This window comes from Chiloscyllium plagiosum, unplaced genomic scaffold, assembly GCF_037043375.1.
Source record: "Chiloscyllium plagiosum isolate Xiang-an unplaced genomic scaffold, Cpla_swu_hap1 HiC_scaffold_52, whole genome shotgun sequence".
Lineage (NCBI taxonomy): Eukaryota > Metazoa > Chordata > Chondrichthyes > Orectolobiformes > Hemiscylliidae > Chiloscyllium > Chiloscyllium plagiosum.
In genome coordinates this window covers 20,483,682-20,555,770 of record NW_028270190.1, presented here as the reverse complement: position 1 = coordinate 20,555,770, position 72,089 = coordinate 20,483,682, and the positions used below count along the sequence as shown (strand labels likewise).

Here is a 72,089-nt window from a genome sequence, read left to right as displayed (position 1 = left end):
GTGCAGTTTTGATCGCCATACTATAGGAAGGATGTGGAGGCACTGGAACGGGTGCAGAGGAAGTTTACCAGGATGTTGCGTGGTATGGTAGGAAGATCGTATGAGGAAAGGCTGAGGCACTTGGGGCTGTTTTCATTGGAGAAAAGAAGGTTTAGGGGTGACTTGATAGAGGTGTACAAGATGATTAGGGGTTTAGATAGCGTTGACCATGAGAACCTTTTTCCACGTATGGAGTCAGGTATGACGAGTGGGCATAGCTTTAAATTATGGTGTGGTAGGTATAGGACAGATGTTAGGGGTAGATTCTTTACTCAGCGAGTCGTGAGTTCATGGAATGCCCTGCCAGTAGCAGTGATATACTCTGTCTCTTTATGGGCATTTAAACGGGCATTAGAGAGGCATATGGAGGATAGTGGGCTAGTGTAGGTTAGGTGGGCTTGGATCGCCGCAACATCGAGGGCCAAAGGTCCTGTACTGCGCTGTATTTTACTATGTGCTATGTTCTATTGCCGTCATGCTGTTCTGCCACTTTTTCAACACAGCAGACCCAATCAACAACGCTCTATTGCCAGCGTTTGCTGTTGAGCAGACCTCGCAAACATAACATCTGCAATGTAGCAGCTGCTGATTCCATGTCTTGTACTTGCTCCAGAAAATGAAGTGAGGGATAAACTCTCCTGTATACTATACCTATTCGAGATCCACACTCTGCTGGCCACTCAACGTCCGCACCCTCGGCTCACCAGAGGTCTGCGCACTGTCCCCAGCTCGATACAACTTGTGCTGGACTTTGGGCTGTCGCTAATACCATCCAAACAAAGGAAAGGTAAACAGGGAAAAAGAAAATGAGATGAAAGGAAAAGAAAAAATGCTATCAGTGCACATGAGCTGCAGCACAAAAGCCATGCTCTGCCGAAATCTTGTTCTGGACCAGAAGCAGTTCTTCTACAGCCCTTTCAGCTGTGATGTTGGATGAGGGCATTCCCGTACGTTGTCACATCCATTATTATTAACAAATACTTATTCCCACATTTCTGATTTCAGGGACCTACGCAATCAATCAAGATTCTTGTGAAAATTTCCTCAAATGCAGGAATAGCTAATAAATGTGAGGGATTTATTACTGTGTGTACGTTTCCAATTAGCTGACATGCATGATGCATCTGGAAAGATTCCACGAGATCCTTGTGTAGTCCAGGCCAGTAAAAATGTCTGTATCGTTTATCCTGTGTTTTCCTCACCCCTAAATAACCTCCAAGTGTTTGCTCCTGTGACATTCGCAGCACCACCCCCCTTCTGCACCGTGCCAGCAAAATAATGTGATGAATCTCTGACCATTTCTCATCTGTTTCGATTTGCGATGGTCTCCTTTTCCTCATTAAGACATTATTTGTAAAGTAATAACACACACGAATTCATTCAACTTCCTTAATCTGCAAATGCCTTTTAAGATAACTCTTTTAATTCCTCGTCTTTCTTCTGTAGTTCGATCAACTTAGCAGAGCTAAAGCTATTTGCATGTTTCCCGATTTGCTCATTCTCTGTTCCTCTTATCTGATTAAATCAGGTTTCGCATAACACTATGTAAGCTACCTTATCTGTGTTTTTTTAAACTCTCCTGCTTCAATTTGTGCCTCTGTGATCTGGTGATTACACAATCAGGGACAATTCCAGGATAAACATTATCCATGTATTCAGTTGCCTGTGTCTCCACTGAACAGGTGGAGATAGGCAGCAGGTCTTCCAGTTAATCAGCTATGTCATTTTCAAGAAAAAAATCATTCTCCACTCTTCTCTGGACTGTCTAGCCACACTTTATATAATTGAGCACTTGCCTCAGCAGGAATCCCTGCGACCTGTACCTTCTCTGTTAATAGCCCCTCAGGAGTATATATATCTCCCCATCCTTCCACACTAAAGACTGAGAGGGTCCTGTGTCCCTTAATATTGCAACCTCCTTACATACTAGTCCTGGCCTATGTGAATAAACGTTACCCTTACATGTATATTTGTCAAGCAGATCTGGCACATACTCCGTAATCAACCTCTGAACATCATGTTCACTCTGCAGCAGTTGTTTAACTTCCCTTGTGCTTTTTATTACTAGTCCAACAAAATTTCCAGGGTTGTCTGGTGTTCCTACATTTGGCTTTCTTTATCACTCAAACCATCTATACCCAGCAACATCCTGGGATATCTCTTCTGAATGCTCTCCAGTTTAGTAACATCCTTCATAGAACACGGCCAAGTGCACTCGACACAGTACTCCAGAAGAGGCATCAACAATGGCCTGTACAACCTCAACATGACTTCAGAATTCCTTTAACCAAAGGAATGAACAAATAAGGCGAATCTACTAATGCCTCTTAACCACCCTCTCCACATTTGATGCAAACGTCAAGGTATTATGTGTTGGTAAACCTAGATCCCTCTGTTCGAAACCACGATTCAAAGCCTGTTATTAATTGTCCAAGTCTTAACCTTGTTTGTTCAACCAAAATGCAATAACTTGCATTAATTGAAACTAAACTTCATCTGGCATTTTTTCTTCAGTCGATTGACATATTTGATCAAGATCCCTCTGTAATCTGAGGAAGTCTTCATTGCTTTGACAGGTCCAGAAACTCTGCAGAGTTTTCAAGATAGAAGTCCATGGTAATGTACCAAAGTCGCTGACAGGAACAGTCAGCTTTTTCTTTTCTGTCTGAAGATTCCATCTTTCCATGCAAAATAATACCTTTGAAAATGCTCGACATGATTGACCCTGTTAATCGTTTGTTAACATCGACTCCCCTTAATCCTAAACTGGTATTTGCATCATCCCAGTTTGAAGTCCATAGTTTTGTTTCAGTTTTCTGGAGCACATGGGAGAAATGCTGGTATTCGAACTTCTGACATAGTTTGTTTCACGTACAGAACATTTATAGATATTTTGTAATCAGCATGTTCGGAAATGTAAGTCTGCATGTCTGGAAGAGTGGAAATTTGAGCTCAGGTCTATTGTCTCAGAGACAGAAAATCAATCGCTGCAACAAAAGAGTAGCTCACATCGAGGGCTGAAGGGCCTGGTATGCGCAGTTTTGTTCTATGTTCTAAAACATTTATCTCTCCACGACGGTCAGAAATGTTCCCGACAACATCAGGATCAGACATAATTGTTGACAATTCATTAAAACAAAAAAATAATGCAAATTATAGTCTAGTATAAGAGCTGAAACAGTTACAGAGAGATGCTCACAAATACATACGCAAAAACACATACACAGGCTCTCACCTAAAGACACATGTTTATGCACATACATAAACGTGCACACAGATGAACTGTCACACACCTTTGCATACACACAGCTACACATGCAAATGGTACTTGAACACTCATCCAGCCCCCAGAAAAACGCATATTCACAGAAAAAATAGCACATGCACAAATGAACAAGGATATCCACACATAACTATGAAAAGCATAGACGCACATTAATACACAAATGGACATGACTGCACTTCTATGCATGCAGCATAATATTGATAGACATACATTCATACGCACACAGATACAACATCTGAAAATTCAATTCCCACGTGTAGGCACACACAGGCACGTATGAGCACAGGATAAAATAAATATTACTTCTTAATTTTCATAGTCACAAACGTATGATTGCAGAGGCAGCTTATTTTATTTTGAAACCACTTTGATCAGCACTTATACATGGTCACACACACACATAAATTCCGAGTCGTACATGCAGACGTGCAAACAATGGGGCGTTTATTAATCAAGGAGAATGGCACAAGCATCAGCAAACATTCACACACTATAACACAAACAAGCACATCAGGCAATAGTTTAGGATAGATTGCCACAAAAACAGATCATCACGCAAAGATAACCATCCACCAAACATGACGTTGCATGCACACATTTATTGAGGACAAACATGAAAATAACCGAATGTGGGTAGGACCTGAAATCTGCCTGAATTGCTGTGCTCTTCCAGCACCACTAATCCAGAATCTGGTTTCCAGCAACTGCAGATATTGTTTTTACCTCTTAGGACCTGAAATAGACAGATCCTGCTGTCTATTGGTAGGATGGCAAAACGAAAAGTGAACACTCACAAGGACGTTAAAAGATAAACATAGGCGTCAACGAAGTGCCAGTTTAGCATGATGATGCTTACACGTCGTGAAGGGAACAATATTTGAATACAAAAAAAATGTGAGCACATCAGTAGTAAAGAACATGAGTATGTTTATTCATACACACACTCCAAAATGGGCAAATGCAATGCAAGAGGCAGGCATTATCACATCCACAAACACAAGGACAAAAATATACACATCAAGCCATAGAAAAAATAAATTAAGAGCGACATGCACAAAAACTGATTCCTAAATATACAGATCCTCCAAACAAAAATATGAAGCATTTTTCATGCTGTGAATGTAATTTACATTCATGAGATGCCAATCAATTGGTCACCAATATATCATGAAGATGAGAATCACATATGAACTTTTATCCAGCGATGGGTAAAATCTTGAACTAAACTGCGGTCACAGCACATATTTAAAATATAATGATAAAATTAAAATAATTGTTCTCAATAAGTATCCCTCAAATGATAATATTCTTCAATAATAGATTAAAAGACAAAGTAATTCAAAGTGTTCTGACACGGACAGTAAGGAGAAAAGGTGCAGTTAACATTAGTTCGTTCTTGCTGAAAATCAATAATGCATTAATGCATGCAGATAGAGAGTCAAAATTGAGAAATACCTGACTGCCTAAAGAAGAAGTAACGGCTTCTAATTACAACACTAAGATGCAGATAGATCGGTCAGGATCAATAAACAATCTGAACATGTTCTCTCAGCTTTATATTCATAGATTCACTAGATCATACTTGGATTGAAGACTATGGGGATGATAATGGCAACATCTGGAAAACTGCTTCCACGTTCATCACCCTGTTTTTCCTGAGTATTTTCTGCAGTGCTGCCGTCACTCTGGTGAATGTGATTAGAATCAAATAATTCACACAGCAAGCAGCCAAAGATGTTTTGTGAAATATAGAAGTGTGCCACTGAATACAACTCAGAACCTAAATGCATCTGATAATAAACATCTGCATCAGGACTTTATCTCTATTTTCCAGGTTAAGTGAATGAGTTGTGGACACTGTAGATTTTCCTCATCTGTTTATTAAGGCTTCTGAATTCCCAATCTGCTATCTGTCCTGTTGCTGACTCGAAGAGTGAGATCACTTCAGTTTGTCAGTGTGTAACTGAGATAAATATTGATGTTCTTTCGTTTTCATTTTGATATCTTTGAGATGATTATAGTTGGAATAATATGTAGCTTCCAAGTTGTTTGAATTCAATTCGTTTTGGGTTTTTTTTTAAACTTGTTACTTATTCAGAATGGATGCCACCCTTGTATGCTGAGCCTTTTCATTCTCTTTCTGGCGATTGCTACAGATGTACATAAAGTTCACGGCTCATTGTGCATGCGATCTCGTCTCACTGTAGCATCCAGTCATTAAATTCACTTCTATTAACTTTAACATAAGATTTTCAATAAAAATGCTTCTGAAATGGTTAATAAATCTTGAAGGAATATGCACTAAATTTGAGTATGCTTAGTTCTTTCTTCGAGGCCAATACAAAAAAATATATTTTCCCAAGTTTACACATTCCACTCCCTTCCCAGCAAACACCTCTCACTTGACTTGTCCAGTTGTGTTTCATACAGTTATTTAGGTTAATTCTGCGCCTCCATGTGGACCACTCATATAATTGCATTTTTCTTACTGTCTGTCTTACGGAATTCTCCAGAGGCAGAATGATTAGAGACCATGTCCTCTTAAGCACAAATCGTCACGCCCAAGGGTCACATAATAATAAAAATCAGGAACGTTGCTCACAGAAATCTCTGAGAGGCAGACAAATGAATGAGGAAGTTGAGTCTGTTTAAACTAAAAGTACTCCCAATGTTGGGACAGGCTGGTTTAGTAATGCGTAAATCGGCACCCAGATGTCCAATTAAACGTTTATCAGTCAAAAATGTCAACGTTCAGTCAGACATGCAGGCACAACACATGGAAAAACGTTGGGAAGATTCTCTCCACTGGAGTTTCTCGCACAAATATGACTCATGGAGCATAAATTCTAGGATCCATTTGACACACCACACCTCTCAAATCCCATTATGTGAGACTCAGATATGTCTTATACAGGAATATTACTGAACAGAAACCCACAAAGATCATACATCACACCTTGATTTGGATCAGGCGAGGTAGAAATCAGATGTACAAGCAGACTTCAGCACCAATCATTTCAACTGGTTACAGAGTCTGAATCCAATCTTGTCTAGAGAATCTGAAGACGTCTCTACTAGTCATAGTTTATTATTTCTGGGAGCAATATATGTAGTATTAATCCCTTATGAAAGCAATTTAAATACATATATTTCAAATAATCTATCAATTTAGATTTGACTCCGCAACATCTGATACCTTGGTCGCTCTAGAACACCCAAAACTCTGTAATTACTCGAGGACTGATAAGAAATTCAAAAAAACGAAGTTTTCCCATGTATTTTAATTTATCATTTCATCGGTAAGCATGAAATTTATACCTCTGCAAGAGCGAATGATCAACATTAATATATACATTTACACACGTATGCATTCTCAAATTTTAAATGAATTGTTCACTGTGTGAAAGTATTCACACACAGAGAGTCTCGCTAAATCATTAGAACATTAGTCGCATACTTACATTGCAAATTGAATTGTTACTCATGCAAAATGTCTAAAATAAGCAGAGGATCATCGAAGGAGTGGAAGCGAAAATGGGAAATGATAGGGTGCAAAGCATAGAAATTGTGAAGCGGTAGTAAGTTTGGAAGAAGCCAGGACAGATTTTTATGTTTACTGTGTAACTTAGAATCGCATCATTGCTGATCAATCACAATTGCTGTTTAAAAGCATCAGGCCTGGCGAAATGCGAATTCACCTTGAATGTCATAATTAATCCTGAGTCCGCTGCACACTTTACAGGAGCAGAAAATATCTCAAGCATTCGCTGCATTCAAGTAAGTTTCACCTTATCTTCTTTTGTGATGTTTCGATTGCCAATTATACTTATAAAGTGCCTGAATGCTCTGAATTCGTATTCAGCGAGAACAGTTCGTCCAAACCGAATCCACCAAAATGTAGCAGGGATTTAAGGGTTCAATCAACATGAAAATTCTTGTTCATCAGAGAACAATCCTAATTTCTCGAAGTCGGTGAGATGGATCATCCCAGGAAGACTTTTGCGAGTCAGTCATGCCCCCTCTCTCATGACTTTACTTTTTTTTCAGAAATGTAGCACTTGAAACTGGATGCAATATTCCAGGTGAGGCAACCAACTGTTTGATTTCATGATTTGGAGATGTCGGTGTTGGACTGGGGTGTACAAAGTTAAAAATCACAACACCAGGTTATAGTCCAACAGGTTTAATGGGAAGCACACTAGCTTTCGGAGCGACGCTCCTTCATCAGGTGATGGTGGAGGGCTCAATCCTAACACAGAATTTATCGCAAAAAATTACAGTGTGATGTAACTGTAATTATACATTGAAAAATTGATTGTCTGTTAAGCCTTTCATCAGTTAGAATACAATGATACTTTCACTTCTTTCATATGAAAATCACAAATCCTTTTTTTTTAAAGTTGCATTCTCGGGTTAGCTGTAAACAATGGTGATAGCTAGACAATATGTTGAAGGTGTTGCCCCCCTCTGTTCTCCATGTATGCCATGATGTATAGATTGATTCTAATCTAAAAAAGTGAGATAACTGAGTTTTACATAAATTCATGCAGTTTTTGAGCTCAGAGTTCTACATGGATGCATGCAGTTTTTGAGCAAAGTACAATGTACCCTGCAAGTACAAACTCACCCTACAAAATATATGTGTGCATGTGGGTGTTTTTCTGTGTGTGCGTGTGTGTGTCTGTTTGGGTTGTGGGTTGTGAGTATGAGAAAGTGTATGTGTGTGCGTAGTGAGTGCAGAGTGTCTTAAGTCTGTGAGGGGTACATGTGTGAGTGTAGGAGTGTTTGTCTGCAAGGGTGTGTGGGGGTGTCTTTGTGCGCGTCTGTGTGTATGTGTGGATAGGAGTGCTTCTGTGTGAGAGAGAGTGTCTGTGTGTAGGAGTATGTGTGTGTGTGTGTGTGTGTGTATAGTGCAATGGTGGTCACCTGTAATGTGACATGAACCTAACGACCCGGTTGAGGCCCTCCCCATGGATACCGAACTTAGCTGTCAGCCTCTGCTCGGCCACTATTCTCTGCTGCCTGTCCCGAAGTCCACCTTGAAGGATGGTCACCCGACGGCCGGAGGCTGAATGTCCTGGACCACTGAAGTGCTCCCCAAGTGGGAGGGAACCCTCCTGTCTGTTTATTGTTGTGCGGTGCCCATTCATCCATTTTCGTAGCCTTTGCTCCGTTTCCCCAATGTACCATGCCTCCGGGCATCCTTGCCTGCAACGTATAAGATAGACAACGTTGGCTGAGTCACATGAGTACCTGCCATGTACAAGGGGGGGATGTGTCCCAACGCGTAATAATGGTATCTATGTCCAGACTCTGACACATCTTGCAGCATCTACCGTGACAGGATTGTATGGAGTTGTCCTGGGAGCGGGGCAGCTTGCTACGAACAACTATCTGTTTGAAGTTTGGTGGTTGTTTAAGGGCAAGTAGTGGAGATGTGGGGAAGGTCTTGGTGAGGTGCTCATTCTCATTGATAATGTGTTGCAGGTCACGAAGCACATGGCGTAATTTTTCAGCTCCTGTGAAATACTGAACAACGAAGGGTACCCTGTCGGTTGCAGCACGTATCTGTCTCCTAAGGAGGTCATTACGGTTCCTTTGCTGTGGCACGTAGGAACTGGCGGTCGATGAGTTGGGCATTGTACTCCGTTCTTGTGAGGGCATCCTTGAGTACTTCCAGGTGTCCGTCACGTCCCTCCTTATCTGAGCAGATCCAGTGTATGCGCAGGGCTTGTCCATAAGGGATGGCTGTTTTAATATGTTTTGCTTGGAAGCTGGTGAAGTGTAGCATTATGAGGTTGTCTGTGGGTTTGCGGTCGAGTTTGGTGCTGTGGTGTCCATCCTTGATGGAGACGCATATGTCGAAGAATGAGACAGACAGTCGATAGTAGTCCATGGTGTGTTTGACGGTGGGATGAAACTTGTTGATGTCATTGTGTAGTTTTATCAGTGACTCGTCGCCATGGGTCCAGAGGAAGAAAATGTTATCAATGTACCTGGTGTACAATGTTTGTTGGAGATTCTGCATAGAGAAGACGTCTTGTTCGAACCAGCCATCCCCTACAGACAAGCCCTAGTCTGAGCTCAAAAACTGCATGAATTTATGTAAAACTCTGTTATGTCACTTTTTACATTAGAATCAATCTAAACATCATGGCATAGACAAAGAACACAGGGATCCAACACTTTCAACATATTGTCCAGCTATCACCATTATTAACAGCTAACCCGAGAATGCAACCTTAAAAAAAAAGGTTTTGTGAATTATACATGAAAGAAGTGGAAGTATCACTGTATTCTAACTGATGAAAGGCTTAACAGACAATCAATTTTTCAATGTATAATTACAGTTACATCACACTGTAAATTTTTGCTATCAATTCTGTGTTAGGATTGAGCTCTCCACTATCACCTGATGAAGGAACGTCGCACCGAAAGCTAGTGTGCTTCCAATTAAAGCTGTTGGACTATAACCTGGTGTTGTGTAATTTTTAACTTTGTTTTATTTCAATTTAACATAATTCATTTGTGCTTGTTGTCTGCAGCACTCTTTATGAAGTTGGGGTTTATTTGTTCTTCTGTCGACATGTCATGGTACATTCCCTGATTTGAGCACACATACACGGATGATTATCTACTCCTACGCACCTTTGGATTTACAACTTTACTGTTATATGTTCTTCTGAGTTCATCACAAAACAAAGAAGCACCTCACAGCTCCACGAGACTGAGATATATCTGACACAAGGAGGTCGTTACTGGAACTCCTGCTACTTCCCCTGCAGCATCTGTAAAAAATTGAAATTCTACCTTCTTCTTCCAACATCATAATATTTGACCTTAAATTGTTATTCATTTTTCTTTTTTAATTGTGCCTCATGGACCGAGGCAGAGGTTGTAACAACAAGTACTCCAAACTTTGAACTCCGAGATTGTACACGAAAAGGCAACTTATATCCTGAAAAGGCAAACTTCTCGTAATAAATGGTTGACTACAACAAAACAGCAAATGAGATGAATTTGATTTCATCGAAAAAGCAAATAGGAAATACTCTGAAGGTACAGCAGCCCAGGCAAGACCTGAGCAGAGAGAACGGAGTTTTTCTTCTATTATGTGTTATATCCAGAATTTGCCTTACGCACAATGTACCTTTATATTTCCCATCACCAAGTCACCTATTATGTTTTTATTTTCAGTTATGAAGAATAAATAGAGTAATCTATACACAGAGTCTCGTAAGGGCAATTCACACCATCAAAGGAAGTCGGAAGAGCGAGAAGACGCTTCCCGTCAGTTGATTCCCTGTCATGAGATAGTACTGCTGTACTAAAAGAGGATATTTCTGAGGGATTGTAAAGTAAAGCTAAGCAAATGGAACTCAGAAATAAGAAGGAGATGCGATTGTAATAGTACCCCCCCCCCCCCCCCCCCCCACCCAGCAGTCAGAGTGAAATTGAAGATCAAATATGTGGAGATATCTCATTGAGATGTAAGAATAATACAGTTGTAAAAATGGCGAATTTTAACCTTCTAAACATAACTTGGGACACCATAATGTGAAGGGCGTGGATGGTGAGGAATTTGTTACATGCGCTCAAGAAAGATTTCTTAATTAATATGTAGATGCAACCACCACAGATAAAAAACAGGAAACTTGTCCTTTTCTTGTGATATAACGCAGGGCAAGTGATTGAAGTGTTCATAGCGGAGCACTTTGGGGCCAGTGACTGTAATTCAAATAGTTCTAAAATACTTATGGAAAGGATAGGTCTTGTATGACTCTTTGACTCTAATATATAACGTAGGTTTATTCTTAACCAGAACATCAGCATCTTTATTTCTCCATTGTTTCCTCCTGTTACCAGCCTTACCTTCACTCTAACAGGAAGGTAATGCTGCTGAACTTTCATTATCTCACTTCTGAAAGCCTCGCACTTGTTGGCCCTCCTTTCACCTGAAAACAGTTTACTCTAATCCATTATTGGATATTTGTTTGTTTCATTCTATCAGAATTTGCCCAGATCCAATGAGAAACTTTAACTTTTATGCAAGACCTATCCTTTCCATAACTATTTTAGAAATATTTGAGTTATATTTACGACATATAGACAAATGAGATCAATTGAATTTCTTGAAGAATATAAGAGTTGTAGGGACACTTTTTAAAAAGAGAAATCAGGAGGGAGAAAGAGGATATGATATGATATGTGATATATGTAGATTGTACCAACCTTCACCGTTTCCTCTAGCAGATCATCCCATAAATGCAACATTCTCTGCTATAAAATGTTGCCCATTAGGACCCTTTCATTTATTTCCTCTCTCCTCCTAATCCTCCCCGTCTTTTCTGGACTCCCTTATCCCAGCAAAAAATCCTGTCTATCCACTATATCTACGCCGCTCAAGATTTTATACCGCTCACCCTCTGATGGTGCAGTGAAAACAAACAGCCTATTCAGTTTCTTATTATATTACTGAATGTGGCCGTGAAGATGTAAAAACCGAGAGGGAGGCGTCATAAATCATGCTGCATTTTACATAAATGATGTCATTACTTTAATATCAGTTGGTGTCAAATCGAGTATGGGTGCCTTTTCAATTTTATGCCAGTTGCACAGAAACTGGGGAAATATACTGCAACAAAAAAGAAATGCAATTGCAGTGCGATTAATTCCACTATATGATTCATGTAAAAATTAATTTCCTGTTTTGAACTTACAAATTATTTCTGTATTTGTAATAACTTAATCCATCCGTTATTTTACATTTAGTTGTTACAGTTATCATGTGACTTACTGCACTTTTCTAAGTACTTAACCATAAAACACAAAGCGAAATGAAGTAAAACTGCAAATTAAATACTGTCTCTAATTATCACAAAATAAAAATATTTAGCAATTCAATGACATCAAATTGTTAGGGAATGTGGTAAGCTAGTCAGATCTGAGGACTGCAATAATTTACAGGAGGTCATTAATATATTTACAATATGGTGAAATAATTGGCAAATGAAGTTCGACATAGACGAATGTAACGTGCTGTATCTTGGTAGGAATAATGTGCAGGTCACTTATTCGACGGTGCATGTCTAAGTGGGAGAGACAAACAAAGGGATCTCACACGATTACATCAATCACTAAAAAAATTGCCAAGGAGAAACGAAGACCATCAAAACGCAAACAAAGCGATAAACTTTATCTCTAAAAGGATAGATTTGAAAGTAGGCATGTCTGCTAGATCCCTGTTAAAATGGTTTAGACTATAATTAAAAGTATTGCCTGCAGTTCTTGCTGCCACGTTACAGAATGGCCACACAAACACTGTAGAGGATGAAGAGAGATTTAAGAGTGAAACACAAATTTATGGGTGTGTATATCAGGGACGAGTGGTCGTGCTGTTCACTTCTTTCTTGAAAAGAAAAGCAGGCTGAGGGGTCAAAATTATGAAAGTTTTTGATAAGAGCAGGTGCAGAGAAAACAGTTGCTCTATGGGGTAGAGCAGAAGTAGAGGCTGTCAATAAAAAGAAGGAAGCATAATTCAGGTACAGACAGGATAGATTGAGTGAATACTTAGAAGAGTATAAAGGCAGTTGAGGGACCAGATGTACATGTAATTGGAAAGGCAAGGACTTATTAAGGATCGTCAACATGGTTATATGCGTGGGAAATCATGTCTCAAAAACTTGATTGAGTTTTTTTGAAGAACTAACAAAGGGGATTGATGAGGGCAGATTGGCAGATATTATCTACATGGAATTCAGGAAGGCTTTCAGCAAGGTTCCCCAATGGGAGTATTTAAGTGAGAAATCAGGAAGGTAAAAAGGGGACATGGGCACGTGGCAAACTGAGTTAAGGAGAATCCGAAGGCTTTGACAAATACATTAAGGGTATCTCGGGAGAGAATAGGGTCCCTCAAAGATCAGCAAGGCGGCCTTTGTGTGGAGCCACAGAAGATGGGGCAGATACTGAACAAGTATTTTGCACCAGTTCCCACTGTGGAAAGCGCAAGGAAGATATGCAATGTGGGGAAATAGATGGTGACACCTTGAAAAATGTCCATATTACAGAGCAGGAAGTGCTGGATGTCTTGAAATGCGTAAAAGTTATAAATACCCAGGAACTGATCGGGTGTACACTAGAACACTTTGGGAAGCGAGGGAAGTGATTGCTGGGCCACTTGCTGAGATATCTGTATCATCGACAGTCGCAGGTGAGGTGCCCGAAGACTGAAGGTTGACTAACGTGGTGCCACTGATTAAGAAAGGTGGTAAGGACAAACCAGGGAGTTATAGACCAGAGAGCCTGATGTCAATGGTAGGCACGTTGTTGGAGGGAATCCTGAGGGACCATGCAATTGGAAAGGCAAGGACTTATTAGGGATCGTCAACATGGTTATATGCGTGGGAAATCATGTCTCAAAAACTTGATTGAGTTTTTTTGAAGAACTAACAAAGGGGATTGATGAGGGAAGATTGGCAGATATTATCTACATCGACTTCAGGAAGGCTTTCAGCAAGGTTCCCCATGGGAGACTGGTGAGGAAGGTGAGATCTCACGGAATAGCTGGAGCACTCACCATTTGGATGCGGAACTGTCTCAAAGGTCGAAGACAGAGGGTATTGGTGGTGGGTTATTTTCACTCCACTGGTCACAGGCCTCTAGTCTGATAAACAACCCTCAACCACCACCCTCTGTCTTCGACCTTTGAGCCAGTTCTGTATCCAAGTAGCTAGTTAACCCTCTATTTAAGATCTAACCTTGCTGACCCGTCTCCTCTGGGAAATCTTGTCAAATATCTTACTGAAGTCCATATAGATCACATGTACCACTCTGTCCTCAACAATCCTCTTTCTTACTTCTTCAAAAACACAATCAAGTTTGTAAGACATGATTTCCCACGCACCAAGTCACGTTGATTATCCCTCAAAAGTCCTTGCCTTTTGAAATACATGCACATCCTGTCTCTCAGGATTCTCCACAACTTTATGCATTTCAATACATCCAGCACTTGCTCCTCTGTAATATGGACATTTTGCAAGGTGTCACCATCTATTTCCCTACATTCCATATCTTCCATATCCTTGTCCACAGTAAATACTATTGCAAAATACTCGTGTGGCATCTCCACCATTTTAAGCGGCACCACACAAAAGCTGCCTCGTTAATGTTTGAGGGACCCTATTCTTTCCCTCGTTACCCTTCTGTCCTTAATGAATTTGTAAAAACCCTTTGAGTCTCCTTGATTCTATCTGCGAAAGCTATCTCATGTCCCCCCTTTTGCCCTCCTGATTTCCATCTTAAGTATACTCCTACTGCCTTTATACTCTTTTAAGGATTCACTCGATCTATCCTGTCTATACATTACATATGCTTCCTTCTTTTTCTTAACTAAACCTCAATTGTTTACCTGGATGGGTGCAACTCCGACAACCGTGAAGAAGCTTGACACATAGCTGCCTGCCTGTTTGGCACCATATCCACAAACATTCAGTCCCTCCACCACCAGCATTCAGTAGCAATGGTTATTACTGTCTGCAAGGTGGACTTCAGAAATTAACCAAGGGTTCCAAGACTGCACCTTCTATACACGCAACCACTTCCATCTAGAAAAAACAAGGGGAGCAGGTACTTGGGAACACAACCACCTGCAAGTCCCCTGCAAGCCACTCACCATTACGATGAGAGATATATCGCCATTCCCTCACATCGTTGGATCAAAACATTGAAATTCCCTCTCTCCTGGCATTATGGGTCAACCCATAGTAAGTGGACTGCAGAAATTCAAGAAGACAGCTCACCACAAACTTCTCAAGGGCAAATAGGGATGGACTATCAATTCTGGCCAGCCAGCGACGGCCAAGTCCCATAAATGAATAAACAATAAATCACCATTGTATGAAATGAATTGAGTATTGACAACATAGAGAGGAATTATAAATTTTTTTCACACAAATACACACAACAAGTCTCAAGTGCACAGCACTGAACGTGAATATTTTTTCTCGCATGGCCACTCTTCAGTTTTAGGTTGAGAGAACTGAAAAAGCTTTGTTCACAACACTCCCACTCGGTGAAGGTCTGTGCGCCAACTGGGGGCATGTTAAATGAATCATTAATGGCCTCAGTAGAATCTGCCAAGCGAACCCTGACAACATTTTGTACACTCCGCCTCCCAAGGCCTTTTCTACTCGTTTGTTTGGATTTCCAGTTCCAGAAATGATCGCGACCGTAGACAGGAGTCTGTTCCAGTATGCAGTTGGGATACGCTGCTGTTAGCTGTTTGATCTTTTTAAGGTGGGATATCCTGAGTCGGCAGGCGTGCCTCTAGCATTCGGGATGTGGTATCCCACACAATGCAGGATCCATCTACTTCTGATAAAATGCTAGCATTGGTGGGAACAGACTCCACATTGGCCAACTGAGTGGCCATCCTTTCCCTGTTTTGAAATCAATAAAATACAATTTAGATGGAAAGATAAGAGGTACTGCAACTCCTTCCTTCTCTTAGGTGAAAATGTGGAGTGCAGTTGCCGGATATTGGAGTCAAGATTAGAGTGATTCTGGAAAAACAGAGCAGATCAGGCGGCATCTGATGAGCAGCCTTGACCATTCCTGATGAAGGGCTCTTGCCAAAGGTTCGATTTTCCCGCTCCTCCGATGTTACCTTATCTGGTGTACTTTTCCAGCACCACTCTAATCTTGACTCTTGCCTTCCCTTGAAATTTTACAACCTATTATCCACCTAATGATCTTGCAGCATGTCCCTACAGGTCTGATGTAACCCAGTCTGATTAGTTTAAACCTGCTTCCAATATACAACAACATGGAAGTGTGGCAAACTGGTCAGAATTGATAAAGTTCAACAAAAACAGTCTTGACTTACTCTGAAATTCAGAACTGTGACTTGGGCTGAGATCAATAAAAATGGAAGAAGTGCAGAAAGGGTCAAAGGGCATGTACTGCGCTGTAATGTTCCATGTTCTATAAGCGATACCTGATCACCAAAATCAGCTGCCACGTTTTGAAAAAGATGCAAGAAGCCTCAATGAAGAGATAGTAGAGCTTTAACTTGAATCTATAACGCATTATTTCAACGGATTTTTGTCGTTACCTTCCAGAAGACATTTGTCCCCAAGCGACAGAGGTTTGACAGAGAATCATTGGTTTGGATCACAGATCTGAGCCGAATAGTAAAAAACCACGTCAAAATTAATTTCGAGAAACTGTATCAATGAGCGTTTGGGGTTGCAGTGCCTCTGTATTCTGAGCTTCGACTGCAATCTCTTCTGGTTCCATAGTTTTTCTGTGTAAGTTGCGTTTCGAGTCTGTTTGTATTTCATCATTCCTGACACAATATGTCAACAGGCCAATAAGGGTCGAGGACACATTGAATTTGGAACTGCGGAATGAGCCCGGCCAGTTGTTAGATTTGAAGGTTGGTGAGCACTTTGTTGATAATCCCCACAATTCGGTTATGTTTACTTTAGCGCTGGAAACGGATGTTTATATACCGCAGGGCATGAGATACAGCTGGGGGAAATGCAATTATGATGTGATTAGGCAAGATTTAGGATCCATAGGATGTGGAAGGAAACTGTAGGGCATGGCACAATTGAAATGCGAAGCAAATTCGTGGAACAGCCACTGCGCGTCCTTGATAGGTATGTACCTTTCAGGCAGGAAGGAGGTTTTCGAGTGAAGGATCCATGTTTTTCTAAAGAAGTTGAATCTCTTGTCAAGAGGAAGAAGAAGGCTTATGTTAGGATGAGGTGTGATGCCTCAGTTAGGGTGCGTGAGAAATGAAGGTTAACTAGGAAAGACCGAAAGCGAGAGGTCAGGAGAGCCAGGAGGGGACATGGGAATTCATTGGTGGATAGCATCAAGGAAAACCCGTAAGGTATATCAGGAATAAAAGAATGACTCGAGTAAGATTAGGTCTAATCAAGGATAATAGTAGAAGTGTGTGTGGAGTAAGAGGAGATAGTTGAAGCACTATGTGAATATTTTTCGTCAGCATTCATAATGGAAAATTACAATGTTATCGAGGAGAATATTGAGATACGGGCTACCAGCCTAGATTGGATTAAGGTTCACAACGAGGTGTTGTTAGCAATTTTGGAACATGTGAAAGAGATAAGACCCCTGGGGCAGATGGGATTTATCCGAGAATTATCTGGGAATCCAGGAACGAGATTGCTGAGCTCTTGGCTTTGATCATTATTTTGTCATTGTCTACAGGAATAGTGGCAGAAAGCTGGAGGGGGCAAATGTTGCTCCATTGTTCAAAAAGGGGAGTTGAGACAACTCTAGCAATTATAGGCCAGTGAGCATTACTTCGGTTGTGTGTAAAGTGTTGAAAAGAGTTGTAAGATATGATTTATAACGATTGAGAAGAGAATATGTGAGGTAGGGGTGGTCAACACGGTTTTGTAAAGTGTACATCATGCCTCACGAAACTTATTAAGTTTTTTGAGAAGGCGATGAAACAAGTGGATGAGCGTAAAGCGGTTGATGTGATGAACATGGATTTTAGTAAGGCATTTGATAAAGTTCCCCACAGTGGGCTATTGCAAAAAATATGAAGGCATGGGATTAAGGATGATTTAGCGGTTTGGGTCAGAAATTAGCTATCTGAAAGAAGACTAAGGGTTGTGGTTGAGTGGAAACGTTCATCCTGGAGTACAGTAACTCGTGTTGCACCACAAGGATCTCATTTGGGGCCACTGGGTGTTTGTGATATTTACGTATGACTGGGATGAGTGTCTAGAAGGATGGTTTAGTTAATTTGTGGATGACACAAAGGTCGGTCGAGTTGTGAATCGTGTCAAAGGATATTGTTGGTTCGAGGAGGACATAGATAAGCTGCAGAGCTGGGCTGAGAGGAGGAAAATGGAGTTTAATGCGGAAAACTGTGAGGTGATTCACTTTGGAAGGAGTAACAGGAGTGCAGAGGACTCGGCTAGTGGAAAGTGTCTTGGTAGTGTAGATAGACAGAGAGATGTCGGTGTCCATGCACATAGATCCCAGAAAGTTGTCAACCAGGTTGATAAGGTTGTTAAGAAGACATAAAGATATACGTTGTTTTATATTTGTTAATAGAGGCATTGAGTTTCGGAGCCATGAGGACATGCTGCAGCTGTACAAATCTCTGGTGCGACTGGTGTTGGAGTATTCAACACAGTTCTGGTCACCACATTATAAGAAGGATGTGGATGCTTTGGAAACGGTTCACAGGATATTTACTGGGATGTTTACTGGTACGGATGGACGGTCTTACGAGGTAAGGCAGAGGGACTTGAGGATGTTGTTATGCAAGAGGAGAAGGTTGAGAGGAGTCTTTATTGAAACATATCAGATTATCAGAGGGTTAGATAGGGTGGACAATGAGATCCTTTTTCGTTGGATGTTGGTGGCTCGCATGAGGGACATAGCTTTAAGTTCGGGGCGTGATAGAAATAGGATAGATGTCATAGGTAGTTTATTTACTCAGAGCATAGTAGGGTCGTGGAATGGACTGCCCGCAATAGTGGCAATTTTTTTAAGGACACTTAAATGGTCATTGGACAGACATATGCATTAAAATGGAAAACAACCGGGCAGATTGGGCATCAGATTAGTTTGACAGTTTCGCACAACATCGAGGACCGAAGGGCTTGAATTTAACTGCAGTGTTCTGGAATTACCAAAATAACATCTCACCTGGTAGCAACCTGTGCAGCAATATCATAGAGCCATTAGATATAGACAGCATGGAAACCACAGACTTCGGTCCAAGTCGTCCACTTCCAACAGATATCCTCAAATGATCCAGCCGCGATTGCATGTATTTGACCCATGTCTCTCTAAACCCTTCCTATTCAAAATACACGTTAAGATTCCTTAAAAGTATTGGAATTTTATCATCCATCACGAGCTCGACTGGCAACTTTTTCCAGAAACGAACCACCCTCTGCGTGCAGCCATTGCCCATCGCTGCCTTTCCAATGCTCGCCCTCCCACACGAGATTTATCCCCTCTAGTTCTGCACTGCCCCAACTGAGCGAAAGGAACTTGTCTATTTACCGGAATCATGCCCCTCATGATTGAAAAGCCTCCATAAGATCAGCTCCCAGACTCTGACGCGCCAGGCAAAATAGTGAGTGAGTGTTCAGCCTGTAAACGTTTCCACCTTTCCCATTTTCAAATGGAGGATGTAGCATGCTGTCTGAAGCAATCATCTTAGCATCTGATCTGTCACTGACGAACGCGGCAGGAAGGCGTGATAACTTGCTAAATATGCTGTCAAACGAAGATTGCATAAGCAACATGAGTGATTGAGGAAAACGTGCAATTGGATTCTGAGCTGTTGCAACTGCGTCATTCCGGAGCAGAAAGAATCCCACTGCTCGATTACAAATCAAATGCATTTGGCATAAGGTTCGTAGCAGTTTATCAGCAGCACATAACCCTGACTCCAAAAGTCTGTGAGTATCCAGAAGAACAGTGAGCGATCGTTGAAGGTACGTTTCTCCAGACGATATTTGTCAACATGACAAGCTGCATCTGAGCTGGTGGCATTGCGATTGAAATTGCATGCGTCCGGACATTGTGCTTAATTTTGAATATCAGAGCAAATGGTTAATTCGAGTATGCGCGTTCGGAAAAGTAAATGCTTTTTTTTTCGTTGAAAAGCTTAGCAACGAAAGGAACTACTTCAGACTATCGTGCGATCGACATGAAGCAGAAAATGAACAGCCGCCGTGGTTGTGAGCACCGGGAATATGGGCATTTGCTTTGGCAGCTGGATTGCGTTGGTCGGTTAGGTCCGCTGGTTAGAGCATGGTGCTACCAAAGCCAAGGGCGTGGGTTCAATCCCCGCACTGACCTTTTAAGGCGCGTTCGTCGTTAACAGGGCTATGTCTGTCTTCGCCGTGGCTTTTCCTTTCACCATCTGCAAGAACTCGTCACATGGTCGGTTGAGATGTGGATTCATTCGAAAGGCGAACATCGCTGTCAAGGAACATCAACCCGCTGGTCCCATGCCGGATCTCAGCTGCGTTGCTATTTTTCCAAACAACGTGCTCCACCAAACCACGAAACAGGAAGCCTCACCTGCGCAATAAAACATTTGACAGGGATAGACGCACGACTTGATCGCCGTACCCATGATGACTGCTGGATGTTGTCTGCAGCAAATCAATCAGTCTCAATTGTTTTCACAAACAAATGCAAAGCATGAAATATATGCAGTATTAAGCAGACCTGGCACAGTCTCGGAGCAGAACCAGAGTTCAGGCTTCAATTAAAATCAAAGATTCGTTCATGTTATTTTCCTTGATCTCTGTTAATACTTGTCACGCGACTTCCAGAGGGAATTCATTCGCTTGCACACCTCTCATGCATCGAAGCTGGAGTTATCATGACACCAGCAATATCATAGAGCCATTAATAAAATGACATTACTGCGGGTGCTGGAATCGGAAACCAAAAGAGAGAATGCTGGAAAGTCTCAGCAGTTCTGGCACCATCTGCAAGGAGAGAAAAGAGCTGACGTTTCGATTCTAACTGATCATTTGTTAAAGATAAAAAAGGGGGAGAATTAGGGAGCTGTTTACACCAGGCTGAGAGATGGTGAGTCAGGGCTCCAGATGCAAAGGTGATAATGAGAGTGCATGGAGAGATCTAAGGGAGATTAGGAGCCGTGAATGACGCAGGTTGTAGCCAGTGCTATGTGACAAAATATGTGGGGGGTGGGTGAACCTGAGACAAAATGGAAAACAGGGGAGAAGGGTAGCAAAGCAGGAAGTGGAAAGGAAAAAGATATTGATGGTGTGGGGAGCGAGAGAAAGAGAGACAATCAAGAAATAAGAGTTACAGAACAATGAAAAAATCACAAATAAAAAAGATAAATAAAATAATTGAAATAACATTACCTGAAGTTTTTTGAATTCAACAACTTGAGACAATTTTCTTCATTGAATTTATTTATCTTTTTTATCATTTCAGCTGCACTATCATAGAGCTCATTAGATATGGACAGCACTGAAAGCACAGTCTTCGGCCGAACTCGTCCATTCCAAACAGATATCTTCAATTGATCCAACCGCGATTGCATGCACTTGACCCATGTCTCTCCAAACCCTTCCTATTCAAATACACGTTAAGATTCCTTAAAAGTATTGGAATTATACCATCCATCACCTGCTTGTCTGGCAACTTATTCCACAAACACACCACCCTCTGCGCGCAGCCATTGCCCATCACTGCCTTTCCAATTCTCGCCCTCCCACACCTGGTTTATACCCTCTAGTTCTGCACTGCCACACTTGAGCGAAAGAAACTTATCTATTTACCCGATACATGCCCCTCATGATTGAAAAGCCTCCATAAGATCCGCTCCCAGCCTCTAACGCGCCAGGCAAAATAGTGAGTGAGTGTTCAGCCTGGAAACGTTTGCAACTGTTCCATTTTCAAATGTAGGATGTAGCATGCTGTCTGAAGCAATCATCTTAGCATCTGATCTGTCACTGACGAACGCTGCAGGAAGGCGTGATAACTTGCTAAATATGCTGTCAAACGAAGATTGCATGAGCAACGTAAGTGATTGAGGAAAACGTGCAATTGGCTTCTGAGCTGTTGCTGACACCAAAGCAACTGCGTCGTTCGGGAGCAGAAAAAATCCCACTGTTCGATTACAATTCAAATGCATTTGGCATAAGGTTCGTAGCAGTTTATAAGCAGCACATAACCCTGACTCCAGAAGTCTGTGAGTATCCAGTAGAACAGTGAGCGATCGTTGAAGGTACGTTTCTCCAGACGATATTTGTCAACATGACAAGCTGCAGCTGAGCTGGTGGCATTGCGATTGAAATTGCATGCGTCCGGACATTGTGCTTAATTTTGAATATCAGAGCAAATGGTTAAGTCGAGTAGGCGCGTTCGGAAAACTAAATGCTTTTTTTTCGTTGAAAAGCTTTGCAACGAAAGGATGTATTTCAGACGATCGTGCGATCGACATGAAGCAGAAAATGAACAGCCGCCGCGGTTGTGAGCACCGGGAATATAGGCATTTGCTTTCGCGACTTGACTGCGTTGGTCGGTTAGCTCAGCTGGTTAGAGCGTGGTGCTAATAACGCCAAGGTCGTGGGTTCAATCCCCGCGCTGATCATGTGAGGCGCTTCCGTCGTTAGCAGGTCTGTGTCAGTGTTCGCCGTGGCATTTACTTTCACCGTCTGCAAGAATTTGTCACATGGTCGGTTGAGATGTGTATTCATTCGAAAAGCGACCATCGCTGTCATGGAACATCAACCCGCTGGTCCCATGCCGGATCTCAGCTGCGTTGCTATTTTTCCAAACAACGTGCTCCACCAAACCACGAAACAGGAAGCCTCACCTGCGCAATAAAACATTTGACAGGGACAGACGCACGACTTGATCGCCGTACCCATGATGACTGCTGGATGTTGTCTGCAGCAAATCAATCAGTCTCAATTGTTTTCACAAACAAATGCAAAGCATGAAATATATGCAGTATTAAGCAGACCTGGCACAGTCTCGGAGCAGAACCAGAGTTCAGGCTTCAATTCAAATCAAAGATTCGTTCATGTTATTTTCCTTGATCTCTGTTAATACTTGTCACGCGACTTCCAGAGGGAATTCATTCGCTTGCACACCTCTCATGCATCGAAGCTGGAGTTATCATGACACCAGCAATATCATAGAGCCATTAATAAAATGAAATTACTGCGGGTGCTGGAATCGGAAACCTAAAGAGAGAATGCTGGAAAGTCTCAGCAGTTCTGGCACCATCTGCAAGGAGAGAAAAGAGCTGACGTTTCGATTCTAACTGATCATTTGTTTAAGATAAAAAAGGGGGAGAATTAGGGAGCTGTTTACACCAGGCTGAGAGATGGTGAGTCAGAGCTCCAGATGCAAAGGTGATAATGAGAGTGCATGGAGAGATCTAAGGGAGATTAGGAGCCGTGAATGACGCAGGTTGTAGCCAGTGCTATGTGAGAAAATATGTGGGGGGTGGGTGAACCTGAGACAAAATGGAAAACAGGGGAGAAGGGTAGCAAAGCGGGAAGTGGAAAGGAAAAAGATATTGATGGTGTGGGGAGCGAGAGAAAGAGAGACAATCAAGAAATAAGAGTTACAGAACAATGAAAAAATCACAAATAAAAAAGATAAATAAAATAATTGAAATAACATTACCTGAAGTTTTTTGAATTCAACAACTTGAGACAATTTTCTTCATTGAATTTATTTATCTTTTTTATCATTTCAGCTGCACTATCATAGAGCTCATTAGATATGGACAGCACTGAAAGCACAGTCTTCGGCCGAACTCGTCCATTCCAAACAGATATCTTCAATTGATCCAACCGCGATTGCATGCACTTGACCCATGTCTCTCCAAACCCTTCCTATTCAAATACACGTTAAGATTCCTTAAAAGTATTGGAATTATACCATCCATCACCTGCTTGTCTGGCAACTTATTCCACAAACACACCACCCTCTGCGCGCAGCCAATGCCCATCACTGCCTTTCCAATTCTCGCCCTCCCACACCTGGTTTATACCCTCTAGTTCTGCACTGCCACACTTGAGCGAAAGAAACTTATCTATTTACCCGATACATGCCCCTCATGATTGAAAAGCCTCCATAAGATCCGCTCCCAGCCTCTGACGCGCCAGGCAAAATAGTGAGTGAGTGTTCAGCCTGGAAACGTTTGCAACTGTTCCATTTTCAAATGTAGGATGTAGCATGCTGTCTGAAGCAATCATCTTCGCATCTGATCTGTCACTGACGAACGCTGCAGGAAGGGGTGATAACTTGCTAAATATGCTGTCAAACGAAGATTGCATGAGCAACGTGAGTGATTGAGGAAAACGTGCAATTGGCTTCTGAGCTGTTGCTGACACCAAAGCAACTGCGTCGTTCGGGAGCAGAAAAAATCCCACTGTTCGATTACAATTCAAATGCATTTGGCATAAGGTTCGTAGCAGTTTATAAGCAGCACATAACCCTGACTCCAAAAGTCTGTGAGTATCCAGTAGAACAGTGAGCGATCGTTGAAGGTACGTTTCTCCAGACGATATTTGTCAACATGACAAGCTGCAGCTGAGCTGGTGGCATTGCGATTGAAATTGCATGCGTCCGGACATTGTGCTTAATTTTGAATATCAGAGCAAATGGTTAAGTCGAGTAGGCGCGTTCGGAAAACTAAATGCTTTTTTTTCGTTGAAAAGCTTTGCAACGAAAGGAAGTATTTCAGACGATCGTGCGATCGACATGAAGCAGAAAATGAACAGCCGCCGCGGTTGTGAGCACCGGGAATATAGGCATTTGCTTTCGCGACTTGACTGCGTTGGTCGGTTAGCTCAGCTGGTTAGAGCGTGGTGCTAATAACGCCAAGGTCGCGGGTTCAATCCCCGCACTGCCCATGTGAGGCGCTTCCGTCGTTAGCAGGTCTGTGTCAGTGTTCGCCGGGGCTTTTACTTTCACCGTCTGCAAGAACTTGTCACATGGTCGGTTGAGATGTGTATTCATTCGAAAGGCGACCATCGCTGTCATGGAACATCAACCCGCTGGTCCCATGCCGGATCTCAGCTGCGTTGCTATTTTTCCAAACAACGTGCTCCACCAAACCACGAAACAGGAAGCCTCACCTGCGCAATAAAACATTTGACAGGGACAGACGCACGACTTGATCGCCGTACCCATGATGACTGCTGGATGTTGTCTGCAGCAAATCAATCAGTCTCAATTGTTTTCACAAACAAATGCAAAGCATGAAATATATGCAGTATTAAGCAGACCTGGCACAGTCTCGGAGCAGAACCAGAGTTCAGGCTTCAATTCAAATCAAAGATTCGTTCATGTTATTTTCCTTGATCTCTGTTAATACTTGTCACGCGACTTCCAGAGGGAATTCATTCGCTTGCACACCTCTCATGCATCGAAGCTGGAGTTATCATGACACCAGCAATATCATAGAGCCATTAATAAAATGAAATTACTGCGGGTGCTGGAATCGGAAACCTAAAGAGAGAATGCTGGAAAGTCTCAGCAGTTCTGGCACCATCTGCAAGGAGAGAAAAGAGCTGACGTTTCGATTCTAACTGATCATTTGTTAAAGATAAAAAAGGGGGAGAATTAGGGAGCTGTTTACACCAGGCTGAGAGATGGTGAGTCAGGGCTCCAGATGCAAAGGTGATAATGAGAGTGCATGGAGAGATCTAAGGGAGATTAGGAGCCGTGAATGACGCAGGTTGTAGCCAGTGCTATGTGACAAAATATGTGGGGGGTGGGTGAACCTGAGACAAAATGGAAAACAGGGGAGAAGGGTAGCAAAGCAGGAAGTGGAAAGGAAAAAGATATTGATGGTGTGGGGAGCGAGAGAAAGAGAGACAATCAAGAAATAAGAGTTACAGAACAATGAAAAAATCACAAATAAAAAAGATAAATAAAATAATTGAAATAACATTACCTGAAGTTTTTTGAATTCAACAACTTGAGACAATTTTCTTCATTGAATTTATTTATCTTTTTTATCATTTCAGCTGCACTATCATAGAGCTCATTAGATATGGACAGCACTGAAAGCACAGTCTTCGGCCGAACTCGTCCATTCCAAACAGATATCTTCAATTGATCCAACCGCGATTGCATGCACTTGACCCATGTCTCTCCAAACCCTTCCTATTCAAATACACGTTAAGATTCCTTAAAAGTATTGGAATTATACCATCCATCACCTGCTTGTCTGGCAACTTATTCCACAAACACACCACCCTCTGCGCGCAGCCATTGCCCATCACTGCCTTTCCAATTCTCGCCCTCCCACACCTGGTTTATACCCTCTAGTTCTGCACTGCCACACTTGAGCGAAAGAAACTTATCTATTTACCCGATACATGCCCCTCATGATTGAAAAGCCTCCATAAGATCCGCTCCCAGCCTCTAACGCGCCAGGCAAAATAGTGAGTGAGTGTTCAGCCTGGAAACGTTTGCAACTGTTCCATTTTCAAATGTAGGATGTAGCATGCTGTCTGAAGCAATCATCTTAGCATCTGATCTGTCACTGACGAACGCTGCAGGAAGGCGTGATAACTTGCTAAATATGCTGTCAAACGAAGATTGCATGAGCAACGTAAGTGATTGAGGAAAACGTGCAATTGGCTTCTGAGCTGTTGCTGACACCAAAGCAACTGCGTCGTTCGGGAGCAGAAAAAATCCCACTGTTCGATTACAATTCAAATGCATTTGGCATAAGGTTCGTAGCAGTTTATAAGCAGCACATAACCCTGACTCCAGAAGTCTGTGAGTATCCAGTAGAACAGTGAGCGATCGTTGAAGGTACGTTTCTCCAGACGATATTTGTCAACATGACAAGCTGCAGCTGAGCTGGTGGCATTGCGATTGAAATTGCATGCGTCCGGACATTGTGCTTAATTTTGAATATCAGAGCAAATGGTTAAGTCGAGTAGGCGCGTTCGGAAAACTAAATGCTTTTTTTTCGTTGAAAAGCTTTGCAACGAAAGGAAGTATTTCAGACGATCGTGCGATCGACATGAAGCAGAAAATGAACAGCCGCCGCGGTTGTGAGCACCGGGAATATAGGCATTTGCTTTCGCGACTTGACTGCGTTGGTCGGTTAGCTCAGCTGGTTAGAGCGTGGTGCTAATAACGCCAAGGTCGTGGGTTCAATCCCCGCGCTGATCATGTGAGGCGCTTCCGTCGTTAGCAGGTCTGTGTCAGTGTTCGCCGTGGCATTTACTTTCACCGTCTGCAAGAATTTGTCACATGGTCGGTTGAGATGTGTATTCATTCGAAAAGCGACCATCGCTGTCATGGAACATCAACCCGCTGGTCCCATGCCGGATCTCAGCTGCGTTGCTATTTTTCCAAACAACGTGCTCCACCAAACCACGAAACAGGAAGCCTCACCTGCGCAATAAAACATTTGACAGGGACAGACGCACGACTTGATCGCCGTACCCATGATGACTGCTGGATGTTGTCTGCAGCAAATCAATCAGTCTCAATTGTTTTCACAAACAAATGCAAAGCATGAAATATATGCAGTATTAAGCAGACCTGGCACAGTCTCGGAGCAGAACCAGAGTTCAGGCTTCAATTCAAATCAAAGATTCGTTCATGTTATTTTCCTTGATCTCTGTTAATACTTGTCACGCGACTTCCAGAGGGAATTCATTCGCTTGCACACCTCTCATGCATCGAAGCTGGAGTTATCATGACACCAGCAATATCATAGAGCCATTAATAAAATGAAATTACTGCGGGTGCTGGAATCGGAAACCTAAAGAGAGAATGCTGGAAAGTCTCAGCAGTTCTGGCACCATCTGCAAGGAGAGAAAAGAGCTGACGTTTCGATTCTAACTGATCATTTGTTAAAGATAAAAAAGGGGGAGAATTAGGGAGCTGTTTACACCAGGCTGAGAGATGGTGAGTCAGGGCTCCAGATGCAAAGGTGATAATGAGAGTGCATGGAGAGATCTAAGGGAGATTAGGAGCCGTGAATGACGCAGGTTGTAGCCAGTGCTATGTGACAAAATATGTGGGGGGTGGGTGAACCTGAGACAAAATGGAAAACAGGGGAGAAGGGTAGCAAAGCAGGAAGTGGAAAGGAAAAAGATATTGATGGTGTGGGGAGCGAGAGAAAGAGAGACAATCAAGAAATAAGAGTTACAGAACAATGAAAAAATCACAAATAAAAAAGATAAATAAAATAATTGAAATAACATTACCTGAAGTTTTTTGAATTCAACAACTTGAGACAATTTTCTTCATTGAATTTATTTATCTTTTTTATCATTTCAGCTGCACTATCATAGAGCTCATTAGATATGGACAGCACTGAAAGCACAGTCTTCGGCCGAACTCGTCCATTCCAAACAGATATCTTCAATTGATCCAACCGCGATTGCATGCACTTGACCCATGTCTCTCCAAACCCTTCCTATTCAAATACACGTTAAGATTCCTTAAAAGTATTGGAATTATACCATCCATCACCTGCTTGTCTGGCAACTTATTCCACAAACACACCACCCTCTGCGCGCAGCCATTGCCCATCACTGCCTTTCCAATTCTCGCCCTCCCACACCTGGTTTATACCCTCTAGTTCTGCACTGCCACACTTGAGCGAAAGAAACTTATCTATTTACCCGATACATGCCCCTCATGATTGAAAAGCCTCCATAAGATCCGCTCCCAGCCTCTAACGCGCCAGGCAAAATAGTGAGTGAGTGTTCAGCCTGGAAACGTTTGCAACTGTTCCATTTTCAAATGTAGGATGTAGCATGCTGTCTGAAGCAATCATCTTAGCATCTGATCTGTCACTGACGAACGCTGCAGGAAGGCGTGATAACTTGCTAAATATGCTGTCAAACGAAGATTGCATGAGCAACGTAAGTGATTGAGGAAAACGTGCAATTGGCTTCTGAGCTGTTGCTGACACCAAAGCAACTGCGTCGTTCGGGAGCAGAAAAAATCCCACTGTTCGATTACAATTCAAATGCATTTGGCATAAGGTTCGTAGCAGTTTATAAGCAGCACATAACCCTGACTCCAGAAGTCTGTGAGTATCCAGTAGAACAGTGAGCGATCGTTGAAGGTACGTTTCTCCAGACGATATTTGTCAACATGACAAGCTGCAGCTGAGCTGGTGGCATTGCGATTGAAATTGCATGCGTCCGGACATTGTGCTTAATTTTGAATATCAGAGCAAATGGTTAAGTCGAGTAGGCGCGTTCGGAAAACTAAATGCTTTTTTTTCGTTGAAAAGCTTTGCAACGAAAGGAAGTATTTCAGACGATCGTGCGATCGACATGAAGCAGAAAATGAACAGCCGCCGCGGTTGTGAGCACCGGGAATATAGGCATTTGCTTTCGCGACTTGACTGCGTTGGTCGGTTAGCTCAGCTGGTTAGAGCGTGGTGCTAATAACGCCAAGGTCGTGGGTTCAATCCCCGCGCTGATCATGTGAGGCGCTTCCGTCGTTAGCAGGTCTGTGTCAGTGTTCGCCGTGGCATTTACTTTCACCGTCTGCAAGAATTTGTCACATGGTCGGTTGAGATGTGTATTCATTCGAAAAGCGACCATCGCTGTCATGGAACATCAACCCGCTGGTCCCATGCCGGATCTCAGCTGCGTTGCTATTTTTCCAAACAACGTGCTCCACCAAACCACGAAACAGGAAGCCTCACCTGCGCAATAAAACATTTGACAGGGACAGACGCACGACTTGATCGCCGTACCCATGATGACTGCTGGATGTTGTCTGCAGCAAATCAATCAGTCTCAATTGTTTTCACAAACAAATGCAAAGCATGAAATATATGCAGTATTAAGCAGACCTGGCACAGTCTCGGAGCAGAACCAGAGTTCAGGCTTCAATTCAAATCAAAGATTCGTTCATGTTATTTTCCTTGATCTCTGTTAATACTTGTCACGCGACTTCCAGAGGGAATTCATTCGCTTGCACACCTCTCATGCATCGAAGCTGGAGTTATCATGACACCAGCAATATCATAGAGCCATTAATAAAATGAAATTACTGCGGGTGCTGGAATCGGAAACCTAAAGAGAGAATGCTGGAAAGTCTCAGCAGTTCTGGCACCATCTGCAAGGAGAGAAAAGAGCTGACGTTTCGATTCTAACTGATCATTTGTTTAAGATAAAAAAGGGGGAGAATTAGGGAGCTGTTTACACCAGGCTGAGAGATGGTGAGTCAGAGCTCCAGATGCAAAGGTGATAATGAGAGTGCATGGAGAGATCTAAGGGAGATTAGGAGCCGTGAATGACGCAGGTTGTAGCCAGTGCTATGTGAGAAAATATGTGGGGGGTGGGTGAACCTGAGACAAAATGGAAAACAGGGGAGAAGGGTAGCAAAGCGGGAAGTGGAAAGGAAAAAGATATTGATGGTGTGGGGAGCGAGAGAAAGAGAGACAATCAAGAAATAAGAGTTACAGAACAATGAAAAAATCACAAATAAAAAAAGATAAATAAAATAATTGAAATAACATTACCTGAAGTTTTTTGAATTCAACAACTTGAGACAATTTTCTTCATTGAATTTATTTATCTTTTTTATCATTTCAGCTGCACTATCATAGAGCTCATTAGATATGGACAGCACTGAAAGCACAGTCTTCGGCCGAACTCGTCCATTCCAAACAGATATCTTCAATTGATCCAACCGCGATTGCATGCACTTGACCCATGTCTCTCCAAACCCTTCCTATTCAAATACACGTTAAGATTCCTTAAAAGTATTGGAATTATACCATCCATCACCTGCTTGTCTGGCAACTTATTCCACAAACACACCACCCTCTGCGCGCAGCCAATGCCCATCACTGCCTTTCCAATTCTCGCCCTCCCACACCTGGTTTATACCCTCTAGTTCTGCACTGCCACACTTGAGCGAAAGAAACTTATCTATTTACCCGATACATGCCCCTCATGATTGAAAAGCCTCCATAAGATCCGCTCCCAGCCTCTGACGCGCCAGGCAAAATAGTGAGTGAGTGTTCAGCCTGGAAACGTTTGCAACTGTTCCATTTTCAAATGTAGGATGTAGCATGCTGTCTGAAGCAATCATCTTCGCATCTGATCTGTCACTGACGAACGCTGCAGGAAGGGGTGATAACTTGCTAAATATGCTGTCAAACGAAGATTGCATGAGCAACGTGAGTGATTGAGGAAAACGTGCAATTGGCTTCTGAGCTGTTGCTGACACCAAAGCAACTGCGTCGTTCGGGAGCAGAAAAAATCCCACTGTTCGATTACAATTCAAATGCATTTGGCATAAGGTTCGTAGCAGTTTATAAGCAGCACATAACCCTGACTCCAAAAGTCTGTGAGTATCCAGTAGAACAGTGAGCGATCGTTGAAGGTACGTTTCTCCAGACGATATTTGTCAACATGACAAGCTGCAGCTGAGCTGGTGGCATTGCGATTGAAATTGCATGCGTCCGGACATTGTGCTTAATTTTGAATATCAGAGCAAATGGTTAAGTCGAGTAGGCGCGTTCGGAAAACTAAATGCTTTTTTTTCGTTGAAAAGCTTTGCAACGAAAGGAAGTATTTCAGACGATCGTGCGATCGACATGAAGCAGAAAATGAACAGCCGCCGCGGTTGTGAGCACCGGGAATATAGGCATTTGCTTTCGCGACTTGACTGCGTTGGTCGGTTAGCTCAGCTGGTTAGAGCGTGGTGCTAATAACGCCAAGGTCGTGGGTTCAATCCCCGCGCTGATCATGTGAGGCGCTTCCGTCGTTAGCAGGTCTGTGTCAGTGTTCGCCGTGGCATTTACTTTCACCGTCTGCAAGAATTTGTCACATGGTCGGTTGAGATGTGTATTCATTCGAAAAGCGACCATCGCTGTCATGGAACATCAACCCGCTGGTCCCATGCCGGATCTCAGCTGCGTTGCTATTTTTCCAAACAACGTGCTCCACCAAACCACGAAACAGGAAGCCTCACCTGCGCAATAAAACATTTGACAGGGACAGACGCACGACTTGATCGCCGTACCCATGATGACTGCTGGATGTTGTCTGCAGCAAATCAATCAGTCTCAATTGTTTTCACAAACAAATGCAAAGCATGAAATATATGCAGTATTAAGCAGACCTGGCACAGTCTCGGAGCAGAACCAGAGTTCAGGCTTCAATTCAAATCAAAGATTCGTTCATGTTATTTTCCTTGATCTCTGTTAATACTTGTCACGCGACTTCCAGAGGGAATTCATTCGCTTGCACACCTCTCATGCATCGAAGCTGGAGTTATCATGACACCAGCAATATCATAGAGCCATTAATAAAATGAAATTACTGCGGGTGCTGGAATCGGAAACCTAAAGAGAGAATGCTGGAAAGTCTCAGCAGTTCTGGCACCATCTGCAAGGAGAGAAAAGAGCTGACGTTTCGATTCTAACTGATCATTTGTTTAAGATAAAAAAGGGGGAGAATTAGGGAGCTGTTTACACCAGGCTGAGAGATGGTGAGTCAGAGCTCCAGATGCAAAGGTGATAATGAGAGTGCATGGAGAGATCTAAGGGAGATTAGGAGCCGTGAATGACGCAGGTTGTAGCCAGTGCTATGTGAGAAAATATGTGGGGGGTGGGTGAACCTGAGACAAAATGGAAAACAGGGGAGAAGGGTAGCAAAGCGGGAAGTGGAAAGGAAAAAGATATTGATGGTGTGGGGAGCGAGAGAAAGAGAGACAATCAAGAAATAAGAGTTACAGAACAATGAAAAAATCACAAATAAAAAAAGATAAATAAAATAATTGAAATAACATTACCTGAAGTTTTTTGAATTCAACAACTTGAGACAATTTTCTTCATTGAATTTATTTATCTTTTTTATCATTTCAGCTGCACTATCATAGAGCTCATTAGATATGGACAGCACTGAAAGCACAGTCTTCGGCCGAACTCGTCCATTCCAAACAGATATCTTCAATTGATCCAACCGCGATTGCATGCACTTGACCCATGTCTCTCCAAACCCTTCCTATTCAAATACACGTTAAGATTCCTTAAAAGTATTGGAATTATACCATCCATCACCTGCTTGTCTGGCAACTTATTCCACAAACACACCACCCTCTGCGCGCAGCCAATGCCCATCACTGCCTTTCCAATTCTCGCCCTCCCACACCTGGTTTATACCCTCTAGTTCTGCACTGCCACACTTGAGCGAAAGAAACTTATCTATTTACCCGATACATGCCCCTCATGATTGAAAAGCCTCCATAAGATCCGCTCCCAGCCTCTGACGCGCCAGGCAAAATAGTGAGTGAGTGTTCAGCCTGGAAACGTTTGCAACTGTTCCATTTTCAAATGTAGGATGTAGCATGCTGTCTGAAGCAATCATCTTCGCATCTGATCTGTCACTGACGAACGCTGCAGGAAGGGGTGATAACTTGCTAAATATGCTGTCAAACGAAGATTGCATGAGCAACGTGAGTGATTGAGGAAAACGTGCAATTGGCTTCTGAGCTGTTGCTGACACCAAAGCAACTGCGTCGTTCGGGAGCAGAAAAAATCCCACTGTTCGATTACAATTCAAATGCATTTGGCATAAGGTTCGTAGCAGTTTATAAGCAGCACATAACCCTGACTCCAAAAGTCTGTGAGTATCCAGTAGAACAGTGAGCGATCGTTGAAGGTACGTTTCTCCAGACGATATTTGTCAACATGACAAGCTGCAGCTGAGCTGGTGGCATTGCGATTGAAATTGCATGCGTCCGGACATTGTGCTTAATTTTGAATATCAGAGCAAATGGTTAAGTCGAGTAGGCGCGTTCGGAAAACTAAATGCTTTTTTTTCGTTGAAAAGCTTTGCAACGAAAGGAAGTATTTCAGACGATCGTGCGATCGACATGAAGCAGAAAATGAACAGCCGCCGCGGTTGTGAGCACCGGGAATATAGGCATTTGCTTTCGCGACTTGACTGCGTTGGTCGGTTAGCTCAGCTGGTTAGAGCGTGGTGCTAATAACGCCAAGGTCGCGGGTTCAATCCCCGCACTGCCCATGTGAGGCGCTTCCGTCGTTAGCAGGTCTGTGTCAGTGTTCGCCGGGGCTTTTACTTTCACCGTCTGCAAGAACTTGTCACATGGTCGGTTGAGATGTGTATTCATTCGAAAGGCGACCATCTCTGTCATGGAACATCAACCCGCTGGTCCCATGCCGGATCTCAGCTGCGTTGCTATTTTTCCAAACAACGTGCTCCACCAAACCACGAAACAGGAAGCCTCACCTGCGCAATAAAACATTTGACAGGGACAGACGCACGACTTGATCGCCGTACCCATGATGACTGCTGGATGTTGTCTGCAGCAAATCAATCAGTCTCAATTGTTTTCACAAACAAATGCAAAGCATGAAATATATGCAGTATTAAGCAGACCTGGCACAGTCTCGGAGCAGAACCAGAGTTCAGGCTTCAATTCAAATCAAAGATTCGTTCATGTTATTTTCCTTGATCTCTGTTAATACTTGTCACGCGACTTCCAGAGGGAATTCATTCGCTTGCACACCTCTCATGCATCGAAGCTGGAGTTATCATGACACCAGCAATATCATAGAGCCATTAATAAAATGAAATTACTGCGGGTGCTGGAATCGGAAACCTAAAGAGAGAATGCTGGAAAGTCTCAGCAGTTCTGGCACCATCTGCAAGGAGAGAAAAGAGCTGACGTTTCGATTCTAACTGATCATTTGTTTAAGATAAAAAAGGGGGAGAATTAGGGAGCTGTTTACACCAGGCTGAGAGATGGTGAGTCAGAGCTCCAGATGCAAAGGTGATAATGAGAGTGCATGGAGAGATCTAAGGGAGATTAGGAGCCGTGAATGACGCAGGTTGTAGCCAGTGCTATGTGAGAAAATATGTGGGGGGTGGGTGAACCTGAGACAAAATGGAAAACAGGGGAGAAGGGTAGCAAAGCGGGAAGTGGAAAGGAAAAAGATATTGATGGTGTGGGGAGCGAGAGAAAGAGAGACAATCAAGAAATAAGAGTTACAGAACAATGAAAAAATCACAAATAAAAAAGATAAATAAAATAATTGAAATAACATTACCTGAAGTTTTTTGAATTCAACAACTTGAGACAATTTTCTTCATTGAATTTATTTATCTTTTTTATCATTTCAGCTGCACTATCATAGAGCTCATTAGATATGGACAGCACTGAAAGCACAGTCTTCGGCCGAACTCGTCCATTCCAAACAGATATCTTCAATTGATCCAACCGCGATTGCATGCACTTGACCCATGTCTCTCCAAACCCTTCCTATTCAAATACACGTTAAGATTCCTTAAAAGTATTGGAATTATACCATCCATCACCTGCTTGTCTGGCAACTTATTCCACAAACACACCACCCTCTGCGCGCAGCCAATGCCCATCACTGCCTTTCCAATTCTCGCCCTCCCACACCTGGTTTATACCCTCTAGTTCTGCACTGCCACACTTGAGCGAAAGAAACTTATCTATTTACCCGATACATGCCCCTCATGATTGAAAAGCCTCCATAAGATCCGCTCCCAGCCTCTGACGCGCCAGGCAAAATAGTGAGTGAGTGTTCAGCCTGGAAACGTTTGCAACTGTTCCATTTTCAAATGTAGGATGTAGCATGCTGTCTGAAGCAATCATCTTCGCATCTGATCTGTCACTGACGAACGCTGCAGGAAGGGGTGATAACTTGCTAAATATGCTGTCAAACGAAGATTGCATGAGCAACGTGAGTGATTGAGGAAAACGTGCAATTGGCTTCTGAGCTGTTGCTGACACCAAAGCAACTGCGTCGTTCGGGAGCAGAAAAAATCCCACTGTTCGATTACAATTCAAATGCATTTGGCATAAGGTTCGTAGCAGTTTATAAGCAGCACATAACCCTGACTCCAAAAGTCTGTGAGTATCCAGTAGAACAGTGAGCGATCGTTGAAGGTACGTTTCTCCAGACGATATTTGTCAACATGACAAGCTGCAGCTGAGCTGGTGGCATTGCGATTGAAATTGCATGCGTCCGGACATTGTGCTTAATTTTGAATATCAGAGCAAATGGTTAAGTCGAGTAGGCGCGTTCGGAAAACTAAATGCTTTTTTTTCGTTGAAAAGCTTTGCAACGAAAGGAAGTATTTCAGACGATCGTGCGATCGACATGAAGCAGAAAATGAACAGCCGCCGCGGTTGTGAGCACCGGGAATATAGGCATTTGCTTTCGCGACTTGACTGCGTTGGTCGGTTAGCTCAGCTGGTTAGAGCGTGGTGCTAATAACGCCAAGGTCGCGGGTTCAATCCCCGCACTGCCCATGTGAGGCGCTTCCGTCGTTAGCAGGTCTGTGTCAGTGTTCGCCGGGGCTTTTACTTTCACCGTCTGCAAGAACTTGTCACATGGTCGGTTGAGATGTGTATTCATTCGAAAGGCGACCATCGCTGTCATGGAACATCAACCCGCTGGTCCCATGCCGGATCTCAGCTGCGTTGCTATTTTTCCAAACAACGTGCTCCACCAAACCACGAAACAGGAAGCCTCACCTGCGCAATAAAACATTTGACAGGGACAGACGCACGACTTGATCGCCGTACCCATGATGACTGCTGGATGTTGTCTGCAGCAAATCAATCAGTCTCAATTGTTTTCACAAACAAATGCAAAGCATGAAATATATGCAGTATTAAGCAGACCTGGCACAGTCTCGGAGCAGAACCAGAGTTCAGGCTTCAATTCAAATCAAAGATTCGTTCATGTTATTTTCCTTGATCTCTGTTAATACTTGTCACGCGACTTCCAGAGGGAATTCATTCGCTTGCACACCTCTCATGCATCGAAGCTGGAGTTATCATGACACCAGCAATATCATAGAGCCATTAATAAAATGAAATTACTGCGGGTGCTGGAATCGGAAACCTAAAGAGAGAATGCTGGAAAGTCTCAGCAGTTCTGGCACCATCTGCAAGGAGAGAAAAGAGCTGACGTTTCGATTCTAACTGATCATTTGTTAAAGATAAAAAAGGGGGAGAATTAGGGAGCTGTTTACACCAGGCTGAGAGATGGTGAGTCAGGGCTCCAGATGCAAAGGTGATAATGAGAGTGCATGGAGAGATCTAAGGGAGATTAGGAGCCGTGAATGACGCAGGTTGTAGCCAGTGCTATGTGACAAAATATGTGGGGGGTGGGTGAACCTGAGACAAAATGGAAAACAGGGGAGAAGGGTAGCAAAGCAGGAAGTGGAAAGGAAAAAGATATTGATGGTGTGGGGAGCGAGAGAAAGAGAGACAATCAAGAAATAAGAGTTACAGAACAATGAAAAAATCACAAATAAAAAAGATAAATAAAATAATTGAAATAACATTACCTGAAGTTTTTTGAATTCAACAACTTGAGACAATTTTCTTCATTGAATTTATTTATCTTTTTTATCATTTCAGCTGCACTATCATAGAGCTCATTAGATATGGACAGCACTGAAAGCACAGTCTTCGGCCGAACTCGTCCATTCCAAACAGATATCTTCAATTGATCCAACCGCGATTGCATGCACTTGACCCATGTCTCCCCAAACCCTTCCTATTCAAATACACGTTAAGATTCCTTAAAAGTATTGGAATTATACCATCCATCACCTGCTTGTCTGGCAACTTATTCCACAAACACACCACCCTCTGCGCGCAGCCATTGCCCATCACTGCCTTTCCAATTCTCGCCCTCCCACACCTGGTTTATACCCTCTAGTTCTGCACTGCCACACTTGAGCGAAAGAAACTTATCTATTTACCCGATACATGCCCCTCATGATTGAAAAGCCTCCATAAGATCCGCTCCCAGCCTCTAACGCGCCAGGCAAAATAGTGAGTGAGTGTTCAGCCTGGAAACGTTTGCAACTGTTCCATTTTCAAATGTAGGATGTAGCATGCTGTCTGAAGCAATCATCTTCGCATCTGATCTGTCACTGACGAACGCTGCAGGAAGGCGTGATAACTTGCTAAATATGCTGTCAAACGAAGATTGCATGAGCAACGTGAGTGATTGAGGAAAACGTGCAATTGGCTTCTGAGCTGTTGCTGACACCAAAGCAACTGCGTCGTTCGGGAGCAGAAAAAATCCCACTGTTCGATTACAATTCAAATGCATTTGGCATAAGGTTCGTAGCAGTTTATAAGCAGCACATAACCCTGACTCCAGAAGTCTGTGAGTATCCAGTAGAACAGTGAGCGATCGTTGAAGGTACGTTTCTCCAGACGATATTTGTCAACATGACAAGCTGCAGCTGAGCTGGTGGCATTGCGATTGAAATTGCATGCGTCCGGACATTGTGCTTAATTTTGAATATCAGAGCAAATGGTTAAGTCGAGTAGGCGCGTTCGGAAAACTAAATGCTTTTTTTTCGTTGAAAAGCTTTGCAACGAAAGGAAGTATTTCAGACGATCGTGCGATCGACATGAAGCAGAAAATGAACAGCCGCCGCGGTTGTGAGCACCGGGAATATAGGCATTTGCTTTCGCGACTTGTCTGCGTTGGTCGGTTAGCTCAGCTGGTTAGAGCGTGGTGCTAATAACGCCAAGGTCGTGGGTTCAATCCCCGCACTGCCCATGTGAGGCGCTTCCGTCGTTAGCAGGCCTGTGTAAGTGTTCGCCGTGGCTTTTACTTTCACCGTCTGCAAGAATTTGTCACATGGTCGGTTGAGATGTGTATTCATTCGAAAGGCGACCATCGCTGTCATGGAACATCAACCCGCTGGTCCCATGCCGGATCTCAGCTGCGTTGCTATTTTTCCAAACAACGTGCTCCACCAAACCACGAAACAGGAAGCCTCACCTGCGCAATAAAACATTTGACAGGGATAGACGCACGACTTGATCGCCGTACCCATGATGACTGCTGGATGTTGTCTGCAGCAAATCAATCAGTCTCAATTGTTTTCACAAACAAATGCAAAGCATGAAATATATGCAGTATTAAGCAGACCTGGCACAGTCTCGGAGCAGAACCAGAGTTCAGGCTTCAATTCAAATCAAAGATTCGTTCATGTTATTTTCCTTGATCTCTGTTAATACTTGTCACGCGACTTCCAGAGGGAATTCATTCGCTTGCACACCTCTCATGCATCGAAGCTGGAGTTATCATGACACCAGCAATATCATAGAGCCATTAATAAAATGAAATTACTGCGGGTGCTGGAATCGGAAACCAAAAGAGAGAATGCTGGAAAGTCTCAGCAGTTCTGGCACCATCTGCAAGGAGAGAAAAGAGCTGACGTTTCGATTCTAACTGATCATTTGTTAAAGATAAAAAAGGGGGAGAATTAGGGAGCTGTTTACACCAGGCTGAGAGATGGTGAGTCAGAGCTCCAGATGCAAAGGTGATAATGAGAGTGCATGGAGAGATCTAAGGGAGATTAGGAGCCGTGAATGACGCAGGTTGTAGCCAGTGCTATGTGAGAAAATATGTGGGGGGTGGGTGAACCTGAGACAAAATGGAAAACAGGGGAGAAGGGTAGCAAAGCGGGAAGTGGAAAGGAAAAAGATATTGATGGTGTGGGGAGCGAGAGAAAGAGAGACAATCAAGAAATAAGAGTTACAGAACAATGAAAAAATCACAAATAAAAAAGATAAATAAAATAATTGAAATAACATTACCTGAAGTTTTTTGAATTCAACAACTTGAGACAATTTTCTTCATTGAATTTATTTATCTTTTTTATCATTTCAGCTGCACTATCATAGAGCTCATTAGATATGGACAGCACTGAAAGCACAGTCTTCGGCCGAACTCGTCCATTCCAAACAGATATCTTCAATTGATCCAACCGCGATTGCATGCACTTGACCCATGTCTCTCCAAACCCTTCCTATTCAAATACACGTTAAGATTCCTTAAAAGTATTGGAATTATACCATCCATCACCTGCTTGTCTGGCAACTTATTCCACAAACACACCACCCTCTGCGCGCAGCCAATGCCCATCACTGCCTTTCCAATTCTCGCCCTCCCACACCTGGTTTATACCCTCTAGTTCTGCACTGCCACACTTGAGCGAAAGAAACTTATCTATTTACCCGATACATGCCCCTCATGATTGAAAAGCCTCCATAAGATCCGCTCCCAGCCTCTGACGCGCCAGGCAAAATAGTGAGTGAGTGTTCAGCCTGGAAACGTTTGCAACTGTTCCATTTTCAAATGTAGGATGTAGCATGCTGTCTGAAGCAATCATCTTCGCATCTGATCTGTCACTGACGAACGCTGCAGGAAGGGGTGATAACTTGCTAAATATGCTGTCAAACGAAGATTGCATGAGCAACGTGAGTGATTGAGGAAAACGTGCAATTGGCTTCTGAGCTGTTGCTGACACCAAAGCAACTGCGTCGTTCGGGAGCAGAAAAAATCCCACTGTTCGATTACAATTCAAATGCATTTGGCATAAGGTTCGTAGCAGTTTATAAGCAGCACATAACCCTGACTCCAAAAGTCTGTGAGTATCCAGTAGAACAGTGAGCGATCGTTGAAGGTACGTTTCTCCAGACGATATTTGTCAACATGACAAGCTGCAGCTGAGCTGGTGGCATTGCGATTGAAATTGCATGCGTCCGGACATTGTGCTTAATTTTGAATATCAGAGCAAATGGTTAAGTCGAGTAGGCGCGTTCGGAAAACTAAATGCTTTTTTTTCGTTGAAAAGCTTTGCAACGAAAGGAAGTATTTCAGACGATCGTGCGATCGACATGAAGCAGAAAATGAACAGCCGCCGCGGTTGTGAGCACCGGGAATATAGGCATTTGCTTTCGGGACTTGACTGCGTTGGTCGGTTAGCTCAGCTGGTTAGAGCGTGGTGCTAATAACGCCAAGGTCGCGGGTTCAATCCCCGCACTGCCCATGTGAGGCGCTTCCGTCGTTAGCAGGTCTGTGTCAGTGTTCGCCGTGGCTTTTACTTTCACCGTCTGCAAGAACTTGTCACATGGTCGGTTGAGATGTGTATTCATTCGAAATGCGACCATCGCTGTCATGGAACATCAACCCGCTGGTCCCATGCCGGATCTCAGCTGCGTTGCTATTTTTCCAAACAACGTGCTCCACCAAACCACGAAACAGGAAGCCTCACCTGCGCAATAAAACATTTGACAGGGATAGACGCACGACTTAGATCGCCGTACCCATGATGACTGCTGGATGTTGTCTGCAGCAAATCAATCAGTCTCAATTGTTTTCACAAACAAATGCAAAGCATGAAATATATGCAGTATTAAGCAGACCTGGCACAGTCTCGGAGCAGAACCAGAGTTCAGGCTTCAATTCAAATCAAAGATTCGTTCATGTTATTTTCCTTGATCTCTGTTAATACTTGTCACGCGACTTCCAGAGGGAATTCATTCGCTTGCACACCTCTCATGCATCGAAGCTGGAGTTATCATGACACCAGCAATATCATAGAGCCATTAATAAAATGACATTACTGCGGGTGCTGGAATCGGAAACCAAAAGAGAGAATGCTGGAAAGTCTCAGCAGTTCTGGCACCATCTGCAAGGAGAGAAAAGAGCTGACGTTTCGATTCTAACTGATCATTTGTTAAAGATAAAAAAGGGGGAGAATTAGGGAGCTGTTTACACCAGGCTGAGGGATAGTGAGTCAGGGCTCCAGATGCAAAGGTGATAATGAGAGTGCATGGAGAGATCTAAGGGAGATTAGGAGCCGTGAATGACGCAGGTTGTAGCCAGTGCTATGTGAGAAAATATGTGGGGGGTGGGTGAACCTGAGACAAAATGGAAAACAGGGGAGAAGGGTAGCAAAGCGGGAAGTGGAAAGGAAAAAGATATTGATGGTGTGGGGAGCGAGAGAAAGAGAGACAATCAAGAAATAAGAGTTACAGAACAATGAAAAAATCACAAATAAAAAAGATAAATAAAATAATTGAAATAACATTACCTGAAGTTTTTTGAATTCAACAACTTGAGACAATTTTCTTCATTGAATTTATTTATCTTTTTTATCATTTCAGCTGCACTATCATAGAGCTCATTAGATATGGACAGCACTGAAAGCACAGTCTTCGGCCGAACTCGTCCATTCCAAACAGATATCTTCAATTGATCCAACCGCGATTGCATGCACTTGACCCATGTCTCTCCAAACCCTTCCTATTCAAATACACGTTAAGATTCCTTAAAAGTATTGGAATTATACCATCCATCACCTGCTTGTCTGGCAACTTATTCCACAAACACACCACCCTCTGCGCGCAGCCAATGCCCATCACTGCCTTTCCAATTCTCGCCCTCCCACACCTGGTTTATACCCTCTAGTTCTGCACTGCCACACTTGAGCGAAAGAAACTTATCTATTTACCCGATACATGCCCCTCATGATTGAAAAGCCTCCATAAGATCCGCTCCCAGCCTCTGACGCGCCAGGCAAAATAGTGAGTGAGTGTTCAGCCTGGAAACGTTTGCAACTGTTCCTTTTTCAAATGTAGGATGTAGCATGCTGTCTGAAGCAATCATCTTAGCATCTGATCTGTCACTGACGAACGCTGCAGGAAGGCGTGATAACTTGCTAAATATGCGATCAAACGAAGATTGCATGAGCAACGTAAGTGATTGAGGAAAACGTGCAATTGGCTTCTGAGCTGTTGCTGACACCAAAGCAACTGCGTCGTTCGGGAGCAGAAAAAATCCCACTGTTCGATTACAATTCAAATGCATTTGGCATAAGGTTCGTAGCAGTTTATAAGCAGCACATAACCCTGACTCCAAAAGTCTGTGAGTATCCAGTAGAACAGTGAGCGATCGTTGAAGGTACGTTTCTCCAGACGATATTTGTCAACATGACAAGCTGCAGCTGAGCTGGTGGCATTGCGATTGAAATTGCATGCGTCCGGACATTGTGCTTAATTTTGAATATCAGAGCAAATGGTTAAGTCGAGTAGGCGCGTTCGGAAAACTAAATGCTTTTTTTTCGTTGAAAAGCTTTGCAACGAAAGGAAGTATTTCAGACGATCGTGCGATCGACATGAAGCAGAAAATGAACAGCCGCCGCGGTTGTGAGCACCGGAAATATAGGCATTTGCTTTCGCGACTTGTCTGCGTTGGTCGGTTAGCTCCGCTGGTTAGAGCGTGGTGCTAATAACGCCAAGGTCGTGGGTTCAATCCCCGCACTGCCCATGTGAGGCGCTTCCGTCGTTAGCAGGCCTGTGTAAGTGTTCGCCGTGGCTTTTACTTTCACCGTCTGCAAGAATTTGTCACATGGTCGGTTGAGACGTGTATTCATTCGAAAAGCGACCATCGCTGTCATGGAACATCAACCCGCTGGTCCCATGCCGGATCTCAGCTGCGTTGCTATTTTTCCAAACAACGTGCTCCACCAAACCACGAAACAGGAAGCCTCACCTGCGCAATAAAACATTTGACAGGGATAGACGCACGACTTGATCGCCGTACCCATGATGACTGCTGGATGTTGTCTGCAGCAAATCAATCAGTCTCAATTGTTTTCACAAACAAATGCAAAGCATGAAATATATGCAGTATTAAGCAGACCTGGCACAGTCTCGGAGCAGAACCAGAGTTCAGGCTTCAATTCAAATCAAAGATTCGTTCATGTTATTTTCCTTGATCTCTGTTAATACTTGTCACGCGACTTCCAGAGGGAATTCATTCGCTTGCACACCTCTCATGCATCGAAGCTGGAGTTATCATGACACCAGCAATATCATAGAGCCATTAATAAAATGACATTACTGCGGGTGCTGGAATCGGAAACCAAAAGAGAGAATGCTGGAAAGTCTCAGCAGTTCTGGCACCATCTGCAAGGAGAGAAAAGAGCTGACGTTTCGATTCTAACTGATCATTTGTTAAAGATAAAAAAGGGGGAGAATTAGGGAGCTGTTTACACCAGGCTGAGAGATGGTGAGTCAGAGCTCCAGATGCAAAGGTGATAATGAGAGTGCATGGAGAGATCTAAGGGAGATTAGGAGCCGTGAATGACGCAGGTTGTAGCCAGTGCTATGTGACAAAATATGTGGGGGGTGGGTGAACCTGAGACAAAATGGAAAACAGGGGAGAAGGGTAGCAAAGCGGGAAGTGGAAAGGAAAAAGATATTGATGGTGTGGGGAGCGAGAGAAAGAGAGACAATCAAGAAATAAGAGTTACAGAACAATGAAAAAATCACAAATAAAAAAGATAAATAAAATAATTGAAATAACATTACCTGAAGTTTTTTGAATTCAACAACTTGAGACAATTTTCTTCATTGAATTTATTTATCTTTTTTTATCATTTCAGCTGCACTATCATAGAGCTCATTAGATATGGACAGCACTGAAAGCACAGTCTTCGGCCGAACTCGTCCATTCCAAACAGATATCTTCAATTGATCCAACCGCGATTGCATGCACTTGACCCATGTCTCTCCAAACCCTTCCTATTCAAATACACGTTAAGATTCCTTAAAAGTATTGGAATTATACCATCCATCACCTGCTTGTCTGGCAACTTATTCCACAAACACACCACCCTCTGCGCGCAGCCAATGCCCATCACTGCCTTTCCAATTCTCGCCCTCCCACACCTGGTTTATACCCTCTAGTTCTGCACTGCCACACTTGAGCGAAAGAAACTTATCTATTTACCCGATACATGCCCCTCATGATTGAAAAGCCTCCATAAGATCCGCTCCCAGCCTCTGACGCGCCAGGCAAAATAGTGAGTGAGTGTTCAGCCTGGAAACGTTTGCAACTGTTCCATTTTCAAATGTAGGATGTAGCATGCTGTCTGAAGCAATCATCTTCGCATCTGATCTGTCACTGACGAACGCTGCAGGAAGGGGTGATAACTTGCTAAATATGCTGTCAAACGAAGATTGCATGAGCAACGTAAGTGATTGAGGAAAACGTGCAATTGGCTTCTGAGCTGTTGCTGACACCAAAGCAACTGCGTCGTTCGGGAGCAGAAAAAATCCCACTGTTCGATTACAATTCAAATGCATTTGGCATAAGGTTCGTAGCAGTTTATCAGCAGCACATAACCCTGACTCCAAAAGTCTGTGAGTATCCAGGAGAACAGTGAGCGATCGTTGAAGGTACGTTTCTCCAGACGATATTTGTCAACATGACAAGCTGCAGCTGAGCTGGTGGCATTGCGATTGAAATTGCATGCGTCCGGACATTGTGCTTAATTTTGAATATCAGAGCAAATGGTTAAGTCGAGTAGGCGCGTTCGGAAAACTAAATGCTTTTTTTTCGTTGAAAAGCTTTGCAACGAAAGGAAGTATTTCAGACGATCGTGCGATCGACATGAAGCAGAAAATGAACAGCCGCCGCGGTTGTGAGCACCGGGAATATAGGCATTTGCTTTCGCGACTTGACTGCGTTGGTCGGTTAGCTCAGCTGGTTAGAGCGTGGTGCTAATAACGCCAAGGTCGCGGGTTCAATCCCCGCACTGCCCATGTGAGGCGCTTCCGTCGTTAGCAGGTCTGTGTCAGTGTTCGCCGTGGCTTTTACTTTCACCGTCTGCAAGAACTTGTCACATGGTCGGTTGAGATGTGTATTCATTCGAAAGGCGACCATCGCTGTCATGGAACATCAACCCGCTGGTCCCATGCCGGATCTCAGCTGCGTTGCTATTTTTCCAAACAACGTGCTCCACCAAACCACGAAACAGGAAGCCTCACCTGCGCAATAAAACATTTGACAGGGATAGACGCACGACTTGATCGCCGTACCCATGATGACTGCTGGATGTTGTCTGCAGCAAATCAATCAGTCTCAATTGTTTTCACAAACAAATGCAAAGCATGAAATATATGCAGTATTAAGCAGACCTGGCACAGTCTCGGAGCAGAACCAGAGTTCAGGCTTCAATTCAAATCAAAGATTCGTTCATGTTATTTTCCTTGATCTCTGTTAATACTTGTCACGCGACTTCCAGAGGGAATTCATTCGCTTGCACACCTCTCATGCATCGAAGCTGGAGTTATCATGACACCAGCAATATCATAGAGCCATTAATAAAATGACATTACTGCGGGTGCTGGAATCGGAAACCAAAAGAGAGAATGCTGGAAAGTCTCAGCAGTTCTGGCACCATCTGCAAGGAGAGAAAAGAGCTGACGTTTCGATTCTAACTGATCATTTGTTAAAGATAAAAAAGGGGGAGAATTAGGGAGCTGTTTACACCAGGCTGAGGGATAGTGAGTCAGGGCTCCAGATGCAAAGGTGATAATGAGAGTGCATGGAGAGATCTAAGGGAGATTAGGAGCCGTGAATGACGCAGGTTGTAGCCAGTGCTATGTGAGAAAATATGTGGGGGGTGGGTGAACCTGAGACAAAATGGAAAACAGGGGAGAAGGGTAGCAAAGCGGGAAGTGGAAAGGAAAAAGATATTGATGGTGTGGGGAGCGAGAGAAAGAGAGACAATCAAGAAATAAGAGTTACAGAACAATGAAAAAATCACAAATAAAAAAGATAAATAAAATAATTGAAATAACATTACCTGAAGTTTTTTGAATTCAACAACTTGAGACAATTTTCTTCATTGAATTTATTTATCTTTTTTATCATTTCAGCTGCACTATCATAGAGCTCATTAGATATGGACAGCACTGAAAGCACAGTCTTCGGCCGAACTCGTCCATTCCAAACAGATATCTTCAATTGATCCAACCGCGATTGCATGCACTTGACCCATGTCTCTCCAAACCCTTCCTATTCAAATACACGTTAAGATTCCTTAAAAGTATTGGAATTATACCATCCATCACCTGCTTGTCTGGCAACTTATTCCACAAACACACCACCCTCTGCGCGCAGCCAATGCCCATCACTGCCTTTCCAATTCTCGCCCTCCCACACCTGGTTTATACCCTCTAGTTCTGCACTGCCACACTTGAGCGAAAGAAACTTATCTATTTACCCGATACATGCCCCTCATGATTGAAAAGCCTCCATAAGATCCGCTCCCAGCCTCTGACGCGCCAGGCAAAATAGTGAGTGAGTGTTCAGCCTGGAAACGTTTGCAACTGTTCCTTTTTCAAATGTAGGATGTAGCATGCTGTCTGAAGCAATCATCTTAGCATCTGATCTGTCACTGACGAACGCTGCAGGAAGGCGTGATAACTTGCTAAATATGCGGTCAAACGAAGATTGCATGAGCAACGTAAGTGATTGAGGAAAACGTGCAATTGGCTTCTGAGCTGTTGCTGACACCAAAGCAACTGCGTCGTTCGGGAGCAGAAAAAATCCCACTGTTCGATTACAATTCAAATGCATTTGGCATAAGGTTCGTAGCAGTTTATAAGCAGCACATAACCCTGACTCCAAAAGTCTGTGAGTATCCAGTAGAACAGTGAGCGATCGTTGAAGGTACGTTTCTCCAGACGATATTTGTCAACATGACAAGCTGCAGCTGAGCTGGTGGCATTGCGATTGAAATTGCATGCGTCCGGACATTGTGCTTAATTTTGAATATCAGAGCAAATGGTTAAGTCGAGTAGGCGCGTTCGGAAAACTAAATGCTTTTTTTTCGTTGAAAAGCTTTGCAACGAAAGGAAGTATTTCAGACGATCGTGCGATCGACATGAAGCAGAAAATGAACAGCCGCCGCGGTTGTGAGCACCGGAAATATAGGCATTTGCTTTCGCGACTTGTCTGCGTTGGTCGGTTAGCTCCGCTGGTTAGAGCGTGGTGCTAATAACGCCAAGGTCGTGGGTTCAATCCCCGCACTGCCCATGTGAGGCGCTTCCGTCGTTAGCAGGCCTGTGTAAGTGTTCGCCGTGGCTTTTACTTTCACCGTCTGCAAGAATTTGTCACATGGTCGGTTGAGACGTGTATTCATTCGAAAAGCGACCATCGCTGTCATGGAACATCAACCCGCTGGTCCCATGCCGGATCTCAGCTGCGTTGCTATTTTTCCAAACAACGTGCTCCACCAAACCACGAAACAGGAAGCCTCACCTGCGCAATAAAACATTTGACAGGGATAGACGCACGACTTGATCGCCGTACCCATGATGACTGCTGGATGTTGTCTGCAGCAAATCAATCAGTCTCAATTGTTTTCACAAACAAATGCAAAGCATGAAATATATGCAGTATTAAGCAGACCTGGCACAGTCTCGGAGCAGAACCAGAGTTCAGGCTTCAATTCAAATCAAAGATTCGTTCATGTTATTTTCCTTGATCTCTGTTAATACTTGTCACGCGACTTCCAGAGGGAATTCATTCGCTTGCACACCTCTCATGCATCGAAGCTGGAGTTATCATGACACCAGCAATATCATAGAGCCATTAATAAAATGACATTACTGCGGGTGCTGGAATCGGAAACCAAAAGAGAGAATGCTGGAAAGTCTCAGCAGTTCTGGCACCATCTGCAAGGAGAGAAAAGAGCTGACGTTTCGATTCTAACTGATCATTTGTTAAAGATAAAAAAGGGGGAGAATTAGGGAGCTGTTTACACCAGGCTGAGAGATGGTGAGTCAGAGCTCCAGATGCAAAGGTGATAATGAGAGTGCATGGAGAGATCTAAGGGAGATTAGGAGCCGTGAATGACGCAGGTTGTAGCCAGTGCTATGTGACAAAATATGTGGGGGGTGGGTGAACCTGAGACAAAATGGAAAACAGGGGAGAAGGGTAGCAAAGCGGGAAGTGGAAAGGAAAAAGATATTGATGGTGTGGGGAGCGAGAGAAAGAGAGACAATCAAGAAATAAGAGTTACAGAACAATGAAAAAATCACAAATAAAAAAGATAAATAAAATAATTGAAATAACATTACCTGAAGTTTTTTGAATTCAACAACTTGAGACAATTTTCTTCATTGAATTTATTTATCTTTTTTTATCATTTCAGCTGCACTATCATAGAGCTCATTAGATATGGACAGCACTGAAAGCACAGTCTTCGGCCGAACTCGTCCATTCCAAACAGATATCTTCAATTGATCCAACCGCGATTGCATGCACTTGACCCATGTCTCTCCAAACCCTTCCTATTCAAATACACGTTAAGATTCCTTAAAAGTATTGGAATTATACCATCCATCACCTGCTTGTCTGGCAACTTATTCCACAAACACACCACCCTCTGCGCGCAGCCAATGCCCATCACTGCCTTTCCAATTCTCGCCCTCCCACACCTGGTTTATACCCTCTAGTTCTGCACTGCCACACTTGAGCGAAAGAAACTTATCTATTTACCCGATACATGCCCCTCATGATTGAAAAGCCTCCATAAGATCCGCTCCCAGCCTCTGACGCGCCAGGCAAAATAGTGAGTGAGTGTTCAGCCTGGAAACGTTTGCAACTGTTCCATTTTCAAATGTAGGATGTAGCATGCTGTCTGAAGCAATCATCTTCGCATCTGATCTGTCACTGACGAACGCTGCAGGAAGGGGTGATAACTTGCTAAATATGCTGTCAAACGAAGATTGCATGAGCAACGTAAGTGATTGAGGAAAACGTGCAATTGGCTTCTGAGCTGTTGCTGACACCAAAGCAACTGCGTCGTTCGGGAGCAGAAAAAATCCCACTGTTCGATTACAATTCAAATGCATTTGGCATAAGGTTCGTAGCAGTTTATCAGCAGCACATAACCCTGACTCCAAAAGTCTGTGAGTATCCAGGAGAACAGTGAGCGATCGTTGAAGGTACGTTTCTCCAGACGATATTTGACAACATGACAAGCTGCAGCTGAGCTGGTGGCATTGCGATTGAAATTGCATGCGTCCGGACATTGTGCTTAATTTTGAATATCAGAGCAAATGGTTAAGTCGAGTAGGCGCGTTCGGAAAACTAAATGCTTTTTTTTCGTTGAAAAGCTTTGCAACGAAAGGAAGTATTTCAGACGATCGTGCGATCGACATGAAGCAGAAAATGAACAGCCGCCGCGGTTGTGAGCACCGGGAATATAGGCATTTGCTTTCGGGCTTGACTGCGTTGGTCGGTTAGCTCAGCTGGTTTGAGCGTGGTGCTAATAACGCCAAGGTCGCGGGTTCAATCCCCGCACTGCCCATGTGAGGCGCTTCCGTCGTTAGCAGGTCTGTGTCAGTGTTCGCCGTGGCTTTTACTTTCACCGTCTGCAAGAACTTGTCACATGGTCGGTTGAGATGTGTATTCATTCGAAAGGCGACCATCGCTGTCATGGAACATCAACCCGCTGGTCCCATGCCGGATCTCAGCTGCGTTGCTATTTTTCCAAACAACGTGCTCCACCAAACCACGAAACAGGAAGCCTCACCTGCGCAATAAAACATTTGACAGGGATAGACGCACGACTTGATCGCCGTACCCATGATGACTGCTGGATGTTGTCTGCAGCAAATCAATCAGTCTCAATTGTTTTCACAAACAAATGCAAAGCATGAAATATATGCAGTATTAAGCAGACCTGGCACAGTCTCGGAGCAGAACCAGAGTTCAGGCTTCAATTCAAATCAAAGATTCGTTCATGTTATTTTCCTTGATCTCTGTTAATACTTGTCACGCGACTTCCAGAGGGAATTCATTCGCTTGCACACCTCTCATGCATCGAAGCTGGAGTTATCATGACACCAGCAATATCATAGAGCCATTAATAAAATGACATTACTGCGGGTGCTGGAATCGGAAACCAAAAGAGAGAATGCTGGAAAGTCTCAGCAGTTCTGGCACCATCTGCAAGGAGAGAAAAGAGCTGACGTTTCGATTCTAACTGATCATTTGTTAAAGATAAAAAAGGGGGAGAATTAGGGAGCTGTTTACACCAGGCTGAGGGATAGTGAGTCAGGGCTCCAGATGCAAAGGTGATAATGAGAGTGCATGGAGAGATCTAAGGGAGATTAGGAGCCGTGAATGACGCAGGTTGTAGCCAGTGCTATGTGAGAAAATATGTGGGGGGTGGGTGAACCTGAGACAAAATGGAAAACAGGGGAGAAGGGTAGCAAAGCGGGAAGTGGAAAGGAAAAAGATATTGATGGTGTGGGGAGCGAGAGAAAGAGAGACAATCAAGAAATAAGAGTTACAGAACAATGAAAAAATCACAAATAAAAAAGATAAATAAAATAATTGAAATAACATTACCTGAAGTTTTTTGAATTCAACAACTTGAGACAATTTTCTTCATTGAATTTATTTATCTTTTTTATCATTTCAGCTGCACTATCATAGAGCTCATTAGATATGGACAGCACTGAAAGCACAGTCTTCGGCCGAACTCGTCCATTCCAAACAGATATCTTCAATTGATCCAACCGCGATTGCATGCACTTGACCCATGTCTCTCCAAACCCTTCCTATTCAAATACACGTTAAGATTCCTTAAAAGTATTGGAATTATACCATCCATCACCTGCTTGTCTGGCAACTTATTCCACAAACACACCACCCTCTGCGCGCAGCCAATGCCCATCACTGCCTTTCCAATTCTCGCCCTCCCACACCTGGTTTATACCCTCTAGTTCTGCACTGCCACACTTGAGCGAAAGAAACTTATCTATTTACCCGATACATGCCCCTCATGATTGAAAAGCCTCCATAAGATCCGCTCCCAGCCTCTGACGCGCCAGGCAAAATAGTGAGTGAGTGTTCAGCCTGGAAACGTTTGCAACTGTTCCATTTTCAAATGTAGGATGTAGCATGCTGTCTGAAGCAATCATCTTAGCATCTGATCTGTCACTGACGAACGCTGCAGGAAGGCGTGATAACTTGCTAAATATGCTGTCAAACGAAGATTGCATGAGCAACGTAAGTGATTGAGGAAAACGTGCATTGGCTTCTGAGCTGTTGCTGACACCAAAGCAACTGCGTCGTTCGGGAGCAGAAAAAATCCCACTGTTCGATTACAATTCAAATGCATTTGGCATAAGGTTCGTAGCAGTTTATCAGCAGCACATAACCCTGACTCCAAAAGTCTGTGAGTATCCAGGAGAACAGTGAGCGATCGTTGAAGGTACGTTTCTCCAGACGATATTTGTCAACATGACAAGCTGCAGCTGAGCTGGTGGCATTGCGATTGAAATTGCATGCGTCCGGACATTGTGCTTAATTTTGAATATCAGAGCAAATGGTTAAGTCGAGTAGGCGCGTTCGGAAAACTAAATGCTTTTTTTTCGTTGAAAAGCTTTGCAACGAAAGGAAGTATTTCAGACGATCGTGCGATCGACATGAAGCAGAAAATGAACAGCCGCCGCGGTTGTGAGCACCGGGAATATAGGCATTTGCTTTCGCGACTTGTCTGCGTTGGTCGGTTAGCTCAGCTGGTTAGAGCGTGGTGCTAATAACGCCAAGGTCGTGGGTTCAATCCCCGCACTGCCCATGTGAGGCGCTTCCGTCGTTAGCAGGCCTGTGTAAGTGTTCGCCGTGGCTTTTACTTTCACCGTCTGCAAGAATTTGTCACATGGTCGGTTGAGATGTGTATTCATTCGAAAAGCGACCATCGCTGTCATGGAACATCAACCCGCTGGTCCCATGCCGGATCTCAGCTGCGTTGGTATTTTTCCAAACAACGTGCTCCACCAAACCACGAAACAGGAAGCCTCACCTGCGCAATAAAACATTTGACAGGGATAGATGCACGACTTGATCGCCGTACCCATGATGACTGCTGGATGTTGTCTGCAGCAAATCAATCAGTCTCAATTGTTTTCACAAACAAATGCAAAGCATGAAATATATGCAGTATTAAGCAGACCTGGCACAGTCTCGGAGCAGAACCAGAGTTCAGGCTTCAATTCAAATCAAAGATTCGTTCATGTTATTTTCCTTGATCTCTGTTAATACTTGTCACGCGACTTCCAGAGGGAATTCATTCGCTTGCACACCTCTCATGCATCGAAGCTGGAGTTATCATGACACCAGCAATATCATAGAGCCATTAATAAAATGAAATTACTGCGGGTGCTGGAATCGGAAACCAAAAGAGAGAATGCTGGAAAGTCTCAGCAGTTCTGGCACCATCTGCAAGGAGAGAAAAGAGCGGACGTTTCGATTCTAACTGATCATTTGTTAAAGATAAAAAAGGGGGAGAATTAGGGAGCTGTTTACACCAGGCTGAGGGATAGTGAGTCAGGGCTCCAGATGCAAAGGTGATAATGAGAGTGCATGGAGAGATCTAAGGGAGATTAGGAGCCGTGAATGACGCAGGTTGTAGCCAGTGCTATGTGAGAAAATATGTGGGGGGTGGGTGAACCTGAGACAAAATGGAAAACAGGGGAGAAGGGTAGCAAAGCGGGAAGTGGAAAGGAAAAAGATATTGATGGTGTGGGGAGCGAGAGAAAGAGAGACAATCAAGAAATAAGAGTTACAGAACAATGAAAAAATCACAAATAAAAAAGATAAATAAAATAATTGAAATAACATTACCTGAAGTTTTTTGAATTCAACAACTTGAGACAATTTTCTTCATTGAATTTATTTATCTTTTTTATCATTTCAGCTGCACTATCATAGAGCTCATTAGATATGGACAGCACTGAAAGCACAGTCTTCGGCCGAACTCGTCCATTCCAAACAGATATCTTCAATTGATCCAACCGCGATTGCATGCACTTGACCCATGTCTCTCCAAACCCTTCCTATTCAAATACACGTTAAGATTCCTTAAAAGTATTGGAATTATACCATCCATCACCTGCTTGTCTGGCAACTTATTCCACAAACACACCACCCTCTGCGCGCAGCCAATGCCCATCACTGCCTTTCCAATTCTCGCCCTCCCACACCTGGTTTATACCCTCTAGTTCTGCACTGCCACACTTGAGCGAAAGAAACTTATCTATTTACCCGATACATGCCCCTCATGATTGAAAAGCCTCCATAAGATCCGCTCCCAGTCTCTGACGCGCCAGGCAAAATAGTGAGTGAGTGTTCAGCCTGGAAACGTTTGCAACTGTTCCTTTTTCAAATGTAGGATGTAGCATGCTGTCTGAAGCAATCATCTTAGCATCTGATCTGTCACTGACGAACGCTGCAGGAAGGCGTGATAACTTGCTAAATATGCGGTCAAACGAAGATTGCATGAGCAACGTAAGTGATTGAGGAAAACGTGCAATTGGCTTCTGAGCTGTTGCTGACACCAAAGCAACTGCGTCGTTCGGGAGCAGAAAAAATCCCACTGTTCGATTACAATTCAAATGCATTTGGCATAAGGTTCGTAGCAGTTTATAACCAGCACATAACCCTGACTCCAAAAGTCTGTGAGTATCCAGGAGAACAGTGAGCGATCGTTGAAGGTACGTTTCTCCAGACGATATTTGTCAACATGACAAGCTGCAGCTGAGCTGGTGGCATTGCGATTGAAATTGCATGCGTCCGGACATTGTGCTTAATTTTGAATATCAGAGCAAATGGTTAAGTCGAGTAGGCGCGTTCGGAAAACTAAATGCTTTTTTTTCGTTGAAAAGCTTTGCAACGAAAGGAAGTATTTCAGACGATCGTGCGATCGACATGAAGCAGAAAATGAACAGCCGCCGCGGTTGTGAGCACCGGGAATATAGGCATTTGCTTTCGCGACTTGTCTGCGTTGGTCGGTTAGCTCAGCTGGTTAGAGCGTGGTGCTAATAACGCCAAGGTCGTGGGTTCAATCCCCGCACTGCCCATGTGAGGCGCTTCCGTCGTTAGCAGGCCTGTGTAAGTGTTCGCCGTGGCTTTTACTTTCACCGTCTGCAAGAATTTGTCACATGGTCGGTTGAGATGTGTATTCATTCGAAAAGCGACCATCGCTGTCATGGAACATCAACCCGCTGGTCCCATGCCGGATCTCAGCTGCGTTGGTATTTTTCCAAACAACGTGCTCCACCAAACCACGAAACAGGAAGCCTCACCTGCGCAATAAAACATTTGACAGGGATAGACGCACGACTTGATCGCCGTACCCATGATGACTGCTGGATGTTGTCTGCAGCAAATCAATCAGTCTCAATTGTTTTCACAAACAAATGCAAAGCATGAAATATATGCAGTATTAAGCAGACCTGGCACAGTCTCGGAGCAGAACCAGAGTTCAGGCTTCAATTCAAATCAAAGATTCGTTCATGTTATTTTCCTTGATCTCTGTTAATACTTGTCACGCGACTTCCAGAGGGAATTCATTCGCTTGCACACCTCTCATGCATCGAAGCTGGAGTTATCATGACACCAGCAATATCATAGAGCCATTAATAAAATGAAATTACTGCGGGTGCTGGAATCGGAAACCAAAAGAGAGAATGCTGGAAAGTCTCAGCAGTTCTGGCACCATCTGCAAGGAGAGAAAAGAGCTGACGTTTCGATTCTAACTGATCATTTGTTAAAGATAAAAAAGGGGGAGAATTAGGGAGCTGTTTACACCAGGCTGAGAGATGGTGAGTCAGAGCTCCAGATGCAAAGGTGATAATGAGAGTGCATGGAGAGATCTAAGGGAGATTAGGAGCCGTGAATGACGCAGGTTGTAGCCAGTGCTATGTGAGAAAATATGTGGGGGGTGGGTGAACCTGAGACAAAATGGAAAACAGGGGAGAAGGGTAGCAAAGCGGGAAGTGGAAAGGAAAAAGATATTGATGGTGTGGGGAGCGAGAGAAAGAGAGACAATCAAGAAATAAGAGTTACAGAACAATGAAAAAATCACAAATAAAAAAGATAAATAAAATAATTGAAATAACATTACCTGAAGTTTTTTGAATTCAACAACTTGAGACAATTTTCTTCATTGAATTTATTTATCTCTTTTATCATTTCAGCTGCACTATCATAGAGCTCATTAGATATGGACAGCACTGAAAGCACAGTCTTCGGCCGAACTCGTCCATTCCAAACAGATATCTTCAATTGATCCAACCGCGATTGCATGCACTTGACCCATGTCTCTCCAAACCCTTCCTATTCAAATACACGTTAAGATTCCTTAAAAGTATTGGAATTATACCATCCATCACCTGCTTGTCTGGCAACTTATTCCACAAACACACCACCCTCTGCGCGCAGCCAATGCCCATCACTGCCTTTCCAATTCTCGCCCTCCCACACCTGGTTTATACCCTCTAGTTCTGCACTGCCACACTTGAGCGAAAGAAACTTATCTATTTACCCGATACATGCCCCTCATGATTGAAAAGCCTCCATAAGATCCGCTCCCAGCCTCTGACGCGCCAGGCAAAATAGTGAGTGAGTGTTCAGCCTGGAAACGTTTGCAACTGTTCCATTTTCAAATGTAGGATGTAGCATGCTGTCTGAAGCAATCATCTTAGCATCTGATCTGTCACTGACGAACGCTGCAGGAAGGGGTGATAACTTGCTAAATATGCTGTCAAACGAAGATTGCATGAGCAACGTAAGTGATTGAGGAAAACGTGCAATTGGCTTCTGAGCTGTTGCTGACACCAAAGCAACTGCGTCGTTCGGGAGCAGAAAAAATCCCACTGTTCGATTACAATTCAAATGCATTTGGCATAAGGTTCGTAGCAGTTTATCAGCAGCACATAACCCTGACTCCAAAAGTCTGTGAGTATCCAGGAGAACAGTGAGCGATCGTTGAAGGTACGTTTCTCCAGACGATATTTGACAACATGACAAGCTGCAGCTGAGCTGGTGGCATTGCGATTGAAATTGCATGCGTCCGGACATTGTGCTTAATTTTGAATATCAGAGCAAATGGTTAAGTCGAGTAGGCGCGTTCGCAAAACTAAATGCTTTTTTTTCGTTGAAAAGCTTTGCAACGAAAGGAAGTATTTCAGACGATCGTGCGATCGACATGAAGCAGAAAATGAACAGCCGCCGCGGTTGTGAGCACCGGGAATATAGGCATTTGCTTTCGCGACTTGACTGCGTTGGTCGGTTAGCTCAGCTGGTTAGAGCGTGGTGCTAATAACGCCAAGGTCGCGGGTTCAACCCCCGCACTGCCAATGTGAGGCGCTTCCGTCGTTAGCAGGTCTGTGTCAGTGTTCGCCGTGGCTTTTACTTTCACCGTCTGCAAGAATTTGTCACATGGTCGGTTGAGATGTGTATTCATTCGAAAAGCGACCATCGCTGTCATGGAACATCAACCCGCTGGTCCCATGCCGGATCTCAGCTGCGTTGCTATTTTTCCAAACAACGTGCTCCACCAAACCACGAAACAGGAAGCCTCACCTGCGCAATAAAACATTTGACAGGGATAGACGCACGACTTGATCGCCGTACCCATGATGACTGCTGGATGTTGTCTGCAGCAAATCAATCAGTCTCAATTGTTTTCACAAACAAATGCAAAGCATGAAATATATGCAGTATTAAGCAGACCTGGCACAGTCTCGGAGCAGAACCAGAGTTCAGGCTTCAATTCAAATCAAAGATTCGTTCATGTTATTTTCCTTGATCTCTGTTAATACTTGTCACGCGACTTCCAGAGGGAATTCATTCGCTTGCACACCTCTCATGCATCGAAGCTGGAGTTATCATGACACCAGCAATATCATAGAGCCATTAATAAAATGAAATTACTGCGGGTGCTGGAATCGGAAACCAAAAGAGAGAATGCTGGAAAGTCTCAGCAGTTCTGGCACCATCTGCAAGGAGAGAAAAGAGCTGACGTTTCGATTCTAACTGATCATTTGTTAAAGATAAAAAAGGGGGAGAATTAGGGAGCTGTTTACACCAGGCTGAGAGATGGTGAGTCAGAGCTCCAGATGCAAAGGTGATAATGAGAGTGCATGGAGAGATCTAAGGGAGATTAGGAGCCGTGAATGACGCAGGTTGTAGCCAGTGCTATGTGAGAAAATATGTGGGGGGTGGGTGAACCTGAGACAAAATGGAAAACAGGGGAGAAGGGTAGCAAAGCGGGAAGTGGAAAGGAAAAAGATATTGATGGTGTGGGGAGCGAGAGAAAGAGAGACAATCAAGAAATAAGAGTTACAGAACAATGAAAAAATCACAAATAAAAAAGATAAATAAAATAATTGAAATAACATTACCTGAAGTTTTTTGAATTCAACAACTTGAGACAATTTTCTTCATTGAATTTATTTATCTTTTTTATCATTTCAGCTGCACTATCATAGAGCTCATTAGATATGGACAGCACTGAAAGCACAGTCTTCGGCCGAACTCGTCCATTCCAAACAGATATCTTCAATTGATCCAACCGCGATTGCATGCACTTGACCCATGTCTCTCCAAACCCTTCCTATTCAAATACACGTTAAGATTCCTTAAAAGTATTGGAATTATACCATCCATCACCTGCTTGTCTGGCAACTTATTCCACAAACACACCACCCTCTGCGCGCAGCCAATGCCCATCACTGCCTTTCCAATTCTCGCCCTCCCACACCTGGTTTATACCCTCTAGTTCTGCACTGCCACACTTGAGCGAAAGAAACTTATCTATTTACCCGATACATGCCCCTCATGATTGAAAAGCCTCCATAAGATCCGCTCCCAGCCTCTGACGCGCCAGGCAAAATAGTGAGTGAGTGTTCAGCCTGGAAACGTTTGCAACTGTTCCATTTTCAAATGTAGGATGTAGCATGCTGTCTGAAGCAATCATCTTAGCATCTGATCTGTCACTGACGAACGCTGCAGGAAGGGGTGATAACTTGCTAAATATGCTGTCAAACGAAGATTGCATGAGCAACGTAAGTGATTGAGGAAAACGTGCAATTGGCTTCTGAGCTGTTGCTGACACCAAAGCAACTGCGTCGTTCGGGAGCAGAAAAAATCCCACTGTTCGATTACAATTCAAATGCATTTGGCATAAGGTTCGTAGCAGTTTATCAGCAGCACATAACCCTGACTCCAAAAGTCTGTGAGTATCCAGGAGAACAGTGAGCGATCGTTGAAGGTACGTTTCTCCAGACGATATTTGACAACATGACAAGCTGCAGCTGAGCTGGTGGCATTGCGATTGAAATTGCATGCGTCCGGACATTGTGCTTAATTTTGAATATCAGAGCAAATGGTTAAGTCGAGTAGGCGCGTTCGCAAAACTAAATGCTTTTTTTTCGTTGAAAAGCTTTGCAACGAAAGGAAGTATTTCAGACGATCGTGCGATCGACATGAAGCAGAAAATGAACAGCCGCCGCGGTTGTGAGCACCGGGAATATAGGCATTTGCTTTCGCGACTTGACTGCGTTGGTCGGTTAGCTCAGCTGGTTAGAGCGTGGTGCTAATAACGCCAAGGTCGCGGGTTCAACCCCCGCACTGCCAATGTGAGGCGCTTCCGTCGTTAGCAGGTCTGTGTCAGTGTTCGCCGTGGCTTTTACTTTCACCGTCTGCAAGAATTTGTCACATGGTCGGTTGAGATGTGTATTCATTCGAAAAGCGACCATCGCTGTCATGGAACATCAACCCGCTGGTCCCATGCCGGATCTCAGCTGCGTTGCTATTTTTCCAAACAACGTGCTCCACCAAACCACGAAACAGGAAGCCTCACCTGCGCAATAAAACATTTGACAGGGATAGACGCACGACTTGATCGCCGTACCCATGATGACTGCTGGATGTTGTCTGCAGCAAATCAATCAGTCTCAATTGTTTTCACAAACAAATGCAAAGCATGAAATATATGCAGTATTAAGCAGACCTGGCACAGTCTCGGAGCAGAACCAGAGTTCAGGCTTCAATTCAAATCAAAGATTCGTTCATGTTATTTTCCTTGATCTCTGTTAATACTTGTCACGCGACTTCCAGAGGGAATTCATTCGCTTGCACACCTCTCATGCATCGAAGCTGGAGTTATCATGACACCAGCAATATCATAGAGCCATTAATAAAATGAAATTACTGCGGGTGCTGGAATCGGAAACCAAAAGAGAGAATGCTGGAAAGTCTCAGCAGTTCTGGCACCATCTGCAAGGAGAGAAAAGAGCTGACGTTTCGATTCTAACTGATCATTTGTTAAAGATAAAAAAGGGGGAGAATTAGGGAGCTGTTTACACCAGGCTGAGAGATGGTGAGTCAGAGCTCCAGATGCAAAGGTGATAATGAGAGTGCATGGAGAGATCTAAGGGAGATTAGGAGCCGTGAATGACGCAGGTTGTAGCCAGTGCTATGTGAGAAAATATGTGGGGGGTGGGTGAACCTGAGACAAAATGGAAAACAGGGGAGAAGGGTAGCAAAGCGGGAAGTGGAAAGGAAAAAGATATTGATGGTGTGGGGAGCGAGAGAAAGAGAGACAATCAAGAAATAAGAGTTACAGAACAATGAAAAAATCACAAATAAAAAAGATAAATAAAATAATTGAAATAACATTACCTGAAGTTTTTTGAATTCAACAACTTGAGACAATTTTCTTCATTGAATTTATTTATCTCTTTTATCATTTCAGCTGCACTATCATAGAGCTCATTAGATATGGACAGCACTGAAAGCACAGTCTTCGGCCGAACTCGTCCATTCCAAACAGATATCTTCAATTGATCCAACCGCGATTGCATGCACTTGACCCATGTCTCTCCAAACCCTTCCTATTCAAATACACGTTAAGATTCCTTAAAAGTATTGGAATTATACCATCCATCACCTGCTTGTCTGGCAACTTATTCCACAAACACACCACCCTCTGCGCGCAGCCAATGCCCATCACTGCCTTTCCAATTCTCGCCCTCCCACACCTGGTTTATACCCTCTAGTTCTGCACTGCCACACTTGAGCGAAAGAAACTTATCTATTTACCCGATACATGCCCCTCATGATTGAAAAGCCTCCATAAGATCCGCTCCCAGCCTCTGACGCGCCAGGCAAAATAGTGAGTGAGTGTTCAGCCTGGAAACGTTTGCAACTGTTCCATTTTCAAATGTAGGATGTAGCATGCTGTCTGAAGCAATCATCTTAGCATCTGATCTGTCACTGACGAACGCTGCAGGAAGGGGTGATAACTTGCTAAATATGCTGTCAAACGAAGATTGCATGAGCAACGTAAGTGATTGAGGAAAACGTGCAATTGGCTTCTGAGCTGTTGCTGACACCAAAGCAACTGCGTCGTTCGGGAGCAGAAAAAATCCCACTGTTCGATTACAATTCAAATGCATTTGGCATAAGGTTCGTAGCAGTTTATCAGCAGCACATAACCCTGACTCCAAAAGTCTGTGAGTATCCAGGAGAACAGTGAGCGATCGTTGAAGGTACGTTTCTCCAGACGATATTTGACAACATGACAAGCTGCAGCTGAGCTGGTGGCATTGCGATTGAAATTGCATGCGTCCGGACATTGTGCTTAATTTTGAATATCAGAGCAAATGGTTAAGTCGAGTAGGCGCGTTCGCAAAACTAAATGCTTTTTTTTCGTTGAAAAGCTTTGCAACGAAAGGAAGTATTTCAGACGATCGTGCGATCGACATGAAGCAGAAAATGAACAGCCGCCGCGGTTGTGAGCACCGGGAATATAGGCATTTGCTTTCGCGACTTGACTGCGTTGGTCGGTTAGCTCAGCTGGTTAGAGCGTGGTGCTAATAACGCCAAGGTCGCGGGTTCAACCCCCGCACTGCCAATGTGAGGCGCTTCCGTCGTTAGCAGGTCTGTGTCAGTGTTCGCCGTGGCTTTTACTTTCACCGTCTGCAAGAATTTGTCACATGGTCGGTTGAGATGTGTATTCATTCGAAAAGCGACCATCGCTGTCATGGAACATCAACCCGCTGGTCCCATGCCGGATCTCAGCTGCGTTGCTATTTTTCCAAACAACGTGCTCCACCAAACCACGAAACAGGAAGCCTCACCTGCGCAATAAAACATTTGACAGGGATAGACGCACGACTTGATCGCCGTACCCATGATGACTGCTGGATGTTGTCTGCAGCAAATCAATCAGTCTCAATTGTTTTCACAAACAAATGCAAAGCATGAAATATATGCAGTATTAAGCAGACCTGGCACAGTCTCGGAGCAGAACCAGAGTTCAGGCTTCAATTCAAATCAAAGATTCGTTCATGTTATTTTCCTTGATCTCTGTTAATACTTGTCACGCGACTTCCAGAGGGAATTCATTCGCTTGCACACCTCTCATGCATCGAAGCTGGAGTTATCATGACACCAGCAATATCATAGAGCCATTAATAAAATGAAATTACTGCGGGTGCTGGAATCGGAAACCAAAAGAGAGAATGCTGGAAAGTCTCAGCAGTTCTGGCACCATCTGCAAGGAGAGAAAAGAGCTGACGTTTCGATTCTAACTGATCATTTGTTAAAGATAAAAAAGGGGGAGAATTAGGGAGCTGTTTACACCAGGCTGAGAGATGGTGAGTCAGAGCTCCAGATGCAAAGGTGATAATGAGAGTGCATGGAGAGATCTAAGGGAGATTAGGAGCCGTGAATGACGCAGGTTGTAGCCAGTGCTATGTGAGAAAATATGTGGGGGGTGGGTGAACCTGAGACAAAATGGAAAACAGGGGAGAAGGGTAGCAAAGCGGGAAGTGGAAAGGAAAAAGATATTGATGGTGTGGGGAGCGAGAGAAAGAGAGACAATCAAGAAATAAGAGTTACAGAACAATGAAAAAATCACAAATAAAAAAGATAAATAAAATAATTGAAATAACATTACCTGAAGTTTTTTGAATTCAACAACTTGAGACAATTTTCTTCATTGAATTTATTTATCTTTTTTATCATTTCAGCTGCACTATCATAGAGCTCATTAGATATGGACAGCACTGAAAGCACAGTCTTCGGCCGAACTCGTCCATTCCAAACAGATATCTTCAATTGATCCAACCGCGATTGCATGCACTTGACCCATGTCTCTCCAAACCCTTCCTATTCAAATACACGTTAAGATTCCTTAAAAGTATTGGAATTATACCATCCATCACCTGCTTGTCTGGCAACTTATTCCACAAACACACCACCCTCTGCGCGCAGCCAATGCCCATCACTGCCTTTCCAATTCTCGCCCTCCCACACCTGGTTTATACCCTCTAGTTCTGCACTGCCACACTTGAGCGAAAGAAACTTATCTATTTACCCGATACATGCCCCTCATGATTGAAAAGCCTCCATAAGATCCGCTCCCAGCCTCTGACGCGCCAGGCAAAATAGTGAGTGAGTGTTCAGCCTGGAAACGTTTGCAACTGTTCCATTTTCAAATGTAGGATGTAGCATGCTGTCTGAAGCAATCATCTTAGCATCTGATCTGTCACTGACGAACGCTGCAGGAAGGGGTGATAACTTGCTAAATATGCTGTCAAACGAAGATTGCATGAGCAACGTAAGTGATTGAGGAAAACGTGCAATTGGCTTCTGAGCTGTTGCTGACACCAAAGCAACTGCGTCGTTCGGGAGCAGAAAAAATCCCACTGTTCGATTACAATTCAAATGCATTTGGCATAAGGTTCGTAGCAGTTTATCAGCAGCACATAACCCTGACTCCAAAAGTCTGTGAGTATCCAGGAGAACAGTGAGCGATCGTTGAAGGTACGTTTCTCCAGACGATATTTGACAACATGACAAGCTGCAGCTGAGCTGGTGGCATTGCGATTGAAATTGCATGCGTCCGGACATTGTGCTTAATTTTGAATATCAGAGCAAATGGTTAAGTCGAGTAGGCGCGTTCGGAAAACTAAATGCTTTTTTTTCGTTGAAAAGCTTTGCAACGAAAGGAAGTATTTCAGACGATCGTGCGATCGACATGAAGCAGAAAATGAACAGCCGCCGCGGTTGTGAGCACCGGGAATATAGGCATTTGCTTTCGCGACTTGACTGCGTTGGTCGGTTAGCTCAGCTGGTTAGAGCGTGGTGCTAATAACGCCAAGGTCGCGGGTTCAACCCCCGCACTGCCCATGTGAGGCGCTTCCGTCGTTAGCAGGTCTGTGTCAGTGTTCGCCGTGGCTTTTACTTTCACCGTCTGCAAGAATTTGTCACATGGTCGGTTGAGATGTGTATTCATTCGAAAAGCGACCATCGCTGTCATGGAACATCAACCCGCTGGTCCCATGCCGGATCTCAGCTGCGTTGCTATTTTTCCAAACAACGTGCTCCACCAAACCACGAAACAGGAAGCCTCACCTGCGCAATAAAACATTTGACAGGGATAGACGCACGACTTGATCGCCGTACCCATGATGACTGCTGGATGTTGTCTGCAGCAAATCAATCAGTCTCAATTGTTTTCACAAACAAATGCAAAGCATGAAATATATGCAGTATTAAGCAGACCTGGCACAGTCTCGGAGCAGAACCAGAGTTCAGGCTTCAATTCAAATCAAAGATTCGTTCATGTTATTTTCCTTGATCTCTGTTAATACTTGTCACGCGACTTCCAGAGGGAATTCATTCGCTTGCACACCTCTCATGCATCGAAGCTGGAGTTATCATGACACCAGCAATATCATAGAGCCATTAATAAAATGAAATTACTGCGGGTGCTGGAATCGGAAACCAAAAGAGAGAATGCTGGAAAGTCTCAGCAGTTCTGGCACCATCTGCAAGGAGAGAAAAGAGCTGACGTTTCGATTCTAACTGATCATTTGTTAAAGATAAAAAAGGGGGAGAATTAGGGAGCTGTTTACACCAGGCTGAGAGATGGTGAGTCAGAGCTCCAGATGCAAAGGTGATAATGAGAGTGCATGGAGAGATCTAAGGGAGATTAGGAGCCGTGAATGACGCAGGTTGTAGCCAGTGCTATGTGAGAAAATATGTGGGGGGTGGGTGAACCTGAGACAAAATGGAAAACAGGGGAGAAGGGTAGCAAAGCGGGAAGTGGAAAGGAAAAAGATATTGATGGTGTGGGGAGCGAGAGAAAGAGAGACAATCAAGAAATAAGAGTTACAGAACAATGAAAAAATCACAAATAAAAAAGATAAATAAAATAATTGAAATAACATTACCTGAAGTTTTTTGAATTCAACAACTTGAGACAATTTTCTTCATTGAATTTATTTATCTTTTTTATCATTTCAGCTGCACTATCATAGAGCTCATTAGATATGGACAGCACTGAAAGCACAGTCTTCGGCCGAACTCGTCCATTCCAAACAGATATCTTCAATTGATCCAACCGCGATTGCATGCACTTGACCCATGTCTCTCCAAACCCTTCCTATTCAAATACACGTTAAGATTCCTTAAAAGTATTGGAATTATACCATCCATCACCTGCTTGTCTGGCAACTTATTCCACAAACACACCACCCTCTGCGCGCAGCCAATGCCCATCACTGCCTTTCCAATTCTCGCCCTCCCACACCTGGTTTATACCCTCTAGTTCTGCACTGCCACACTTGAGCGAAAGAAACTTATCTATTTACCCGATACATGCCCCTCATGATTGAAAAGCCTCCATAAGATCCGCTCCCAGCCTCTGACGCGCCAGGCAAAATAGTGAGTGAGTGTTCAGCCTGGAAACGTTTGCAACTGTTCCATTTTCAAATGTAGGATGTAGCATGCTGTCTGAAGCAATCATCTTAGCATCTGATCTGTCACTGACGAACGCTGCAGGAAGGGGTGATAACTTGCTAAATATGCTGTCAAACGAAGATTGCATGAGCAACGTAAGTGATTGAGGAAAACGTGCAATTGGCTTCTGAGCTGTTGCTGACACCAAAGCAACTGCGTCGTTCGGGAGCAGAAAAAATCCCACTGTTCGATTACAATTCAAATGCATTTGGCATAAGGTTCGTAGCAGTTTATCAGCAGCACATAACCCTGACTCCAAAAGTCTGTGAGTATCCAGGAGAACAGTGAGCGATCGTTGAAGGTACGTTTCTCCAGACGATATTTGACAACATGACAAGCTGCAGCTGAGCTGGTGGCATTGCGATTGAAATTGCATGCGTCCGGACATTGTGCTTAATTTTGAATATCAGAGCAAATGGTTAAGTCGAGTAGGCGCGTTCGGAAAACTAAATGCTTTTTTTTCGTTGAAAAGCTTTGCAACGAAAGGAAGTATTTCAGACGATCGTGCGATCGACATGAAGCAGAAAATGAACAGCCGCCGCGGTTGTGAGCACCGGGAATATAGGCATTTGCTTTCGCGACTTGACTGCGTTGGTCGGTTAGCTCAGCTGGTTAGAGCGTGGTGCTAATAACGCCAAGGTCGCGGGTTCAACCCCCGCACTGCCCATGTGAGGCGCTTCCGTCGTTAGCAGGTCTGTGTCAGTGTTCGCCGTGGCTTTTACTTTCACCGTCTGCAAGAATTTGTCACATGGTCGGTTGAGATGTGTATTCATTCGAAAAGCGACCATCGCTGTCATGGAACATCAACCCGCTGGTCCCATGCCGGATCTCAGCTGCGTTGCTATTTTTCCAAACAACGTGCTCCACCAAACCACGAAACAGGAAGCCTCACCTGCGCAATAAAACATTTGACAGGGATAGACGCACGACTTGATCGCCGTACCCATGATGACTGCTGGATGTTGTCTGCAGCAAATCAATCAGTCTCAATTGTTTTCACAAACAAATGCAAAGCATGAAATATATGCAGTATTAAGCAGACCTGGCACAGTCTCGGAGCAGAACCAGAGTTCAGGCTTCAATTCAAATCAAAGATTCGTTCATGTTATTTTCCTTGATCTCTGTTAATACTTGTCACGCGACTTCCAGAGGGAATTCATTCGCTTGCACACCTCTCATGCATCGAAGCTGGAGTTATCATGACACCAGCAATATCATAGAGCCATTAATAAAATGAAATTACTGCGGGTGCTGGAATCGGAAACCAAAAGAGAGAATGCTGGAAAGTCTCAGCAGTTCTGGCACCATCTGCAAGGAGAGAAAAGAGCTGACGTTTCGATTCTAACTGATCATTTGTTAAAGATAAAAAAGGGGGAGAATTAGGGAGCTGTTTACACCAGGCTGAGAGATGGTGAGTCAGAGCTCCAGATGCAAAGGTGATAATGAGAGTGCATGGAGAGATCTAAGGGAGATTAGGAGCCGTGAATGACGCAGGTTGTAGCCAGTGCTATGTGAGAAAATATGTGGGGGGTGGGTGAACCTGAGACAAAATGGAAAACAGGGGAGAAGGGTAGCAAAGCGGGAAGTGGAAAGGAAAAAGATATTGATGGTGTGGGGAGCGAGAGAAAGAGAGACAATCAAGAAATAAGAGTTACAGAACAATGAAAAAATCACAAATAAAAAAGATAAATAAAATAATTGAAATAACATTACCTGAAGTTTTTTGAATTCAACAACTTGAGACAATTTTCTTCATTGAATTTATTTATCTTTTTTATCATTTCAGCTGCACTATCATAGAGCTCATTAGATATGGACAGCACTGAAAGCACAGTCTTCGGCCGAACTCGTCCATTCCAAACAGATATCTTCAATTGATCCAACCGCGATTGCATGCACTTGACCCATGTCTCTCCAAACCCTTCCTATTCAAATACACGTTAAGATTCCTTAAAAGTATTGGAATTATACCATCCATCACCTGCTTGTCTGGCAACTTATTCCACAAACACACCACCCTCTGCGCGCAGCCAATGCCCATCACTGCCTTTCCAATTCTCGCCCTCCCACACCTGGTTTATACCCTCTAGTTCTGCACTGCCACACTTGAGCGAAAGAAACTTATCTATTTACCCGATACATGCCCCTCATGATTGAAAAGCCTCCATAAGATCCGCTCCCAGCCTCTGACGCGCCAGGCAAAATAGTGAGTGAGTGTTCAGCCTGGAAACGTTTGCAACTGTTCCATTTTCAAATGTAGGATGTAGCATGCTGTCTGAAGCAATCATCTTAGCATCTGATCTGTCACTGACGAACGCTGCAGGAAGGGGTGATAACTTGCTAAATATGCTGTCAAACGAAGATTGCATGAGCAACGTAAGTGATTGAGGAAAACGTGCAATTGGCTTCTGAGCTGTTGCTGACACCAAAGCAACTGCGTCGTTCGGGAGCAGAAAAAATCCCACTGTTCGATTACAATTCAAATGCATTTGGCATAAGGTTCGTAGCAGTTTATCAGCAGCACATAACCCTGACTCCAAAAGTCTGTGAGTATCCAGGAGAACAGTGAGCGATCGTTGAAGGTACGTTTCTCCAGACGATATTTGACAACATGACAAGCTGCAGCTGAGCTGGTGGCATTGCGATTGAAATTGCATGCGTCCGGACATTGTGCTTAATTTTGAATATCAGAGCAAATGGTTAAGTCGAGTAGGCGCGTTCGGAAAACTAAATGCTTTTTTTTCGTTGAAAAGCTTTGCAACGAAAGGAAGTATTTCAGACGATCGTGCGATCGACATGAAGCAGAAAATGAACAGCCGCCGCGGTTGTGAGCACCGGGAATATAGGCATTTGCTTTCGCGACTTGACTGCGTTGGTCGGTTAGCTCAGCTGGTTAGAGCGTGGTGCTAATAACGCCAAGGTCGCGGGTTCAACCCCCGCACTGCCCATGTGAGGCGCTTCCGTCGTTAGCAGGTCTGTGTCAGTGTTCGCCGTGGCTTTTACTTTCACCGTCTGCAAGAATTTGTCACATGGTCGGTTGAGATGTGTATTCATTCGAAAAGCGACCATCGCTGTCATGGAACATCAACCCGCTGGTCCCATGCCGGATCTCAGCTGCGTTGCTATTTTTCCAAACAACGTGCTCCACCAAACCACGAAACAGGAAGCCTCACCTGCGCAATAAAACATTTGACAGGGATAGACGCACGACTTGATCGCCGTACCCATGATGACTGCTGGATGTTGTCTGCAGCAAATCAATCAGTCTCAATTGTTTTCACAAACAAATGCAAAGCATGAAATATATGCAGTATTAAGCAGACCTGGCACAGTCTCGGAGCAGAACCAGAGTTCAGGCTTCAATTCAAATCAAAGATTCGTTCATGTTATTTTCCTTGATCTCTGTTAATACTTGTCACGCGACTTCCAGAGGAAATTCATTCGCTTGCACACCTCTCATGCATCGAAGCTGGAGTTATCATGACACCAGCAATATCATAGAGCCATTAATAAAATGAAATTACTGCGGGTGTTGGAATCGGAAACCAAAAGAGAGAATGCTGGAAAGTCTCAGCAGTTCTGGCACCATCTGCAAGGAGAGAAAAGAGCTGACGTTTCGATTCTAACTGATCATTTGTTAAAGATAAAAAAGGGGGAGAATTAGGGAGCTGTTTACACCAGGCTGAGAGATGGTGAGTCAGAGCTCCAGATGCAAAGGTGATAATGAGAGTGCATGGAGAGATCTAAGGGAGATTAGGAGCCGTGAATGACGCAGGTTGTAGCCAGTGCTATGTGAGAAAATATGTGGGGGGTGGGTGAACCTGAGACAAAATGGAAAACAGGGGAGAAGGGTAGCAAAGCGGGAAGTGGAAAGGAAAAAGATATTGATGGTGTGGGGAGCGAGAGAAAGAGAGACAATCAAGAAATAAGAGTTACAGAACAATGAAAAAATCACAAATAAAAAAGATAAATAAAATAATTGAAATAACATTACCTGAAGTTTTTTGAATTCAACAACTTGAGACAATTTTCTTCATTGAATTTATTTATCTTTTTTATCATTTCAGCTGCACTATCATAGAGCTCATTAGATATGGACAGCACTGAAAGCACAGTCTTCGGCCGAACTCGTCCATTCCAAACAGATATCTTCAATTGATCCAACCGCGATTGCATGCACTTGACCCATGTCTCTCCAAACCCTTCCTATTCAAATACACGTTAAGATTCCTTAAAAGTATTGGAATTATACCATCCATCACCTGCTTGTCTGGCAACTTATTCCACAAACACACCACCCTCTGCGCGCAGCCAATGCCCATCACTGCCTTTCCAATTCTCGCCCTCCCACACCTGGTTTATTCCCTCTAGTTCTGCACTGCCACACTTGAGCGAAAGAAACTTATCTATTTACCCGATACATGCCCCTCATGATTGAAAAGCCTCCATAAGATCCGCTCCCAGCCTCTGACGCGCCAGGCAAAATAGTGAGTGAGTGTTCAGCCTGGAAACGTTTGCAACTGTTCCTTTTTCAAATGTAGGATGTAGCATGCTGTCTGAAGCAATCATCTTAGCATCTGATCTGTCACTGACGAACGCTGCAGGAAGGCGTGATAACTTGCTAAATATGCGGTCAAACGAAGATTGCATGAGCAACGTAAGTGATTGAGGAAAACGTGCAATTGGCTTCTGAGCTGTTGCTGACACCAAAGCAACTGCGTCGTTCGGGAGCAGAAAAAATCCCACTGTTCGATTACAATTCAAATGCATTTGGCATAAGGTTCGTAGCAGTTTACAACCAGCACATAACCCTGACTCCAAAAGTCTGTGAGTATCCAGGAGAACAGTGAGCGATCGTTGAAGGTACGTTTCTCCAGACGATATTTGTCAACATGACAAGCTGCAGCTGAGCTGGTGGCATTGCGATTGAAATTGCATGCGTCCGGACATTGTGCTTAATTTTGAATATCAGAGCAAATGGTTAAGTCGAGTAGGCGCGTTCGGAAAACTAAATGCTTTTTTTTCGTTGAAAAGCTTTGCAACGAAAGGAAGTATTTCAGACGATCGTGCGATCGACATGAAGCAGAAAATGAACAGCCGCCGCGGTTGTGAGCACCGGGAATATAGGCATTTGCTTTCGCGACTTGTCTGCGTTGGTCGGTTAGCTCAGCTGGTTAGAGCGTGGTGCTAATAACGCCAAGGTCGTGGGTTCAATCCCCGCACTGCCCATGTGAGGCGCTTCCGTCGTTAGCAGGCCTGTGTAAGTGTTCGCCGTGGCTTTTACTTTCACCGTCTGCAAGAATTTGTCACATGGTCGGTTGAGATGTGTATTCATTCGAAAAGCGACCATCGCTGTCATGGAACATCAACCCGCTGGTCCCATGCCGGATCTCAGCTGCGTTGCTATTTTTCCAAACAACGTGCTCCACCAAACCACGAAACAGGAAGCCTCACCTGCGCAATAAAACATTTGACAGGGATAGACGCACGACTTGATCGCCGTACCCATGATGACTGCTGGATGTTGTCTGCAGCAAATCAATCAGTCTCAATTGTTTTCACAAACAAATGCAAAGCATGAAATATATGCAGTATTAAGCAGACCTGGCACAGTCTCGGAGCAGAACCAGAGTTCAGGCTTCAATTCAAATCAAAGATTCGTTCATGTTATTTTCCTTGATCTCTGTTAATACTTGTCACGCGACTTCCAGAGGGAATTCATTCGCTTGCACACCTCTCATGCATCGAAGCTGGAGTTATCATGACACCAGCAATATCATAGAGCCATTAATAAAATGAAATTACTGCGGGTGTTGGAATCGGAAACCAAAAGAGAGAATGCTGGAAAGTCTCAGCAGTTCTGGCACCATCTGCAAGGAGAGAAAAGAGCTGACGTTTCGATTCTAACTGATCATTTGTTAAAGATAAAAAAGGGGGAGAATTAGGGAGCTGTTTACACCAGGCTGAGAGATGGTGAGTCAGAGCTCCAGATGCAAAGGTGATAATGAGAGTGCATGGAGAGATCTAAGGGAGATTAGGAGCCGTGAATGACGCAGGTTGTAGCCAGTGCTATGTGAGAAAATATGTGGGGGGTGGGTGAACCTGAGACAAAATGGAAAACAGGGGAGAAGGGTAGCAAAGCGGGAAGTGGAAAGGAAAAAGATATTGATGGTGTGGGGAGCGCGAGAAAGAGAGACAATCAAGAAATAAGAGTTACAGAACAATGAAAAAATCACAAATAAAAAAGATAAATAAAATAATTGAAATAACATTACCTGAAGTTTTTTGAATTCAACAACTTGAGACAATTTTCTTCATTGAATTTATTTATCTTTTTTATCATTTCAGCTGCACTATCATAGAGCTCATTAGATATGGACAGCACTGAAAGCACAGTCTTCGGCCGAACTCGTCCATTCCAAACAGATATCTTCAATTGATCCAACCGCGATTGCATGCACTTGACCCATGTCTCTCCAAACCCTTCCTATTCAAATACACGTTAAGATTCCTTAAAAGTATTGGAATTATACCATCCATCACCTGCTTGTCTGGCAACTTATTCCACAAACACACCACCCTCTGCGCGCAGCCAATGCCCATCACTGCCTTTCCAATTCTCGCCCTCCCACACCTGGTTTATTCCCTCTAGTTCTGCACTGCCACACTTGAGCGAAAGAAACTTATCTATTTACCCGATACATGCCCCTCATGATTGAAAAGCCTCCATAAGATCCGCTCCCAGCCTCTGACGCGCCAGGCAAAATAGTGAGTGAGTGTTCAGCCTGGAAACGTTTGCAACTGTTCCTTTTTCAAATGTAGGATGTAGCATGCTGTCTGAAGCAATCATCTTAGCATCTGATCTGTCACTGACGAACGCTGCAGGAAGGCGTGATAACTTGCTAAATATGCGGTCAAACGAAGATTGCATGAGCAACGTAA

At 43.6% G+C, this 72,089-nt stretch overlaps 5 non-coding genes across 5 annotated transcripts; all 5 read left to right on the top strand.

Annotated features, from left to right (window-relative positions):
* Nucleotides 1-24,679: 24,679 nt before the first annotated feature.
* On the top strand, nt 24,680-24,753 carry trnai-aau (transfer RNA isoleucine (anticodon AAU)). Its single transcript has one exon. It is a non-coding gene; the product is annotated as a tRNA-Ile (tRNA).
* A 9,052-nt stretch (nt 24,754-33,805) lies between these two features.
* On the top strand, nt 33,806-33,879 carry trnai-aau (transfer RNA isoleucine (anticodon AAU)). The gene has a single exon. It is a non-coding gene; the product is annotated as a tRNA-Ile (tRNA).
* A 2,207-nt stretch (nt 33,880-36,086) lies between these two features.
* On the top strand, nt 36,087-36,160 carry trnai-aau (transfer RNA isoleucine (anticodon AAU)). Its single transcript has one exon. It is a non-coding gene; the product is annotated as a tRNA-Ile (tRNA).
* A 4,488-nt stretch (nt 36,161-40,648) lies between these two features.
* On the top strand, nt 40,649-40,722 carry trnai-aau (transfer RNA isoleucine (anticodon AAU)). Its single transcript has one exon. It is a non-coding gene; the product is annotated as a tRNA-Ile (tRNA).
* Nucleotides 40,723-45,212: 4,490 nt separating this feature from the next.
* trnai-aau (transfer RNA isoleucine (anticodon AAU)) lies at nt 45,213-45,286 on the top strand. The gene has a single exon. It is a non-coding gene; the product is annotated as a tRNA-Ile (tRNA).
* Nucleotides 45,287-72,089: the final 26,803 nt, after the last annotated feature.